Source organism: Anas acuta, chromosome 3 (assembly GCF_963932015.1).
Source record: "Anas acuta chromosome 3, bAnaAcu1.1, whole genome shotgun sequence".
Taxonomy (NCBI): domain Eukaryota; kingdom Metazoa; phylum Chordata; class Aves; order Anseriformes; family Anatidae; genus Anas; species Anas acuta.
This window is the reverse complement of record NC_088981.1, coordinates 104,184,638-104,256,726: the sequence shown is the minus strand read 5'-3', so window position 1 is coordinate 104,256,726 and position 72,089 is coordinate 104,184,638. Positions and strand designations below refer to the sequence as shown.

Below are 72,089 nucleotides of genomic sequence, written 5' to 3'. Positions count from 1 at the left end.
TTAGCTCAGCTTCTAATGCAATGCTACAAATATTTGAAGATATCTGGTGGAGAATTTAGCAGCAGTTTCACTGCAACAGTAGACATGGAATAGCAAGTGATAATTATTTTTTCTTATGAAGGCTAAGAAAAAGTTTATGTAGAAAACATTAAAATTAATCATTATGATCATATCTGACATAATGTGACTTTCAAAGCAGTGCTCAGAGGTGACATATGTGCATCTATTGCTTACTGTCTGTCTTGCATTAATTCTTACATATGAGTGTTTCATTTTTTGTAGAGAAAAGTTACAATGCAAGTCTTTTTTCTTTTTTTTTTTCTTTTTTTAATAATTCCCACAGAAATACTTCTTTAAGATGACCATTACTTTTTCATGAATAGGATTGTAAATATATAATGGAACATAAATATTTTGTATTTAGATTAATAAAAAATTTAGGTTCATAAAAGATTTATCCCCACTAAAAATAATTTGTCCTCAAACAGGAATCAGTGGCAATAACATATGGGGCAAATGTTCCTCCTGTAAGAAAATCACAGAAGCTAAGCAAATATTCCCCAACATGTTTGACAGGAATTTGCATAAATGTAAAAATGAATTAGCATTAGGCACACCTACACCTGAGACAACAGGAAAGAGTCATGAAAATAACTAATTATATTCCTAGGCTAAAGGCATCTCAACTCAGATGATCTGACAGTGTTCTACAAAAATACCATGAGGGAGAATAAGATCTACTATATAAAAACATTTTATCAAAACACCTACAGAAAACTGCATTTACACTTGCATGTAGCTAATAGATTTTGCAACAGTCTGATCCTGACCTTGTTTTACACTAGGTAAAGCCTGTATTTCCTTCAAATCAAATAGTTTTTTTAGAAAAATCTAAAATAATTCCATCTATGCAGTTCATCAGCCCATCCCAGAGAGAGTTCATCCCAAGGCAATCTTTTCCGGTTCTTGTCTGCTTTCACTGCTGTTGAACTCCTGCCATCTCATGTAAACTATATACGAGCAACCACAATTAACCAACACAGCTCAGATTTTCAGTTCAAGTACTTGAAGAAAATTCTGTGTGATACCTCCTACAGCGTAAAAATCCACTCTCAGAAGAATATCAGGCAAACCAAAGTCATAAATAAATGTTGGGAAATTATGACCAGCCTGCAGACTTTCCATGAACTGAGAGAAAGACTAGTTTTGGCAGCTCTATCTTTCATTGTGAATTATTCACTCCTCTCTTAACATTTCTACTTTAATTGTTTTTAATTTCCTTGCTGCTGGGTAGAGGTGTGAAACCACAACAGTAAAATGAAAGCAGCTTGATGAATTTCTCTATATGGGTCAAAGAAAAGGAAAATGCCTTACGGAATACTGGGCTACATGTTGTAAGTACAAAGGTATTTTACCTTTTCTAAAATAAAGCAGGGTGCTTTATCCAACCACACAGCCAGCTTGTGTGCAATGGTAACAGCTGTATGGCAGAAACTCTGGACAGGCAGGTCAGAGACTTGAAAAAGTATCAGGGCTCCCAGCCACTGCTGAAACGCAACACATTCCTGCACTTCTCAGGGCAATCTTCAGCTAAGCATTAACAGCTGATGCACATTACAGAGCTGCTTCATATCCTTATGGAGTGATGAACTCCTTGAGTTGTAGCTATAGAAGCTCACCTTTTGAAAGTAACATTTTTTTTTTTTAGCCTTGTGTTAACATCAAGACCTCTTCTGAAGACTACCTGGCAAACTTACATTTTTACATTTAAAATTTACATTGTAAATTTTACATTTACATTTTACTGCAGCCCTTGGTTGAATTGTTTGGGACAAGCTGCTCAAAAGCATGTGCATCAGAAGCTCCTGATAGGCTTCCAGTACCAGTCTGTAAAATGAGAGTAATAATCCAATTACCTACTCTTTAGGTATTCCAGCAAACCACAAGAATCGGAAACATGTTAGTCAGAACTCTGTAACACTTCTGTACCCAAGAAGCTTCATCTGGGAGGTGCTGAAGCACCCTGCTTCAGAAGCATTGAGTTGAAATGGCAAGCTCTGCTTAAAAGTGCTTCAGGTTCTGTTCGTCTATCAGTTGGAGGAAAAGACAGGTTGTTTGGTAAGAGCAAGGCATTCTCACAGCTTTAACATAACCAACAAAAAATGGGATGTTTTCCAAGCAAAACTAAAATTTGTTAAATCTTAATACGTTTCTGTGATAAATAAAAATTGATGGAACATAAGAGTGGAGCTTAAGGAAATTGTGGTAGATGTTAATCAAATCTATACATGAACTAATTCCTATACTCCCACACAGGATTTTTGTATGCTGTTCAAACTGCAACACAGTGTAACATGAGAGGTCTCTGATAAGCATACTAAGAAACTTTCCACAGGTATTTTATTTATATATTTAGAGGTGGAAATGTTATTGTCCTCTGAAAAATCATAAAAATAGATAATGTTTGTACCGCTTTAGTATCAGAGCTCATGTATCTCTGAAAGTAAAATTTTAAGTTTTCCACTGAGGACTTAATCTCTCTGCCCTGAATCCCATAAAGTACAAACTTAAATAATGGAAGAGGCTATAACACTGTAATTATTATTAATAATAATAATAATAATAATTTGAAGATGATATGGACCTTTAAAAATTAATGGCTTGATTATAAAAATGTTACTGAAAATAAGTAATATTAATGCATCTTAATGAGAGAGCTTAAGAGATATTGACAAAATATTTGTTGTGTTTTTTTTTTTTGTTTTGTTTTGTTTTTGTTTGTTTTTTTGCTCATATCCAACATTTTTGAACCCTAAAGTGGAACGTGTAATACTAACATTCTAGTCAAATAAACTACACCAGTTCTGAGTCATATTCCCTTCATATTCACAGACATTATTTGGACGTATCTACTTACATAAAACCAAGAATTTTCTGATATCTACCAATCATCAATACCATATGTAAACCTATCAGGCTTAATATAACATCTGTTTAGCATATGCTTTTTGGCCTGCAAAGAAACAAGTTGGAAATACAAGTTACAAAACTATTTTAACTGTTCTTTTCCATCCTGAGTCAATGTTGTGCCAGAAAGCTTGAGATGCTTTCTGGTTTTATTTGTTTAGTAAGTAGTTAGTGGTTCTATGTGATTGTGGGGTTCTTCTCCCTCTCAAATTGAGTTTAGAACAAATTAGGATGTCATCTAGTGAATAACTGGCCACCGGCAACTCCAGCTGATTTTAATCAGGACTTAGTACTACCAAGGCCCCAGCCACTGCTGAAAAAGGAAAGAATTCCTTCTTGATTTTGATAAAAAAAGGTGTTCTGATGGACAACTTCAAAAAATCTATGTCAAAATCAAAATGCTAGTTATTCAAGTTTCTGTCAAAAATAACATTTTATTTTAAATGAGGAGATGGATACAGGAAAGGAGTGGAAAAGGAAGCCCAAGAAACAGCCATATTAGAAATAAGTTTTTGCATTATTTTTGTTATTGTTCTTGTTTTTTTGTTTGTTTGGTTGGTTGTTTTTTGTTGTTGTTATTGTTTTTTAATAAAAAGTTTCTATGGCTGTCAGTAAGAAACAGATATTAAAAGTCATGTCAATCTTTTATAGAAAGATTGTATAGAAAGTATAGAAATACTTCAGTATTTCATGCTAAGAACTGTGAAAGTCCACATTCAGGCTTGAATCCAACCATAGTGTTTCCTTAAAGGAAAGGAGGAGGTTGTGACACAGAACCAGAAGGGGTAAAGCACACTCCAGTCTAGCATTTTCTTGGTGATAATTGGTGGAAGGCGGTTATTCCAAATGAAACAGTTATGTATCTGTCTGTGGTTTGTTAGTACACGCATTTCACTGTTGAGATGCAAAGCTTTCTAACGTCCTAGTGTGGTTCAAGGCTATACATGTATCAATTCTGAAAGTAGGTATCATGTTCTTCACACGGTTTTAGCAGTGTATTTCTGTACTCCATTACAATACCTCTTCTAACAACATTTATATGAAATTGGACTATATTGCAATGTGGACAAGTAACTACAGCTGGACTTGCTTCACTCACAAATTAATCTAGAACTGAATATATCAAGCCAGTATAAAAGATGTCTATTTTGACACCTCATTTTTTGAGTTTAACCTGTTCCACCATATATGGAAAATCCAAAGAGGGAAGCAGAACTCCTGAGAGATCATTTTTTGATATTTTCCCAGTTTTTCAACCACACACATACATAAAAAAAAAAAAAAAAGATAATTAAAATTAAAAAAAAAAATCTGCTGTCTTGGCAAAGCCAAAGTTACACCCAAAACAAATAACAAATGCCTTGAAATGCTCTGTGATTCCATGATTCCATGAAATACTCCTACATTTCAGTGAGAAGATTGGGAAAATATGGTTGTGGAAGACTTTCATATACAGAGAAAGATTCATTTCTTTGGGCCTAGCAAACATGACAGCAGTCTAAGAAGATTTTCCTAAACATTTCCACAGCAATGTCAACCAGGTCACACTGGTCACAGAGCTTCCGTTCCTCAGCAATCCTAAGCAACCCACCATCAGGCTGAAGGATGGGAAGGGTTACTCCATTGTTCCACAGGTCTTAAGGGGGGAAAAAAAGAGTTAGGACATAACTGAACTATCTTCTTGATGAAACATCAGATATGTCAAATGAGTTAATTCCCTGTGCAGATATAGGAAAATAGCCCCACCACTTGGCTCTATTTGCTGCCTTCGTCTCCAGCTCTTTTTATTGCCATTTCTATAACCAGTTTCTAACCGGAAAGGTAAGCTCAACTTGCATGGTCTCCATTTGCTGTTGACTGAGACAGCTGATAAACAAAGAAGAAAAAAGTGTGAGTCTTTCCATGTCTACTACCTTAACCACAAGTTCAAACTCTTTTCGTTAGCCCCTTTCACATCTCTGAATTAGGTCCTCTGGGTTAAAACTACCCTTAGAATAAAGCAGAGTAGATGCCAAGAAAACTGAATACATCTAGCTATGAGCATCAAATAACCTGGTCAGGTGGTATCATCTGACTGTTCCTGACCTCCCATAGAACAGGCAATTACATGTCTCTTCTGCCAACAACGGAAGTTGCAGAAAGTTACTATTTCCCCTTTGAAAAAACACTTCTAACCTTCAGTATTTCCATCACATGCTTTATTAATGTTCTAATGTAGGTTTTATTTTACTTTTGGGATTGCACCACCCAATTTCTGATTACTTTGTTTTTTTCTAACATGTTAGCTACTAAGCTATGTATTCAAGTAGTAAGGAAAATATGAGCTGTTTTTCTCTATGATAAGAAATGATAGAAAAACCCACAATAAACCACTGTCAACTCCATAATGCTGCCTAGACTTGCATCATATCACTGAAAGTTGGATATGCATTATTGGAGAGCTTTTCTCCATGTGGTCCTTGCATACACACAGCAGTAGCCTCTTAGTTTATGTAAATGAATTATAGTAGTTGCCCTTGAAAAACTTTCCAGTTGTAACTTAAATTTCTCTCAGTATCCATAATTGCCATACTTAGTGTACTGTTAAACTCAGCCAACACAGCAGACTGTTAAAGTTTAGGCTGATACTGATAAAGACATTTTACAAGGGATGTACAATTTCAGAAATGAGGAGACTTGTCTCCCAGCTGGTGACCATCTGGCGTCTGTGACTCTATTTTTGAGTATTAGTCTAAGTCATTATTGTGTCAGTCTTCCACACACACAGACCACCCATCACCTTATTGGCCCTACCACTGAATGCCATAACAGCACCTTTGTTTCTCCCTCAGGAGTGTCATTTGTGCGTTACAGACTACCTAAGGGCTGTTTCCTGCCCACGTGTTCTTTGGCCTTCTGAAAAAACATAGTCTCTCCAGGGGAAGAATGAGACTTAATATTGCCGCAACAAAACTTAAGGAAATATCTAGAGTCGTAATTAATTACAGCAATATAAATTTCCAGTCCCTTTTGGAATCTAATTACATTCTTGCCCTTGACTTTCTATAGCAGTGACTTCTACAAGCTAATTACAGGTTGTGTGAAAAAGTATTTTGTATATTTTTATCACATCCATCTCCTATGATGAGTTGTCTGTTTCCAAGTTTCTTGAGCACTGACGGTATGATTTCAATATCTCCTCAAAATTCTTTCTTCAAAAGACAGTAATCTTTACTGCATATTAATTACAGATGAGGACATTACCAATTTACAGAAGAGTATTGTAGTGATCTCCATGTGGATTCTCTAAAAAAAAAAAAAAAAAGAAAAAAAAAAAAAGCTGGCTAACTACGCTGGCTAACTATGTTTATGTTTCTGATCTTGACTTCAAATTGAGCTGAAAAGACTTGGCTGAGCTATCTGTGAAATGGCCTAGTTTATTCTCGAGTCATCTTGGTTCAGCATCACTCTGAGATGACATATTTTATGCAACAGAAACTTCATTTGTCAATAATCAGCACAAAGTCTTGAAAAAGTGTGAGAGTTCAGACATAGGCAATCCTTGATCACTGGCAGAACACTTGCTGACCTCTAAATAGGCAGGGAAATTGAACCACCATGGAGATTTAAATGCTTCCTAATTCTTGTTGCTTTCCCCTAGGTTTTGGATGAAGCTTGTTACTAAGAGGGTCTCTACTGCCTCTACTTTTTTTCTGCATGTTTGGTGCAAACTAAAGGGTCTTAATGACAAAAACAAAGACACTCCTGCAACACTTATAAATGTTCTTATCCAGAACATCAACCACAGAAAAAATCATCATGCCACCACTGACAGAATCACCGAATGGCTGAGGTTGAAGGGATCTCTTAAGATCATCTTGATCAACCCATCTGCTCAAGCAGGGACACCTAGAGCCATTAACCTCAGACCATGTCTGGTAGACTTTTGAATATCTCCAAGGAGGAGACTCCAAACCCCACTGGGCAACCTGTGCCAGTACTCACTCACCCTCACACCTACCCAGGTCCTAAGCTGGATGGAGGGAAAAAAGCCTGGTCAAATAAGGTATCTTCTCAGACAGATCCAATAGCTCTTAAAAGTCAAGACTATACTGCCTAGCCTGCTTTCTGTGCATGTATGTGGAGGTATAACACTTCAGCCATCTGTGTGTGTACTCTCTCCATGCAGGTGTAAATTCGTTTCTTAAAAAAGCTGACAGATAAAACTGCAAAAATATATTCCCATACCAGCCACTTTAGAGGAACAATTGCTCTCCATACTCAGGTTTATTCTTCCACATAGACTCATAAGGAGACTTGACAATACCTACATCTATATATGTATTTGTTATTGTTGTTTTTTATTGGTGTGTTTTTTTGTTTGTTTGTTTTAAGCACTTATTTCTCCCCAGTCCCCAGCACCAAATAACACAGGAGAGTTCAGGGCACAGAAAATAAACAAAGACTAAAAGAAAAGGGCAAGAGGTACTCAATTCTTGTCTACAAAATAAAGTAAAATGTTTCACCTAGGAGTATGAAATACATTAGCAAAATATTAGAAGAAAATATATATTAGAAGTAGGTGCACATATATACAGTTGTATAGAGCCTACATTCATCTTGTGCTTCATTTATACATTCTCATTTACCTTTGCTTGATACTAATGACATTTAAATTTCTATCATCAGTGGCTGAAACTACAGATTTCTACATCATTCTGAAGGAAACTACTTTTTACTGAGGCCTCCATCCTGCAGCAGACCTACTGGTGCTGACCAATATACTGTGAATTTCCTTTAAAAGCACACGCAAGTCAGTGAGGACTCATCAAGTTCCTTCCAGATCTAAATGCAAACTCTGGGCCTGAGTTAGCGTTAGGTTCCCATCAATCACAGACATTACTTAGCAGGTTTTGATCATTAATGCATATGCCCACTGATTATAAAAATCAGACTCTGAATCTTTTGTAAGAAAATCTTGTCTAGTCAAATAATATCATTTTCACAAAGATTTGAAAAGTAAGTCTAAAGAGCTGCAGTAGGTAAACTCTGAACTGTTTGTAGCTCTTCTAGTATTGTAATATGTATTTTGTCTTTATTAACTATTATGGGATATTATTTTGGACCATTATCAAAGATCTGTTTATATAAAAACCTGGTGAATTTGTCTATACAATAAGTAATCCAGATAACAATCAAATTGCACATTAATATTCAAAATAATGGTTCCATTATGTGGGAAGCCTTCAGAGCTGACCACTTATTCAGAGACAGCCATATTAATTAATGATTTATGACATGGCGCTTTTATGATTATCTTTTTCTAGGTTGTCCCTGTTCTGGGTGATAGGATCTGCTCTACAGAATTTGTATGTGGAACTTTTATGATCACTATCCAAATCTCAAATAGAAGGGAAACAAGCAATGACATCCGTCTCACATGAGGTATGGAAATGAGTTGTAACAAAATAAACCACTACTCAGCAGGAGGAAGAAAAAGAGGATTCAAACCTGGCCACAAAGGCCTTGGGCAAGCATTGTGCAAATAGAAAAACTTGTAAATAATAAACACATCTTTGTAGTTCTGAAGCCAGTTAGATATCTAGTGGCATGTTGGTGCCTTATTTATCCAGCAACATGTGTGGCCGTCTTCTTCCTTTCTTTGGTGAAGATCAATCAGACTCTGAAACATCCCCTTTTTCCTGGCCCAAATAAATAATCACATCGAGTTCTCCAGTTCTGAAAAACAGATTAAAGATTAAAAGATTAAAGAGCCTAAGGTCTCAGAAGTACTACCTGTTATGTGATAGAGGTGAATCACAGATGACTATCACTTTACAGGTTTTCCCTCTCCTTCATTTTCTACACACATTTTCTCTTCATTTTCTAGTCCAAAACACAACCTCTTTGCCTGTCCATTTGACCCTCTCTTCTGGCTCTTTCAAAATTCCAACAAGACTTTTTCATTTGAGAAAAATAATACCAGCTGTAGAAGCTCAAGAATTGTCTGATTCCAGAGTATCATGACTTTTCCCTCTACCACAAACTACCTGTAATCCCACCTCCCAAAAAAAGTCAACAATTAAACATACTAAAGAACACACATCTGTCTGTGAAACAGCACAGCTTGCTCTTTTAGAGATGAGAGGGCCTGGGGCCAGTCAGCTCCACACACTTATGAGGGTCAGCTGTTGTTTACTGAAAGAAGTATTAGAAAAGAGATTGCAAAAGAGAAATGGGCTCCTTCCACGGGCCCTGAAGCAGGGGGCTCTGAGGGAGGCACTCATAATAAATAGTAGTTTCATTTGAGCACTTCCCTAATTTTCATGAGTCAGAAAAATTCCCTTTGAAAGAGACGTGATAGCAAGTGCTCCCGGCACTGGATAAACAAACTGATTGCTCCAAATGTAGAAGGGACGACCTTTCATTCAGTGAAGAGCATACTGCATACTGGGTCCCAGCTGAGAGGAAAGGGCTTCAGCTGCAGCCAGACAATTTTAGCCATATCACTCTGTCCCAGACCAGTCAATATTTTACCTGCTTTGGTGCCCATTTCTCTGTACATTTGTGTTAATTTCTGCAAACTTATAGGGTGGCAGTTTTGAACCTTACTCCTCACACAATTAATTATTTTATTATTATTTTTTAATTCAGATATCCTACGTGTTTTCCATCACACTTCTACATTTCTTACTTCTCTGAAGGCTCTCCACCTTTATTAGAGTTGATAACAGGGCATTTCCAGGCATTTTCAGCTTCTCTTTGTCCCAAAATCCATTGCTATGGAAGTGTCATAGGAAAGGAGGAAAATGCTGGTGTGGCTGTCTTCAGGAAACCAAAGACGAGGGCTCCAAACTGGTCACTACCTCTTATTATACACTTCCATAATCCCCTAAAAGAGCGGAGACCTGCGTCAGCATACTGAAGTACTTCTGGCTCCTTCCTCATACTCTCTGCATTAGGTGGGGAAAGCAGGCATGACAACAGGATTTTCTCACAATTTTATAAAATCTGAGGAAGGATGCAGCCTCTTCCTGTTGGGGGAATTTCCAAGAGCAAGAGTAAAAACCACATTTCTGGTATGTATAATCTCTTGAGTCAGTAATATGTTACCCAAGCAGACAGAAAATTGGCTTTCTTTCTTTTCTGGCTGCACTTAAGCTCTCCAGTTTCCCTTTGTTAGCATATTCAGTGGGCATCTCCCACAGCTCCCAGGCATTTTAAGACAAGTTAATACACTTTGAAACTGACCTGAAAACAGGTCCAGAGTGGTCCTTTGAGTCTCTCTTAATGGACTAATTTAGCCTACAGTAGACCAAGTTACTCCGTTTGTACAAAATACTTTGGTTAGGATTGCTTATTAAGCATATCCTCTTACTTTCACCATGATGTTGCTAGAAATACATCAGATGGTGAACACTCCAAGTGTGAATTTCTGAGTAATGGTATATTGCAGAAGAAAAATGACAAGCAGTGTTCATTAAGATTACACAAAATCATACCCTCTCAACACTTCCCACCAGAAATAGGCTGTAAGCTCAACATAACAAAGAAAGGTAGTGACCTGCAGGACTCAGTAAATCAGATGAATTCAGCTCTAAATTGAAATTAATTTTAGTAGTGTAATTAAAAAAAAAAAAAAAAAAAAATTTGGGTTGGATATGTAACATAAGTAAAGTACCAGCTCTCATATTCTCAGGTGATAGAACTGCAGAGATAAGCTAATTCACAGCAGCTGAAGTCTTCTTTTCCAACCTTGTATTCCAGGGCTGAGAGGCACAACTGATTGAATATAGCTACAAATAGCTATAGGCATTGTCCTGTTTCCATGCATTTATGATTTCATCTTAAAGTCAATGTTGTTATAGCATTGTTTACTGAAGGTTTTAATTTGCTGAGCACACAGAATTCCAGCTGAAGCTCATGCGAATTGCAGGTGCTTGAACTGCTGAAAAATAAACTGCCCCTTTTGTATTTAAATATATGTTAATAGGGATCTATCAGGTTGCTGTGCTTCCATAATGATTAAAACATCAAAGAAGTCAATAAATATATTCATAAATAAATAGTAATTTGAAAAACAAACACACAAATAAACAAAAACATTAAATTATACTTTGTGTCCTTCAGCCCAGCTTTTCCCCAAGGGCTTGATCAAAACTTCCTGACGTCAGTTAAAAACCTTTCTTTTGCATTTAGCGAACTTTGAACCAGGCTCTGGATGGCTGAGAAAAGAAATGAGCCGATCTGACCTGAACAAATGCCAGCCTGGTCCCCTGCCTTCCAGTGGAGACAAAGTCAGCCCTAGAGTATGAGACGTGGGAAGTTGTGCATGGCTTTCCAAGCCTGGTGCCGGGGCAGCAAGCCCAGAGACCCCAGCATGTGGTGAAGGGTTTGGCAAAATGCAAAACAGGTCAAGGCTGCAAAAATACATTTGTAGGCAGGGGCTTTTTCATCCTGCCAGCTCTGCAAAGCACAGCTCATGGGCTATGCACTAGGCCATGTTAACAGGATGTCAGGGGAGATTATGTATCATTGCTGCCATTCATTTCCTTTCCTGGACTTCAGCCTAACTCTTCAGTTCTTTTCAGGACATTTCAGAAAGCATTACATAAAGTGAAAACCTCAGGCTTGCATCTAAACTCCAAAATTAAACTGTTATTCATATCTCCTGGTCACCTTCAGAGACAGAAAGAATGAACGATGCCACTGGCCAACTTTTGGGGGGTCATCTGGCCCTGGCTGTGTGATTGAGAAACTGCTCAGACATTAGGTTCATAAGCAGGGGAGGACAGAGATAAAATGTCCCCTAGCCATCACTGTTTAGTGTAGCAACACTACAAATTGTAAATTAGGAACTTTAATTTTATAATCTTCTCTATGCAATTTCAACCCCCTTACCTTCCTCCTCTCACTATGCTAAAAGCTAAAAGGTATGGGGGTAAGGAGGTGGTTGGCTTGGGAAGAGGGTGTTTTTTTAAAGACTTAAAGTTGGGGATTAGGATCAGCTATTGCCCTTTAACATTGTTTTAGAACCACTTATTTCTGCATTTGTGAAGGAAATATAACATTCTTGTAAATTGTGGCCTTTCTCACAGGCTTCCAACACATTAATTTCTGGGCCTTTTGTAGAATGAAAACCCAGCTGGTGTGTTGTGTACATCTAGGACCAAGTGTTCATCATGCCTCTCTCCTGATTCAAAACTGCAGACTTCTGAGAGGAAATTTATTTACTGTAGGGGCAAGAATGTATTGTGAGTCACTGTGTTTTTCTGCTGTCTGCATTACGCTGGAGTGAAATTGAAATCATACTTCAGTCCCTATTTAAATTCCTTCTCTTGGCAGGAAAAAAGAACGATTGGCCTCTGAACTCTGATTGGCAGCATGCTGCTTAGTTGGTAGCAGCCTTATTGGGTCCTCCCTGTTGTCAATAGGACAAATCTTGTCCAACAAAAGCAACATCCTGTCAGTTACTGCTTCTTCCAGGAACCTGCCTTTTCCTCCCCCACAGCTGCTCTCTTTCTTCAGGATCAGGCAAGAAAATAGTTATGCATGAAAAGGATAGAGCTACAGAAGGAATAGCCATCAGACCTTAAACACATGCTTCCTGTGGGACTTCAATATCCTTCTCCATTTCTAACGACATTAAGAGTGAACAAAATCTTGACTCTAACAACTAAGGAGAATCAGATAAAAGGGGGAAAATACTTTCATGTGAGGAAGTCATAGAGAAAGAAAGGCAGATATTTTTAGCCCTCTCTGTGTATCTCAGGAATATGAACTTGGAGTTGTGGCTACAGGAATTTCATCAAGGAAGACCAACTTATTCAGAACAGGGAGGGTGGACAGTCAGGTAATACAGAGACAATGCTTGGTGGCTTGCCAGCATCCTGCCACCAAGGCAGAAAAATCCCACACTTTAAGATGTATACGGGTATATGATAATTTATCTCCAGATGTTAGAAAACAGCTGTGTAGAAATGGAGCATGCTGGGAAGAATGAGAGAAGCAAGAGGGAGTGTGAAGGGTTGCAGAGGTTTCATTTTCACATTGCAGGCTGGGCAGGAGACATTCTTCTCTTTCATGCTCTCTTCTCTGGGAATTACTATTCCTTCTTCTTTAGCCCACAAAACTGGGAGAGAGAAGGCAAAGATACCCAATCTGTCAAAAAAGGAAGGTGAAAAAAGCCACTCACTGGGATGCAGATAACAGTGTGGTACAAAAGCCCTTCCTTTGTCCAAAATGGCAACTCAGAACCTCAAGACTGTAAGGGAGTAGGAGGAGTCCAGGATTTCCCAGCCAAGGACTGGGAGAGAAGGTACAGGAGTATCTTTCCTCAGAAAGAACATACATGGGAGAGAGATTGTTTTCACAAAGGGAAGCAAATAGGCTGAAAAGCTGACCTAGAAACAGGGTATAACACATACAATGGGGAACACGCAAGAGAACTGATGACAGCCTTAGGCATGGTTTCAATATAGCCTAATAATTTACAGGAATGGATTAGCTGAGAACATCCCATAAAAAGTCCACAGTGTTTTCAATTAATACTTAGGTATATACCATGATTATAAAATACCTTAGGGCTATCCATTTTTCAATGACATGTCTATATTAATCCTGTATTTTTTTCACTAAGTGATGGCTGCTACTGACTGTTAAGAATGTTCTGCTTCAGTAAACTTTGATTTCACTTGCAGTTGTGCATTTATTAGGCAAGATTATCATCATCCAAGTTTCCAGGGTTGGGAATTCGTTTGAAAAATATGGTCTATTTGCATTTAATTATCACATATTTACTGAGGAAAAATATAAACACGCCTGTTCTTCGGCAAGGAATGGAGCCAGTAATGTACTGCAGACTTGGGATTGTGCTTTTTAATATAATCAAACTACTGTTATAAATAATTCACAGTTTCCACTGTGGAAAAAAAAAAATGAATAAGGTTTTCCTGTTAGGTTTTTTATTTTTATTTTTTACTTAAAAAGACAGAAATTATTTACAATATACTAAAAGTACCAAGACAAATTGCTCATATCATATAAGATATAATTAAAATTCACCTTGAAAGAGGATGTAAAGGGAAAAAAAATATCTCCTGTATGAGAAGTAGCTACTAGTCGAAGCTGCTTGAAGAAGAAGAAAGAAGAAATATATTGTTTGTAAGATATCAAAACTAAACAACAAGACGAGAAGATGAGGAAATGTCAACTTGATTTTTGGGAAACAAATTATCTGTTTAAAGTTCACCTAGTTCCAGTCATCACACAGACCTCTTACAGTGTCCCCAACACAAATGACTCACAAAATGGAGATGAGGGATTTGAATTTAGATCAGAAAGGCAGAGTTATTGAATTGGTATTAGACAAGAGAAATTTAATGGCATTGCAAAATTTCTGCATGAGTGATTTTTCATCCATTTGCTATGGCAATTCTTTGTACTAATTCTGGTAGGCTGAAACAGAAAGAACAGCTTCATTTCAGCAAAGGACTTCTATCCTTTGACAGTGACCTGAAAAGACCATCCGTGACAGTCACTGAACCAACACCTTGCCAAAAACTCCCACTGCTGGTTGATGAAAAACTCAAAATGAGCCATCAATGTGATGTGTGCTTGCAGCCCAGAAAGACAACTGTATCCTGGGTTGCATCAAAAGAAGCATAGCTAGTAGGTCAAGGAGGTGAATCTCCCCATCCACTCTGCTCTCGTGAGACACTACCTGGAGTGCTGTGCTCAGGTCTGGGGCTCCCAGGCCATGGACCTGTTGTAGTAAGTCCAGAGGAAGGCCATGAGGATGATCAGAGGGCTGGAGCCCCTCCCATATGGAGACAGGCTGAAGGAGTTGGGGCTCAGCAGCGAGAAGAGAAAGTTCCAGGGAGACCTTATAGTGGCCTTCCATTACCAAAAGGAGGGCTACAGGAGATCTGGGGAGGCACTCTTTGTCAGGGAGTGTACTGATAGGACAAGGGGGAACAGCTTTAAACTGAAGGAGGGTGGATTTAGATTAGATATTAGGGAAAAGTTCTTTGCTCTGGGGGTGGTGAGGCAATGGAACAGGTTGCCTAGAGAAATTGGGGGTGACTCATTTCCTGAACGTGTTTGAGGCCAGGTTGGATAGGACTTTGAGCAACCTGGTCGAGTGGAAGGTGTCCCTGCACACGACAGAGGGCTTGGAACTAGATGATCTTTAATGTCCTCTTCAACCTAAAACATTCTGTTAAAACAAAACAAACTAATAACAGCAACAACAATAAACAACTCACTCTATAGTAGAATGTGCTGCACTCAGTTTGTGCTAGGTTACAAAAGATATACACGAAAGTGGACTGGTGGGCTAGCAGGTGACTTCTGCCTGCTGAGGTGCTGTGAGTAGCCTGGGGGCAAGTACATAGGCCTGAAGTGAGGGGATATACACCAGTGACAAGAAAAGCTGAAACTGTCAGTACAGTTTGCTATGCATTTCACGGGGCCACGTGGAGATGTCTAGAATGAGGCAAGTAGCTCAAGTCCATTAATAGAGAAGATGCCTAGCTTACATTTAAACACCTATATTGGCCAAGGCCTAAACAGGTGTCTTGCAATAACTGAGGTACACAGGATGCACTGGTGTGACAGACATGACACGGAAGACCTGCACATTTTTGACCAGCAGCTGGAGGCTAGACAGGCTAGCCCAAGGTTTCCCAAATAGTGCCAGACAGCTATATTAGGTAATAAAAACCTATCTTTTTTTTACCTCTTCTGTAGTTTGATTTTATTTTGAGACTAGAATATTTGCTTGAAAAATATTGTAAATATTTTTTTTTGCTACACTTTCTAGATGTTTTTATTGAACGAATGAATACTAATGCTTGTTCCTGTTACACAAGAAGCATAATATTTTCTTTCATTAGCTTATTATTTAATTATTATTTTTCATGTTTAGCTTCCTTCCTCATCTTTAGATGATATAAACATTGTCAATTGTCATGTCTGTCTTTCATGGTTTTGGTGTTTATTTTATCAAGTAGGATAATGATTTCCTTGCACTAGAGTGTGCTTCTAAAATCAATGCTGAGTGTGATGATAATAGTATGAGACATATCCAACTTCATATTTTTATTCAGCATTTCAAGAGCCCCTATCCGGCACTGCCCTAACCACATCATTCCTTGCTTTTGAAATTACTTGCATAGCAATTTTCTACTTCTCAATTTGATTTCTTCTATCTCCATTCTTAAAAAAAGTAAAACTGCTATATGAGGGTGTATATGTTGCCAGAAGCAACTGGATTTATACCATCAGCTAAGGATTTGTGACAACTAGAACTTCAGTCCTAGTTTTAAAAGATATTGTTGAGCAATCCTTTTTGCTTGTTTGTTTGTTTGTTTCAATTCAATTCACCACTATTATCAACAGGTGTACTTAGGTGTGTAAAATATTCATATGAATAAGCACTTTCAGTTACATCCCATGAAGAAAACAAACAAACAAAAGGCTTCAGGCCAGCTGATATTTGATGACTTGACATTTATACAACTCATTCTACCCATGAACAATAACATTTATTGTTCTGAGAGTTCAGGAACTAAGTATAACAGGAACCAGCAAAAGATGGCTAAAAGTAAAGGCAGAAAGGAAGGCCATAGTGTAGAGACATGGTTATTGTTTAATTTCCCTTCAGAAATAACAGGGAAAAGCAAGAATGTTCTTTCATCCATACTTATCCCCTAAAAAAGACACACAAAACCAACACAGATGCACACCTCAAAAACTCAAGACAAGAGATCCTGGTTTGTAGCGATTCAGCTTCTGCCAAATGGGCATAATTAAAAACTCAAACAACTGTAAATCAAAGCAAAACTTAAGCTGGATGTGAAGTATCTCATCCCAATATCTACCGGAACTAAAAAGATGTGAGGAAACACATACACACACTTGTAGGAATACATATTCAAAGGGAGTGAGGTATGACAAGGGGCGATGCCCAAAAAGTGGGTCACAGAAAGTTCCACACCAACATGCGAAAGAACTTCTTCTTTACAGGGTGACGGAGCACTGGGACAGGCTGCCCAGGGGGCTTATGGAGTCTCCTTCCCTGGAGATATTCAAGGCCCGTCTGGACACATACCTGGGCAAACTGCTCTAGGGAACCTGATTTGGCAGGGGGTATTGGACCCAATGATCTTTTGAGGTCCCTTCCAACTCCTACAATTCTGTGATTCTGTGATTGTGTGTGATTCTGTGATGCTGTGATGACAGCCACGTAGAAAGACGACAAAAAAAACGATCAGTCCTCTTGTTGTTTGATTTGTGTGTGTGTGTTTGCTTGGTTGGTTGGTTTGGTTTGGTTTGGTTTTATTTATTTATTTTCCCAGGGGCAGAGGGCAATATGTATAAAAATTTATTCCAATCACATTGCTCAATAAGGAACCAAATTCTGAGAGAACGTATGTCTATTTCTTTTGATGAACAGTATGTATTTTCAAAGTTTTTACTTTTCTTTAGACTTTCATTTAGGAATCAGGAAGAAAAATCATTCAGTAAACTTGTAGAGCACATAAAACAAAATTCTAGTCCCAAAGAAATACAAGCTTTCCACCTCAGAACTTTTCAGAAATCCATGTAGAAGATAGATGGCAGATTCAGCTTTTGTTTTTCTCAGTATTGGCCAATATTTGGTTAATTTACTCATGGTATCCAACCAAAATAGTTACAATTCTCTAAACTGATAAGATATACCTAACTGATGAGAATTAAGTAGGAGGAAGAGGAAGAACATATCCCTATTGGTTATGTTCATAAACTGATTTTTGTGTGTGCCGTAGTACATTATGTAAGACATACAAAATTGTAAGTCAAGGAGAACATTCCTAAAAATAGAGGACTGACCTTGATTTTAACCTGGAATAGCTGGGATATCCTTATCATGGTTTAGAAAGAAGTTTTGTGATGGAGGTAGCTTCTGCTTAAAAGTGTGTGTTTTCCTGTAACATCTAGTCCTGAGTATCTTGAAGAAAAACAAGACAGAAAATTTAAGGCACAAAAGGTTAATGTCAGAAAACCTATACCTCCATCTGAAAAGTATATTGGATATGTATGGCTTCATATTTAATCCCTTTTCTGATGGTGATTAGTGATTAGCAACATTCTATTTAGATGACCACATGAAGTTAGTACTTAACCAGATTTGCAATATTGGCCAGGAAAGATGAAAACAGCCTTTCTTGTGAGATTTCTGGCTCATACTCTCATAGGAAAATATCATAAGAATTCCCTTTCATATAGCATTTTCCAGTTCTGCTTTCAAACAAAAAATAAACAGCTGTGAAACAATGAGCTCCAAAAAGCAAACAAGCAAAAATTCCCTGATGTGTTTTGATCTTATTAGGTTGAAGTTGAGTAGTTTGGGTCAATTCTTCTTTTATCTGTGTAGCTGGCATGTTGCCACCATACATGCTTAAATAGATTGTATTTGCAAACTATCATTTGCTATATAGAACAGAAAAGAAAAACAAATGTGTTAGAATGACCATATTCTTACTGCATGCTCACCAGTCCTTCTTTGTTTCAGCAAAGAAAAGTATTATTGTTTGACAGATTGAAACATACTAAAGTGAAATCAAATAACTTGCTGGCTGCTAGATAAACTGTTGATTGGAACATAATTTATGCTGATTTCAGAAGGCCCAATCTTACAAAATATACATGAAATTCTGTTAGAGCGCATTCAATTTTGACCAAATGTAATAAGAGTTGGGGATACCGGTTGTGCTACAGCATAAACCCTTAACTGTCTTGACGCAAATACAACAATCTAAAATTACCCTCTGTCTTCAGTTTCTGCATGTCTCTCCTGCATGTGAGGATTAGAAAGACAAGGGATAAATTCCTTTTAGACCACAGATTTTACATGTCAGAAACAGTGCAATAGTGGCTTTTTTATAGCAATAATTTGCTACCTCAGATCACTGCACTCCTAAATTCATCACAGGAGAGGAAAGGAGATTCAAATCAGAAAGACAAAAAATGACTATGGACACTGAAGTTCTTTCTATCAGTTTGCTCCATTCCTTCTGTTCAAACTTATCTTTACTTTTGTTGTCATTGACTCCATCAGTCACCTGAGTCCTTCTACCCCAGAAGATCCCTAGTGAGAAAGAAAAATCTGTTCAATGAGTCATTTGTAACCTGTTCCTTTCTTGCTGATGACTCTGCTAGTTCTGTTTGTATAAAAAGAGCAGGCTAGTGAAATAGCCCTCTGTCATGCAGCATGAGAACAACTTGTTCCTCACCTCACTGAACAGGGCATATTACAAAATGGACTGTTTTTTTTTTCTATTAAAAATATTTATATAAATACATAAGTAATTTCAAGCTATATATATAGTGTACATTTTATATACAGTATATAACGTATTACATGCTAGAAATTACATGCAATATGTATGTAAGCTATATTTTCATAATTGCATTTTATTTATAAATATAAATAATTATGTAAAATACTATATCAAATTATTATAGTGTTATATTAAATAATTATGTGGTTAATTGTTCAGTACAGAAAAACAATAGCAAATCTCAGCATAGGGCACAGTTATTTCCAAACACAGATGTTAAGTTTGACAGACAGCTATGTTCAGCATATCGTGGACCACAAAGATGACCACAAGTGCTAGGGAGAGAAACACAATTACTCTTAGAGGATCCCAGTGTGAAATGGTCATGTGAGTGTTTTTCAAAATTGTCTTGATAAGGTGCATCATTTTTATTATCTTTGTTATTACTGAAGTTCAGGATATTTTGCAGAGGAATACTGGATTGCAAAAGTAATACTGTACGTTATTAAAACACCAAACCACAAATCTTTTAAAATCCTCTACTCTTAAAAATATGCTATTTCTTTAGTCTTTAGTTCTGCCTTTCTGTTTGTCACCTGGAGTGACCAGTAAATGTTTGCCTTGGATATAGATACAAAAAAAAAAAAAAAAAAAAAAAAAAAAAAAGTGATTGCATGGAACAAATTAACTTTTTTTTTTTTTTTTTTCCCCTGCTCAGGAAGGACCAAGCCAGGGCTGCATTCCTTGCAGTGGTCATATAAGCCCTCAGCAGCTGAATTAAATAAATTTACAACACAGTAGTTAGAAAGTTGTGCTTACAACATTTCTTGGCTTTTGCAGTTCAGTTCAGCTTCAGCACTAAAAATAACAAACAAGTCAGGCCTCCAAAACACACACAGGTTGTTTAAAAACTGTGAACATTTAAAAAATAACACATCTGAAGATACTTTATTTATTTCTGTCATTTTAGCCTTACTGTACCATCATAAGAGACATAAAATTTAAATCAGAGTTGGAAGAAAAAACCTCTAGAAGACGCAGTCTTAACAATACTAAAACTACAGGAATTTTGGTAAGGGGTGAGAGGAGACAGCACTCCAATACAAGCTGGAAAGATTTCATGCATGAACATATAAAAGTCTTGTAAGTGTTGACTACTGCCTGGGAACTGTGCATTGCTATGGAAGGTGGGAAAAGTGACACAGCAGCAACCAAAAAAGAAAAAGGGGACTGAGGAAAGTATCCAGCTGTGAGAGGAGAGGAGCAAGTACTCTGCATCAGTCTTTGTTGAAATCAGATTTTAATTTGAAATAAAAAATTCAATTCTTTTAAAAAGATAGATTAACCTTTACTTTTCCCAACTTAATTCCCAACCTCCTTCATGAGGATTGTTCATTTAGGGTAGAAGTGTGAGTGAGAGAAACCCCAGAAGGAAGGGGGGGTTAGTTATAATTAACCTACTGTAATTAATGGTTCAGTAAATGTGTACTGAATTAACCTCCAAGTGCTAAGCACAGGCAATTTGCAACCATATCCCTTCACAATACATTTAATGTTTCAAGAAACATCATATTTGTTTGTAAAGCATAGGGCCACATACATTCATTGAATTATAGAATTGTGGAATCACTTAGGTTGCAAAAGACCTTACAAATCATGAAGTCCAACCATCAACCTGACCTACCAAGTCCTGTCACTAAACCATGTCCTTTAGTGCCACATCAGCATGTCTTAAAAAAATCACCTTTTGAATTCACCTTAAGTTTGGCCTCGCTACACTTTTTTTCACATGGAACTATCTAAAGGCTGGATGAGGGAGTTTGACAAAACAGAGCCATGCCTCTCAGGATTCTCCTAAGCCCAGCACTACTGCAAACCCTAGCTTCTACCGCAGTCACAGTGCAGCTGTGGAGACTCCCTAGCAGCTCCAGCCTGATGCTCACTTGGGTCTGCCAGTGATGGTTACTGTAGAGAAGATGCTTTGAGACCACATTTGGCAGGACATCCTCAGAGAACTCTTGCTTAGAGGTATCTGAAATGGGAGTCCAAACCTCAGAGATGCATCAGTGTGAGTAGCTCGTTAGGTGAGCACAAGTACCTTGCAGTCAGGCAGTAGGGAGCTTCATGGCCATTGCTATCATGACAAAGCTTCCTAGCAGTATTTTCACTGCTAACCAGGACTGAGCAAAAAATAAATATATTAACAAAATAAACAACAGCAATAAACCCAACAGAACTCCACAAAACATCAGTGTGGGTTCAGAAGGATTCCTATTGGCACTGTCACACCTTGTTTGTTTTTATAAACAAGTAAACCATGTTTAGCAAAATGGCAACCTTAAATTTTTCAAAAATCTTATGTTATTCTTTTTTTCTCCCCCCTTATAATTCTTAAGGAGGTGATTGCTTGCTTGTGTATAGTAGTAAAATATACAATGTAATATGGTCTGGGCATAACTAAAATACTTTTGCTTTAAAAAACCTTCAGAGAACATACTGGATAATTTCTCTTGGACTGATATTGTAAGGCATACTAGGAACATCTGAAATGACAAACAATACTTCAGCTTATGAGATTTTTATGTGACCTTTTTCAGAGCAAGACCATAAAAAGAAAATTATTCCATTGTTTTCATTTACTCTTAATAGATTATCTTCTGAGTACAGTTGCTGAAGTAGATTATTATATTTTGCTTTCCTTTCAAAAGCTGGGTTAAAACCTGCTTAAGTTCTGTGAGAAATGGGTTTTATGGGTTTTGCAATATTAGGTCTGAAGCAGCTGAAGTTCATACACAAAATTTGTTCCCCTTGCACAAAAAAAAAAAAAAAAAAAAAAAAAAAAAGAAGAAAAAATTCAATTAGAACAGAGCAGATGCCTTGTCTGAAGAATAGGAGGCTGCTGATCTCATAAGATAGGACATATTGTACTTGATCCTAAAAATGAAACTGTTCAACCATTCTAAAATATTAGTTTTACTTCAGTAGTCACAAGGATCTCCAGTCCTAGAAGTAGACTTCATTATGCTGCTATTTGCAAACATACAGAAAAAAAATAAATAAATAAAATTAAAAAAAAAGTGTTCCAAAGAACTTGCACTCTAATTACAAATTTTGATATGATAAACATATGAATAGTTATACTCTGTTATTATTTATAAATGCATAAAAATACCTGTTTGTACATATAGCTTTTTATTATTGTTTTATTATTTATATATTTTTTACTATTTATTTTTTATTTCCTGTGCTGGTCCTTGGTCAAGGCCCATGTAAACCAATGTGAATGACAATTATAGCACTGATTTTCCAAGACTCTGTGGCAGACTGGAAGTGAGACAGAGCTCTTCTAATTTCTGGTGTCTACAAGGTAACTATTTTTACAGTGGAAGTTTAGGCTTCTGTTTAAAAAAATAAAATAAATAAATAAATAAAAATGGAGTTCCCGTGCAGCAGGCATAATGTGCCATTCATCTGATCAAGGATTAATGTCTACTTTAGTATGAGGTTAACCTCTCTCTAGGCTCCACAGTCTGTGCTGATTAGGTCTCCATAAACTCTATAAGATTTGAGACACCCTTCCTGCAGAAACCTGAATAAGAGGGGACTGAAACCTATCCAAGGTATTTAAGAAAGCCAGAGATCGAAGTGGAGGGTTCGCCTATTATTTTTTAAACATGCAGAAGGTAACACAGATTTTCAGTTAGAAAACTCGTATATTTGTATGGGTAAAGATTTTCTGAAAAGGTGAAGGAAAGGATCCTGCCACCTCCTATCAGCCTCCCTCCTAAACAGCAGTCACAGCAGTGTGCAAACTGCTTGTCTATACAAGTGCCAAACATCTCCGCAGCTCTTAAGGACACTTCTTGCTGAAGAAATAAGCTGTGATTCTCTGAAACAAGTGGGGAATATGTCACTCTTTCCTTTTGCAGCTTCTTATCCAGCTTAGTGCAGAGATATGTGAGAAGCAGAGCTCTACCGTCCCCACCCCCTCTCTAATTCAGGGATGTTCATTTATGCATGTGCACGTACACCCTTATGCACACATGCAAACATATAAATCCATCCATCTTCACTTTTATGTAAGATCCTGTTTGCTGAAGTAAGACAGAGAAAAGATTCAGGATACACTTTTGCAACACTTACATGTGTAATTCGTCATGGGTGATGGGGTTGCAACATTACCCATGAAGCAATTTATATACAGCAATACCGTTGGCTAAAGACAAATGGACAGCCAGGATTTTGTTGCTATTTTTGAGGGAGGGAAGAAATAATATATCATTGCTCGGACATCATATTAATATCGATGCTGAATCTCACAGATGTGATCTTTTATACTGATGACAGCTGTTAATTGTCCCAGGGTGAAACAGGGATGGGCATGCACTAAGTGCCAAGCTGGGCTGATAGTAAATAGATTTTTTTTTTAATGTCTTTTAAAATCTACCATTAATTTTTTCTTCATTGTTTATAAATGTGCTTTTCTCCAACAGCACAGAAAAAGAATACAAGACCCATGGCAAACCCCACACATGTTTGTGAATATAGGATGGCTCAAGCTGCACACCCAACTCTGATCATCAGCTGGGAGCCACACTAATCATTTGTTGTGACCACATATTTAAATCCCAGGAAGCAGACAAGATGTCAAGCTACCATCACAACACAGTTTTCATCTTTGCAGACTGCAAAATTAGTGTTAGATCTTCAGCAAAACTGTAACACCAAATAAATATTATGTAAAGGCAGTACATAAACAGGTTAGAGAAGGGCAGAATAACATCATAAAAGGAAAGTATTTGTGACTCATTTATAAGTGAGTTTTCCTAATGTGCAGTGTACAATTGAAATAAATGGAAACTTTAAGAAATATTCTACATAAGACAGAATCCAAAAATGCAGGAGGTTATGCAAGGCTAACTGTAAAAATAAGCAGATGAGTCCTCTAAAATAATATTGCAACATTTTTTGGCTTCCATTTATTGGTTGCCATAGGATTTTTACTCAGTGAGCAACTGCTAAACACAAGGCTGCTTCATACCATAGCTTGGCTTTTAAGAGAAGAAAAACATTAACATTGTTTAATGAACACACTTGTCTGGAGAAGTATTAACAAATGCTAGGAACTAATTTTCCTACTGACTGCCTAAAACCAGAGAGATTTGCAAGTGCTGTTTATGGTGCTGTGCCAGATTTGAATCTTCCTTTCTAACAACATGTAGATTTCTCCTTCAAATAAAAAGTTACTTGTTTCTGCAGAAAGCTGAGGAGGGAGAATGTCTGAGAGTAAACAGGTTAAAGTGCCATGTACACAACAGAAAGGATCACAAGGTACCTTTAACATGCTATTTGAGCTACACCAGCTGCTTCTGCATCCAAAGAGTACATCTTCTGGTGGATGCTAAAGGAATGAAATGCTTTTCTAAAACATTTAACTTAGCAGGTTTTCGATTTTGCCTTTATCAGTGTACATGCTACACTGAGGTGTAAAAAGAGGAAAATGAAATAAAGACATGCTATAAAAATAAACAAACTAATTTTGATCTTCATCTTTTATTTCATCTCCCAGTATACCTGGTTATATCAACATTCATGGTTACTATTTTTATGATGATGATATATACTATCTCTGCAATTGGGTTTATTTTTGTTTTTTTGTCCAGTGACTGCTTGATGTAAAATTCTTAAAGCAGCCAATGTGTGTCCATGGCTGAGTGCTTACTCATGTATCACATAATGGTCAGGCCTCCTTTGGCCTGAAATTCTTTTATGCCAACAATTTTTGTAATCTTGTTTTTCAGTGACCATTTCTGAAGAGGGGAAGGAGCGCATTTTCCCACATGAACTACACATGTATTTACACTTCTTAAGGTACCCAAGTTTTGACACTTAGACATATCTCAAACTAGCGAGAGAATAGTGCTTTGAGCTGTAAATTTTCAAAAGTCAAGGTCTTTTAGACCCTAAAGGAACGGCCATGTAGGTGTACCCACCTAGTGTCATCTGAGATGCCCGAGGTCACCACATAATATACCTTGCTGTCTCTTCACAAGAGGTCATTCTTCCCTAGTTCCAGTGTCACATCTGCAGGTCTTGTGAAGATGTCTTGGAAACCTGGTGTATCTCAAAAGCAGCTAGACATTTCTGTATATGCAAATAAATTGGGGCCCTAGCAAGCAGGGAGGATTAATCCCATCTAACTTTAGACATCTATGCCTGACCTAGACACACTGAACTCCTTTTATAGCCAGCAGAGAGAAATATAGTTGTCAACATTTAGCAGGATAAATCCCACCCCCAAATTCCACTTGTGTAAGCCATAACTCCCCACATGAATAGCATTATATAGTCTGAATCTTGTCCCTGTCCTCCCTGTACACGTAAAGCTGGCAGTGGGTTTTTCTGCCCCTCTGCAAGGAACTTTATTTAAGAGATGAAAGGCAGAACCAAGCATGGGCTTGTCTACATTGACTCCAGAAGTCCTGTCAGCCTCCCCTGTGCTCTGACAAAGTAACTTTTCGTTTTAAAAACAATCTTGGAACAAGATTTGAAACTGCCCTAAATATCACAGCCTTCAGTTGAGTTTTGCAGTAAAAGGATGATGATTTAACTCCAGAAAATGAAGCCTATAGTCTATCTACTAACCTTTCTAAAGAAAGTTTTTCCCGGTTGTCTAGGGATTTATCTGTTACTGATTCAGCTGACAGGATCTCAGAGTAAATTGATGGTATCAAAAAATTGCAAAGAAATATTGAAAAATGTGGTTTGGATGCTTTTTTCTACTTCTCTGAACAATTGGCATCCAACATCTGCAATGTTAGAAACATTACTTATGGATGGGAGCAGCAATATTCAGTCTTTTAATCCCACAAGCCATTAAAAAGAAGATGAGAAGCCTTTTACCCTTCAGAACAGTCTGATGGTTCTGAGATAGCTTTTGGATATAATCCATGCATTTTCCCCTTACTTTTACAATGTACTTAGCACAGTGGCCTCCAAATGCACCCAGTGACCTAGCAGCAGAAACACCAATGTAGCAAGCATCACTTACAATTATAGTTGCCTTAAACAAAAGCAAAGTGTATTAGCAGAGCAGAGAAAGTCAGAACAAAAAACTGTTTAAACACAATGACCACTGGATTTCTTTCTTTGTTCTCCAATTTAGACAGAATGTCAAAAGACTATGATTGCATAAAATATCATATATTTCCTCATATTTTTATTATATTTTTAGACAAGACTATCTGAAACCTAAAAACTTAATTTCTCTAAGTATTACAGAAAATGGCAACAATGTTGAAGAAGTACTGCAGAAAGAGCGGAACAATAAGATTGTTAAATCCTGGGGGAATTTTATCAATAGATTTCAAAGCATTTTGCAATATCATTTGAATAATTCCAGTTTACTAAATGGAAAAAATAACGCCCAGATTTCACTTTGCTCAACTAGAAAATCAGTAGAAATCCAAATACCATTTTTTTTTTCACAGGCCAGGTCAGGATGTAGAGTCATTCTGGAATGGCTAAGCAACATTGCTCTATAACAAGTGGTAAGGGGCATTACCTTCCTTGCCTTTACCTATGCAGATAGAGTACTCTGAAAGAGAAAAGGAGAGGAAAGGCACAATCACTCTGCATTTCCTGAACTTTGGGGACATAACTGCTACCTTGACCTTGTCCTGACTGCCTACACACAGCTGAATTTCTTCTGGCAAAATTTCATCCTGCAGTAAAATGTGGGTTATACTCATGGCCTGATCAATCTGTAGGAATTAAATCAGATGATTCTGACTACTCCAGTTTCATCAGCTGCAGTAAATAGCAAAATGTCAGTGGATTTCTCTGAATCATTCATTTCATGCTGCCTGGTGTTCCTTTTTTGAATTAAAGACAGAACATTGCTAACTTTCTGACAAATTTTGCTGCTGTCCTGAGGTTACATGAGATCACTGGTTATTCATGTTAGCAGCTCCTCAAACAGAGCAAAGATTCAATTGTCTATACAGTATCAAGAAAATGAATTTGTCAACATTGCTCATCACATTGAAAGGAAAAAAAATATTTCTCTGACATAAGGCCCCTGTTTCAATTGTGCTATTGCTCCTCCAAATGTGTTCCTTTGACTGAATTATAAATTTAGTAAAAAGTAATAATTTCTACAATATGCATAAACTTACTCATCTTGAGCACATTGATTTGATTGGCCTTGATTTCAGTTACCAAATAGGGTAGACGCATTATGTAATTTTTGAAGTATGCTAATAAAAAGTTTGCATGCAGTAAAATCTTTTTACCCTAATGCAGCCAGAGACCTGTCAGAAGCTTGGTACCAAGAAAGGCTCCAATTTTTACCCACTGATACACTCCATCCTACTGCTGCTCTGAAGGCTCTTTGCATAGCTTAGGCACATTTCTTGCCAATGTGAACACAAATTAGTAATTACGAACCCTTAGAAATTACAAATATTCTGCGGTTATGGTGATTACACATAGGAGGGAGTAGAATACTATAAAATATGAAGTAATGAAATGCCCACTGGTATCCAGAAAGCATGAACTCCCCTTTTCTAACAGTCTGATACTGAACTTTCAAAATTAAACTGAAACTGTGTGAAATGGAGTCACAGAATTATAGAATATCCTGAACTGGAAGGGACCCACAAAGATCATCGAATCCAGCTCCTGGCTCCACACAGGACCACCCAAAACCAGGCCCTACGTCTGAGAGCATTATTCAAACGTTTCTGGAACTCCGTAAGGCTGGGTGCTGTGACTACTGCCCTGGGGAGCCTGTCCCAGTGCCCAAACACCCTCTGAGTGCAGAACCTTTCCCTAACCCCCAGCCTGACCCTCCCCTGTCCCAGCTCCATGCCATTCCCTCAGGTCCTGTCGCTGTCCCCAGAGAGCAGAGCTCAGCGCCTGCCCCTCCGCTCCCCTCATGAGAGAGCTGCAGGCCACCATGAGGCCTCCCCCCAGCCTGCCCTGCTCTGGGCTGAACAAACCCAGAAACCTCAGCTGCTCCTCATACGTCTTGCCCTCCAGACCCCCTTTTCATCTTTATAGCCCTTCTTTGTATGCTCTCTAATAGTTTTATCTGCCTTTAATGTTGTGATGCCCAAAACTTCAGGCAGTACTCAAGGTAAGGCTGTATCAGTGCAGAGTAGAATGGGAACTTTGCTTCGACCCATATTATAATTCTGACTGAAATAAATGTTTAAATTTTATCTTTATATCAACTGATTGAATTAGATCATATTTTAACTATAAACTAATATGAGAGAAATAACAAGCATAATGAACTTGTAAAACAAAAACAAAAGACTGAAATGAAGCCTGGATTGCATCAGACAAGTGGTCATGAGCTGGAACTAGAAGTCCATGTGGAGCAATGAGACTCCTCTAGTGGAAGCAGACACGCACATATCCAAGCCAGGTACTCATAGGAAACACCGAAATTGTCCTTTTGAGGATAAGCATAGAACATAAACTACTTAATGCCATCTTCATACAGCACAAGTGTAAGTGTCTGAGGTCATGTCAGATCTCTGAGTCAATATGAACAGAAGTCAGATGTTTGTCCACCTCTACCTCATACTTTGAAGAACTTGGTTTGACACACGAGGAATACTATTCCTAGGTGTTGTCATTTTGCAGCTACTAACTTTTACGGGTGAAAATGCCTTTTTTAAGCACACATTCTGAAAGGAGGAAGACATCTGTATTCCACTTCTATCCTCTACATCTCAAGCATGTGTCTAAAGACAGCTGACTACAGCTCTTCTGCCCTCTTTGCTGACTTCTAATGCACACTTAGTCAAGCATGCAGAAGAACAACATTGGCATTACTGTGTCACAACGCGCCTTTTCCCTGTCATATTGGTTCACTTTGGAAGTCTAGTGGGAGGTGTACCTCCCCATGGCAAGGCAGTTGGAACTAGATGATCTTAAAGGTCCCTTCCAACGCAAACCATTCTATGACTGCATGATTTGTGGAGGCCAAAAGTTCAGATCTGGACTTCCCTGCAAGGAAGGACTGCCAACGCCCAAGTCAAACAAAACCTATGTTTTAACACTGATATTTGGAGATTAAAATTGGAAAAAATCAAGCCTAGTAGTAGCTCCATAGAGTTTAACAGGAGCCTTATCAAGCACTACGTATTTCAGTCTTTCCAAGACCTACTACGGTGTGAGAGGGCTAGTAGGAAGCAGAGACAAACACACCATTTCCTCCTGTGTACGCTGGCTTTGCATTTTGCTAACCTAATCAGATGAAGATAAACACCTTGCAACACAGTGTATAACTGACGTCAGCTTTATTTGTGTGCTTGGGATGATGTCAGCACCAGCTCTGCAACTACACTTTAATCTCTAGAGCAGAAATAAATGCAGCAGCTAACCTATTACTTTCCACAAGCTGCTGCACCAAGATTATTTTAAGTTTCCCCTGCAGGCTACAGACATTGTGCAAAGGTTGCAGGAGATCCAGAACAATGGGATCTGCTCCTGTACTAAGGCTGTGCTGAACCATGTTTTTTTTTTGTGTGTGTGAGGAGTCTAAATGAATTTTAATTGAATAATAACTAGAATAAGTGACACCTCACAGCACACAAGTCAGGCTCATTCAGACCCTTAAGAAATGAATTCCAGGCTCATTTACATCAGTGCAAACAATATGAAATTATTTTCTAAGGATTTACACTGCTATCACTGAAAATACGTTTTTACTCCCATTTAAATACACTCACCAATATACTTAAAACTTTCCAAGCCAAATATGGCTGAGAGTTTCAAACTTGCGTAAGGCTTCTGGGGGGGGGGGGGGGGGGGGGAAGGGGGAGAATCAAAATTTCAAGCAGATAGGCGCTAAATAAGCTTAATTCAGAAGACAAAAGCCAGAAATGGGGGCATGGGGACGATACCAAGAATGTAACAAGAACATGGGAAAAGCAAAAGTCAATGCCAGAACTGGTCTAGTTTAATTTTTATTTTATTTTTTCTAAAGCAATTCTCCTCAGTTGCGTTTCATGTTCCAGTGGAATTACACCATACTACAGGTCATTTATACCCTGCTTTCCTTACGCTTTGATTTCAATTTGTCTCATTGTGTTACCAATTTTCAACATTTGCTTCTACTGAAAGAATAGGAAAGTTACAAGTTAGTTAAGTTGTTAGCTATACCCTCTGTTATTAAATTAGCAAGTTTTTCATAGAAACCTTAGACAAAACTTTAAGCATAAAGAACTGATCATTACTAATTCTTTTGGTATTCATTATGTTATTAGTCACAGGGCTCACTCATACATTTCCAAATTTTAACATAATCATTTCAGGATGAGTAGTATTATTTCCCCCCACCCCCCCCTTCCCAATAATTTTTCCTTGGCATCACATTTCATACCCTTCATCTCTGCCAGGAAAGTGTGGTTTGGTGTATTAGGGGCTTTTTTTTTTTAAAAAAAAAAAAAAATAGGTTTTCCAAGGTTGATTCATCTCAAAGAATGAAGTTTTAAGGGGTTTATTTATTCCCCTAAAAAGATGCACATCTCAGTAACGCAAAGGGCGCAAAGGGATCAGGTTATATGACATCATGGTGCCAAAGAATTATTTGTCATTTGTTCATGCAGTCCTGAAGAGGAGGTTGTAGCCTGAAAACACTAGTATTAGTACTAACAAACTAAAGAAGTCAGGGTAAATTTAAAAAAAAAAAAGAAAAAAAAGTTTGTTTTGCCATCTGTTTTATTTTGATTGGGTTAGAGGAGGGGTCATAATTTGCAAAATGGCATAGTTCTTGTAATCTCCTTTCTACCCTGCAAAATCAGCCCTTTCCCCTGGGCTGTGGGGTAGCTGAGCCTGGCCCACGGCCCCTGCTCAGTGAAACTCTGCACCTGAGTGCAGTCACTACCCAAGGGTCAAACAGCACTGGGAAAGCTACTAAGACATTTCTTCAGCATGCAAGTCCTGTATCCGTGTTCCATGAACAGCAACCATGCAGCAATAAATAAATAGAGAGAAAGAAATCAGCTGTTTGAATCACAGATCCCCCTCTCGGGTTTCACTCTGGGGATGAGGAAGCTCAGGAAACAGGGCACCCCTTCAGCATTTCACAAAGCTGATTGCAGCTGCCAGAGGATTCCTCTGCTCCAGCACCAAGAAAGCTTTTCCCTCCAACATAAAAAGCACTGCAAACGAGCAATCATTAGTCAGCCACATTTTTTCATATAATTACTGGCAGTGAAAAAGCAAGCATGCAGGTTGCTGTAAAATAAGGTCTAGCTACTTCCACCCAAACAGAACAGAAGCCGCTCACATAAGTTTTAGTGGGGGAGATGGAAACCCTCAGCGTCCTCCCCCCTTCCCTTCCCTCTATGACTGATTACAATCTGCTTTTTTTCCCATAAACCACATTTATTGTGGGAGTTTGATTTGAAAGAGTTTCAAGTAATTTAAACTTTGGCTACAGGCATGCAGATCATTTAAAAACTGATCTTCAAGTGTTTCTACATGTTAATAACATTTCTGCTTGGTGCTATAATCAACAGTTTTAATTCTCAACCTATCAACCAAAATACTCAGTATGTGCCAGGAATTACCTGGACTAAAATCATGTAGCACAATGCTAGACAGCCTGATGGTAATCCCTGTACTGGCAGTTTGGGTGCAATATTCTGCTATTTTGGAGTGGAACAGGTTTTTTGTTTGTTTTTTCTTTTGGCGGTGGACATCTGCTACCTATAGCTTTTCTTTTTTTCTTTCAAATTATACAAAAGCCAAAACCAGATAGCATCCTGGTTGAAATCACAGCGACGTTCAACTGGTCTTTCCTTAATGGGCCAAGACTCATCTGTTTTGTCTAACATTGACAAAACACTGTTATTCCACATGCACTTCTACATAATCTCACTACATACATCTATAAATTATTAATCAAAAAAATGAAAATAGTAGAATCTGGCCTTGAGTAGGAGACAGTAAATTAGGAGGTGTTATTTCAGATCCATCCTTTCTGGAACTGAAAGGTAAATGCGAGATACACATTTTTCTAGATCTTTGGAAAGTGGAAGTGCTAGCTTGCTCCATTTCGGCATGTCTCTATCAGTGGAAGAGCCTCACATTAACAAAAAGACATAGCTCTCACTGCATTTCAATGCCCTCCTAGAAAAAAAAAAAAAAAAAAAAAGTATATGGACTTGATAAATGGCAGGGACACGCCAAAAGAAAATAAACAAAATAAAAGCCAGTTTCATTTATAGCAGACTGTAAAATTTTTGATGAAAAGGCTTACAGTGTTACCTTGTAAATAGAAGTGCTAAGCTTTCTCAGCTCACAGGTCTGGCAAGAGCTTATTAGCAACACAAAATATAGCAGCTAAGCGATCCTAATAGAGAAAACTCCTGCACCACCTCAGACCTAAAGTAAGAATATCTTTCACAACTGAAATTTAGTTAAATATGCACAATTTTATTTATTGAAGAGATTAGGACAAAAACATTAAACCAAATACATGACAAAGCACCAGAGGCAGTAAAACCCCACCATGCACATCACCAATCTTTCCTCCTATAAGGTACTTATAAAATAAAAAAAAAAAAGTCCTTCTTGACACAGCACCATCTTCAGAGTGTAAAAACATTACTCCTTTATATTCTTAGTTACCAAAATAGAACCAAGGCAGGTCAGCTGCAGCTAGCTTTGTCTCTTGATAAAGAACTGTGAAACATCCTCTTGAGAGTGGGACCATAACTTTCCTGCAAGGCAGGCAAATAGCATCCATACGTCAAATGCCAAGTAGCTGTACGCACATGCCACATACTATAATTAAGCACAAATTCAAGTAACATTTACATACTACAGAGTCCACATGTACCTACCCAAAAAACATGACCACTTCACAAAACGTATACAGGCAGTAATATCAGAACAACTGAGGTACTGGAAACACAAATATTTATGCCAAGAGATTTCAATATCATACAGCAATATAAAAGCAGTAATAAAAACATTTGCCAGTCTAAATCAAATAAAGCTATCTAGAAAAAAAAAAAAAAAGCTAAATAAAAAGTTATTTAGGGACAGAAATACCTGAACAGAAAAGAAGTGTGTTAACTACAGCATGTAACATGTCATCCCAAGTCAACCCGTAATTGAAGTACTGGCTTAATACATCACTACTGTGACATTTTCTTCAATAAATAGAATAAGTCTTGACAATACAAAAGGTGCATATTACTGTGTATGTTTCAAGAGGAATATCTGTAATATAAATGTTCAGCTTATTAATACCCTCTTATTTTTTATTCTGGACATAAACAAAAATCAAACCCAAACAATTCTTTTCCCAAGTTGAGAGGAATTCAAAGAAAAAAAAACAACTCACAATACTCTTCTTCAATAATAAAGAGCCCTCTATTTACATGTGGGCCAGTCAGGTAAAGAAGAGATCGGTTCTCAGATAAAGACATGATTAAGGGCCTTCTGCCCTCTCTAGTCATATACGTGCAGCATGGCAGATATGGAAGCCAGTATCTCATATCTTTAAAAAAAAAAAAAAAAAAAAAAAAAGAAAGTCACATAGTTTTCCTTTTTTTTTTTTTTCTCTCCTATTATAGCAGTAATGCATCTGGAAGTTCGAGTTATAATAGCTTCCTGCAACAAACCATTTGACACAAAACAGAACAGCTTGTTAAATGACAGTTACTTCCCCTTAAGGGAACAAAGCATTAAAATGTCATTTCCTGACAAGAATATTAAGTAGTTTATTTAGAAGAAATGAGTTGAAAATAGCTATCAAGAGACATGAACTGAAATTTTGTTTGTTTTTAGCACCCACTTTTCATGTCCGTCTTTGTGCACCTAATTTTTTTCTTAAATTAATCCCATTAATTATTAGACATCCGATTAAAAAAAAGTTAGCCAATTGTACTTTCCCTGAATAATGGCTGAAGTTAAATATCTAACAGTGCGATGCCAAGATGTGAGCTGAGGCAAAAAGTTTCTATTTGTTGTGAATTACCACTATTTTTTAATGGAACAGAAACAGGAGTGATACAGCTGCACCAGAATTGGCATGTGCAGTCTCCTTGGCTCCAAAAAGGTGAGAAGCTACAATTGCTCCATGCTGCCTTTTCTCCTCCAAATCAATCTAACCTGATAGCAAGCTTCCCCCCACCCCCCCAATCTGTCCCCATGCTACATTTGTTATATTAGCTCCTTGTGGAGGTTCCTTCTCAATCCGAGGACCTCCGAGTGTCTTTTGCTACCAAGCTAGGCTGATGCAGGATGTGATTTAACACCGTCAGGAAGGGCTCCTTCATGTGTCCATCTCCAGGTTGTGTACCTTCTGAACACCAGTCTTTGTGCTCAATTAAAGAATGGGTCCAAATCTTCTTCCATGTTGACATCAGGCACCAGCTGATCTGATACTTCCTTAGCACCATATCCTGAATTCGATACATTAAAATCTGTAGAAAACCATGGATGGTCCAGAATTTCCTGTGAAGTCAGCCTTTCTGATGGCTCCCGACGCAGTATGCTACGTATGAGGCATTTTGCCTTGGGGGATAGAGTTTCTGGAATGTTAAATTGCCCACGCCGGATCTTGCTGAAGAGGGAACTAGGCTCAATGTCATGGAAAGGATAGCGTCCAACTAGCATGGTGTAAAGCATGACACCTAGACTCCACACGTCCGCTGCTTTGCCAGAGTAGCTGCCATTTGTGTTCAAGATCTCTGGACTCACATAGGCTGGGCATCCATGCTTATCAGAAAGAGAGTCATCATTTCCTCTTAAAATATAAGCATCTTCTAGGCTTTCCAATTTCACTCTAGTCCTGCAGGCAAAAAAAAAAAAAAAAAAAAAAAAGAAAAAAAACACACAAGGTAAGTAAACATCAGAACACACATATTCCAGGCTGTTACAGTTACACAATTGCAATTGTAATAAAAGTACTCTACAAAATTCAACAACTGCAGAACTGCAACAGTTTAGATTCCCACTCACAGTGCTTATTATTACAGGTAATTGATATTGTCTCTTCTATACCAGTTAAAAAGACACATAGGGAATATTGCCATACACACAGCTACAAGATTTCAATTACACCTGTCCAGTAAATAAGCTGGTAAGGTCTTATAAAAAGAAGTTAACTGCTACATTCATATCTTTAGTAATGTTTCTGTAAACATGATTTCCAAGAGGAGACGCAAGCCTCAAGGTTATTTGTTTTCTGCACTCCAATCGTATGTAGGACTCATGACTAGCCCTAACTAGACAAGGTTGTTTTGACACTTTCACACTGGTGAACAGTTACTCGCACCTGTATTTCAAAGTTTGACGTGAATAAAAACTGTCACTCCAACCCTAAATAATTCTCTGACCAACCAACATTTTTCTTTATTCCACTATTCAAGAGCAAGTTTGACAGATTTCGGTCTTCCTAAAGAGATCTTTGGGTAAGGGAGATCAGGTGAGCTGAATACAGAGATGAGCTTATCTACCCAGCCAAACCAGAAGAGCTTCTCACATTGAAATGAATGGAGAGAATAGCAAAGGGCTTGCAGAGGGATGACAGGGATGCTTTATCTAGATTGCACACTCCTTTTGCCTGCAAAGTGTTGTGAACTTGTCATTGTGCTGAAGTAATTATCTCTGCAAAAGGATTTTCTTCCATTATAGATATCACACAGAAGCAGAAAAAAAAACAACACCAAAGCTGCTTGTCATAGCATGAGTTTTACATAACCTTTCTTTCCTCTTAATTTGGACTGCAAGCGTCTGTAGCTATATTTAAAAATCTGTCCCTTTTAAAGGCATCCAAAAGGATTACCAATTATCCTTTAGACAATATGCCAGCAATAGTTGGCTCTAAGAGCAGAATGGGTACAACGCAATAGGATTTATCCAGTGCATCTGGATAGAAGAGTAACCTAGCAGCAGTGTAGTCTTCCAACAACTTGGGGATCAAAGCTCAACTGAGGGCATTTCAGTCCTCTTTCCTCAACCTCATGGGTCTGTATGATCACTCCTAGCCCTGTGTCGTGGCCATACTCCCATACCACAGACATTCACAGGCAATGCCTGAACTTCATCCCAGAAAACAGGACTCACATCTCTTGACTAAAGCACATCGTTTAATAGGCATTAGAACAGACAAGGAGAGCCCTGTTTCTTAAATGTTTATTGAAGACAACATTGCTCAGGCTTGAGTTGCAAAAGACAGCTGGGCCAGCTTTGGCTGAGACTTGGTTCCAGGGCAGCTCAGTGCTATCTTCTTTGAACCAACAGAAGAGCATTTTACTCCGTGGAGTACTCCAGTGGCAACTGTGCCATAAACTCTCATAATGACACTTGGACCTTTTCAACAGCTAGAGACGTTTACTAGCAGAGGTGAAAGCCCCTTTGGCAACATGCCTTGAATCAGGAAGTCATAAATACAGAATGCAGGATACCTGGCTCCCAAGCACAGTGTGTCCAGGCAGCTCCTTCTCACATTAAACAGGCCAGTGTTTTCTCCTCCAGTGCGGATGCTGATGGGGTTTGCGCAACACACCTGCTTCACGATTAATTACCCATTGCCAGCCTAACAGCAATTCTGGGGATGGACAACTGCTCATTAGCACTCAGACAATACCCTATAGCAGCAATACCTCACACAGGAAGCTGGCTGTAAGAAGAAACTAACTGCAATTATCAAGACCACAGCAATTTCCCTCTGTACACAGCTCAGAGGCTCCAAAATGGGAGAGTGCCGAGGAGAAGGGTTTTTCCATCATGCTCAGCCCTGTCACGTTCCCACACCTGTCCAGCATCGGAAGCACAGCGAGGAGAAATGTAGAGTGAAAAAATCACATCTAGGAGGACAGGGAACAGAGAGGAGGAAATGGAAGTCAGAGGCATGACTTGTGGTTCATTTGCACTGCCCACCTCAGTTTTTCCATAGAAAAGCATGTGTGGCAATAAAGCAGGGAGGCCAACTACTCAAACGTGCATTAAGTCACTGAACTGCCAGCCAGGAAAGCATCAACTCACTCCTGCTACCAGCAGCAGGCAAGGAACGGGGCAGGGTATGCTATTTATAAATAACTTGCAGGATGGAATTCACCCCCACACACACAGTCTTGCCATCCAAGTGTCAACAGTGCAGGGAAATGCTGCTTACTCTCCTATCTTGTTTTACGTTTCTGAACATTGCCAAAAAAAAATAAAATTAAAGAAACAGTTCATTCAGCAGCTTGTGTATTAAAAGAAAATTATTTTATTTTCCAAATCTTACATTTTCTGTAATGGATGCGACACAGAAGTGGAAAGAGTGGATTGCAATGTGCGTTTAAAAAAAATGCTCAGAACTCATTTTCTCCAAGAGGAGAAATCATTTCTTGCTAGTAAACCAGACGCAGAACACAAAGGCCATATCCCTGCCTTGATTTTCATGCAAGGTGCTGCATTCTGCAGCCGGCAGCCCTCCGCGCATGCCACGTCGGGTTTTGTTTAAGCAAGCAAATGGAACAACAGCTGGCCCTTATCTGCCTGCTCCTCCGTAATCTGCAGCCAAATGAAGCAAACACTCAACCAGGTTTTTCATCCTGCTGAGTTGACAGGCTTTGAGGAAACAAAAGGTCCCAAATCAAACAAAAACACAACCTTCAGCTCTCCTCATCCCTTCTTGCCAGCGCCCAAGACCTCAACCAGTAACACCCTTGTGTTTGAGGTAAAAAGCTGCAAACCAGCTCCTTCTCCAGGCCACACTCCAGCAGGGGTACAAGCACTGGAGACCCACCCAGTGCCCATACCCTTCCTCACAAACCACAGTCCTGTATCTGCTGAGCTCGTACCTGCCACATAACACAGCCCCAGCAGGACACTTCACACCATCCCCCTTCCCAATTACCACCAAAAGCAACTGGGATGCTCTCATTTTGTTGGAGGGTTGGGTTGCTCCACAGAAGGTGACACAGAAGGCACTTGCAGGCCTTCTGTGAGCAGAGCAAAGACACCAGAGGAGCACATCACAGTCCTGTGCACAGCGCTCATCAGCTTTTGCTGCTGAAGGCCCTGGCTGAGCTCTCCTGGACTCTTTACGGTGTCCCAGAGCCAGGGGAGACCCAACCCAGCCTCTCTTCCTAACAGACAGGTGACTGCACACATCTTGACCTTGCATACAGCACACAGGCTGCAATCACAGACCAGCTGAGTAGCATGCCATTGTGAACTCTAAGTCACTCCCCTTTTTTACAGTCATTTCACGGTTTTTTAGGCAATTGAGAAGGAAGGAGCAGCCTGGCTGAGGAGTTGCTATTTCCCAGTGCACAGCACCTCTGCAAGACAGAGGTATTCCTGGATTCCAGTTCTGGTTGGCCTCCCATTTCTCCATATTTCAAGCACTGCCTAAGAGAGCTAGGTTTTCTGCAAGTCTGAGACCTTTCTTTTCAGCGTGATGGGATGGGGGGACAACAGGAAAGAGACGATCTAAATACAGAGAAATGCACAGACGCCCTGGATGAGAAGCAGTCTTCCTTTCTACCTCCTCTCTCAGAGGAAGCACTGAAATAAAATACCAGGAAAAAGAATAAAAGCCAACAACAACAAACAGACCCTTAAAACTGCAAGTAGCTTATGAGAACACAGAACCTCTGCAGCAGAGGCTCGGAAGTGTATCCAACTGCAGCGCAGACAACCCTGAATTCGGCACTTGGCAGGCAGGGGACAGACTCAAAACCAAATGCTGAAATGTGAAATCAGTCAGCTTTGAAGCACTTCTCATCACAGAGCAGAGAAAGCACAAACAAAAATCATTCTTCTTATTAAGAGTCGCATTTCTAAAAAAACACCTCTCATTCTCTACATAATTAACTCGCATCAGCCAGCTGAAGGACCCCCACAAGAGAAAAGTTTTCCAAAAGCATCAGCATTTGAGGTCGACCATTCAAATGGTTGCAACAAAATTAATCCCTGAAGTTGAAATGTAAGCTACTGCCAAAGCCGGATGAGAATCACTTTGTACACATACTGTAGGACAACAAAGACTTTTGTCAAGGCTTACGTAATTACAGTACATAATTTCAAGTTTTAATGCAGACCCTGAATAAGCACTTGGAAAAAGAGCATTATGCATCTATCAGATCATTGATAAAACACTGCATTAGTCTAATGCATTAAAAAAAAAAAAATACAACCCTGAATCATGGCTATTTAAAAAGGGGAAGCTATTCTGCCTATGAATGCTTTCCCATTACTGGTGAATGAAACCACAGAAGTGCAATCAGAGGGCAGCAGCAGCACTCAGACGGGAAATGCGTCTTTGTCCCCATAGAAACCGTCAGGGAAACCCATGAAAAACAATACCACTCTGAATTTCTTATCAATATGCCATTCATTACTTGACTACATTCAGACTTTGCTCTTCAGTAATGTAACAAAACCTAATCAATTAAACGTCTTCCAGAAGATTCTTCAACGCAGCCTCCTCAGTTAGCACCCGTTTCTGGCAGACGGCTTTGTTGCACGTACTACACTTTTTTTTTTTCCAGGGTGATTCACATTATTCCTCCCTGCAGAGCTCAGGGGTTACTGGCAAATTACTCCCCTGCCTTTTGACACTGAAGCCAGGACTGTAAGAACCCGGCATTCACGCTTGCTCCGCTCTTATTCTCCAAAAGCAAACACAATTTCCATACCAGAATCAGTGGAATTATTCAGAAGCCTCTAAGCTCATGAGGCACGGGGGGAAATATATATAAAAAGATGGAACATTTAAAGCAGAAATGCTGACTGAAAGTCTGAGTGTTTCAGAGGAAAATATCTCCACTGCACTGAATAAACAGTAGTAAAGGAGCCCATGCCTGAATCAACGAAAGCAGTTGCTTCTAGTTTGTCCTCAAAGCCATTTGATAGGAAATAGCACCTGAACCACAGCTGAGCCACCGTTACCATTTTGGGAACAAAAACTGCAGACCGAACCCATAGTTTCAGTCCAGCAGCATCCTTGAGACATCGACCAGATCAGCTGCTTTTGGAAGGAGGCATCCTGCTTCAGAGCCTCCAGGCACGCCACCCACTTGCTATTCAAGTTGGGTCAAAATGAGATGATCCAGATTTACAGATTCTATACAGCAGCCGCGTGCCTCCAGAGATCAGAAAACAACTGTCATCTGAATTGGAATTGCCATCCAAATTGCCATTTTACTGATATGGCTGCAGGCAAATATATAATGGCAACTTCTGAACAGGAGAGGTGCCTCACAGCATTCCCCCCTAAATTAGCCTGCCCATAAAAAACAAAGGCACCCATGCCATGCTCTCTCATATTTCAATGTTGCCCTGACTGAGGCCAGAAAAGCCTTTCCCTGGGTGGAAGCACTCAAGCCATCAGCAGGAACCTGTTACTGCCCAAGAGATCACGGATTGCTCCTGTGTGGCCAATAATTTACAGGTCATTTAATCAAGGTCAGTTGCTAGCACCCCATCACAAAGACAAGATGAGCATGAATGCAATTATGCCATCAGGCAGGAGAAAAAAAAAAAAAGGGGAAGCTCGACACTGGAAACAATTCTCTTTTGCTAATTGATTATTTTAACTAAGGGAATCTCTCCTAAATAATGCAGAAGCATGCTGCCTTCGTGCAGCCGGTGAGATGGGGAAGGCGGCTAATGAAATCCCATGCGGATGATTTGTAGCTTGGTAGAAAGACTTGTCCTGAACTCAGAACTACCCGATCTTCTCCCGGGGCAGTGAGGCATGCAGGATCAGAGGGGAAATGTTATGCCATCAATTCAAATCCTGCTCCTTTCACTGTTAAGATCCCTTCCAGCAGGTAACGGCACGCAGCCTGGGAGTTCACCACACGGCATCCTACGCAGCTCCAGTGAAAAAACCTGTACGGAGGCTGTCAGACAAACTGTCTCTTGCATAATGAAACAGGCTCAAGGATACGTTTCAAAAGGCAACTGGGACTTGCAGGCAGTCAAGGTTTTACAGGATGAACCTTGTTCCTAAGGGAAGATTCCCTCACTGGTACTTCCGCAAAATGAGGAAGCCTCTAAAAATTACATATCCCCACCCACCCTTCCTCCGACGAGATCCTATCCTGCCCCATATCCCCTCGCTGACATGCAGGATCCAGCAACTTAGGACTTTTAACTCATTTTTGGCTGGTTAACACTTAAAAGAAAAAAAAAAAAGCAGACCACCCCCCCGCACCCCTCCAGGTAGGGCTGGGGCCCCCCAAGACCTCTGCCCTACAGCACTCAACCAGGATTGCTGGGAACAGCCTGTCCTGCATGACGTGCACTTAGCTCCTTCCACACCCTTATTGCCTAGGGTGACAACACACTCCCAAAAAAGCAGGCAAGAAGGGAGCAGTGTGTGTGTGCCTACGCTGCGGTGAGGGGCCTGAAGTCCACTGCAGACCCTTTCATAGAAGGGCTCAGTTACAACCCTTCAAGGAGGCCATTATATGATAAGCATCTGGCTCATGGCAGCTACTTCACCTCTCTTATCTTTTTCGATCACATGAAAGGTCAGTTTTAAAAGGCTCTGCTGTCAGCTCTATGCCACGTTCACCATCTTTTTTAGGTCTGTTCACATGATAAAGCTCCACGGGGAAAGGAGACAAAAAAATATATTTTGTGAATGGAACTGCATGTTGCCAGAAAAGCCCTAGACTTTCTCAGTCCACAGTGGGTGCCCAGCACCTCTGTGACAAAGCAGATCCATTATTTTATAAGCTGACTTGCAAACCTTTGCTGAGATGTCTGTAGTCCATCTCCAAGCCATATACATTACTAAAAAGCAGGTACTTAAGACTAAATATGCCCCAAGTTGGCTCCTGTTTATTGTCTCCTCCTTTCCTCTGTCTCCCTAGCCTGAAGTAATTTCATGGTGTGATAATAAGGACAATTAAAAAGAAAATACAGGATAATTTCACCATGGCAGTCCATGGCAGCTGCCCCTAGCCAGCTCACCGCCAGCTCAGATGCCTGCAAACTTCCTCAGCCTCAGCTCAAAAATGAACACCGAGTATCTTGCACCAAGTCTCTGGATGGAGGTTTTTAAGTCTTCAAAACAGCAAGCTGGTGAACTCTCTGTGCAAGTTGTCTCAAGAGTCATCTGTTTCCAAGGACTGCAGAGTGCCTGCCCTCAGAGAGAGCAATCCTGTGACAGGCATTTCATGATGGGCACCCAACCATGCCAACCACATCTGGCGACACAGCCAATGTGTAATGTGCAGAATTCATCCAGAGGTGCCTTTCGGAAAGTCACACAGGAGTCCAGAAAGCCAGTGTGCAGTCCAGTGATGGGGAGAAATGTGACAGTTCCTGCAAAGAGCCTGCCAGAAAGCTGGTGACCAGAATGAAACGGGTCCAACTCAAAAAAAAAAAAGCTGAACTGTCATAAGAAGTGATTCGGGAGCTTGCCAACACAAACCAGCTAAGGATACAGCAACGAAAACTAGTCAGTGATTGTGGCAGGAGAGGCTGAGCAGCACATGAAGGCAACCTGCAGCCCAGAGTAAAGGCAGGACCCTAAGTAGGGCTTCTCTCCAACTCCTTGTCCACTGCACGACTGCATCCCCACACCACCCTTCACAGAAGGAAGTAAAAAAGTTAGGTATTCAGCTACAATTAGTACAATAGCGCTACACCACTCATGGTCATGCCAAAGGACCTCAAAGAGACTTGGTTCCAAGATTCACTTGCAGCTCAGTCCTCACCCCAGAACCAGCCAGCAGCCAACTCTTCCCTGGCTTTCGTTTCATTTATGACCTTGTGCACAGCACTTAACCTCTATGACTATGCATGCCCTCAGGAGGAGATTTACACACTTCAGCGGGCTGGTGTGATGATCAACATCTACAGACGGCCTCCTGCACCCCACTAGGAAGGGGGACACAAATGCAACAGAACTCAGTGTGCTGATCCCCAGAATGCCAGAAATCAGATTTGCAAGCAAACCCCTTGAAAGCAACAAAGAGCACAAACCTTTCTGTAGGGGACAATTGTCTAACTGCTCCATCCTCTATCTGAAGTCTGATAGCAGACATTTGCTGCCTGTAATGGAATTTGCCTTCCTTACCATATTCTAGTGAAAAGCAAAATAATAATCATTTTTAGTCTGAAATTTGACCTATAATTTCACACTATTGAAGAAATGATGCTTATTTGGACCTGTGGCACCTTTCCTCTCCTTTCAGGGTAAGGTAAAGTACTTAAATAACAAAACAGATGAAGACTGCCATTATTTGTAATTCTTTTGGTATTCAAACACCAGGACCAGGACATTAATTTACCTGTTCTCTATTGAATTTTAAGTAAAACAGCAAGTTCCAACACCAGGGGAAAAAATGAGCTGACTGCATTACAATTTGACAACCGAAGGGGAAGAAACTTACTGCTAACTCTAAGATGAAATGCCTACTTGGACAAAGGTGAGTACACGTATTCTGTGTTTCTTTGTGGGATCAGGTTTGTATCACAAGGATTGCAAACAACATAACTAGGTCACCTTAAAGCACCATCCAAAGCTGAGAAGTTCTAGAGGGAAAAAAATGATAAAACAATTCTAAGAGCATCAAATAAATGTTATGCTAACACAGGCTTTCTAGGTTGGTGGATTGCACTGGCTGCATTCCCCTGGTGCACAGCAAAAGGTGTCAAATGATATTTACTTTTATTGAATCCCACCTGCCTACCATTTCTCATATTTACTCAAGGAATACAGGGAAATGATGATATCTAAATACCAAAATTATTTTAATTTTCCCCTCAACAACTATGATGAATGTACAAGGTCTTTAAGCTTCAAATATTATGACAGCTAATATTTTAATATAATTAAAGGCTTAAAAACACACTACAGAAATTAATAATTCCCTGACAGCAGGAATGTTCATGTATTAAGAAAGCCATTGGAACAACCACCACAGAAATGCTTGATTTAATTCTGAGATCTTTGAGGTGGCTCTCTCTCAAAGCATCTGCTATATATCACACTGATGAATTGCTTTATTAGCTATGCTGTGGCTAGTGCTATTTTTAGCACAACCAAAAAAGCCCTGCCCATTCTGCGACATCATTATGGGACACCAGGAGAAGGGCAGAGTTGCTCTGCCCAAAGGCCTACTATGAAGGCAGACTGTAAAAAAAAATAATAAAATAAAATTTAAAAAAAGCTTAACAGGAACAGAACAAAAATAATTAAAAACAAGAGTCCCACAAAGATCAGTAGCAATGCTGACCTTAATATCTAGGATGAGAAATCATGCATGGAAGTAGAAAACATACAAAAGCATGTCTTAGGTCATTTCCAGTATCTTGGATTCAAATTTTAGTTAGAAGTTTTTAAATAGTTCAATTTTTAAATAGTCAAGAATCCTGTAAGTACTTTAAAAAGTCTGGTGAGATTCAGCATGGCAAATAAGTGTTTTCCATGTGTTCAGTAATCTGAAAGTCACTGCCCTCATTTAATGGATGTGCTGCTGCTTGCTAACCCAGTCTTATGAAACATTTCCAGCCATGCGGTAATGTCTTAGAAGTTCTGCTTCATCAAGATCAGTTGCAGGTTTAAGAAGCTTAACTCTGAAATTTCAATACTCTGCCTATTTCACATATAGTTTACAAACAAAAAACAAACAAACAAACAAACAAAAAAAACACACAAAAACAATCCCTCTTCTTCCACCCCCCTAAAACAAGACCCCCCAATCTTTCTTTATATGAAGCAAACAAAAACAAAACATAAAAGACCTAAGGTGCTTGCCAACAGCACACATCATTTTCATGGAATGCAATCTTAAAAATTTCTACAGTTCAGAACTAAAGGAATCTATAAAACAAAGTACCCTGAAACACAGATTAATTGTTTTGTTTCCACACTATGGAATTCTGTATTTCATTTTAAGTGCTGATGTATTTACATACATGCAATAGCAAGATGTAACACACCATCACAGTCTAGCTTTGATTTAGCACATCAAGAAAACACTGCTAGTAAGATTGGGACCCCTACAAAATGCTCAGCACCAGCAGCCTCCAGCATTTTTTTTTCCCTATCTCCTTGCTTCCTGGTTCATTACCGGTATCGCAAGAGCACTGCGATTTGCAACATCCAAATAACATGCATTCTTCGCAGTGACATCAGCGGGAGCAAAGAGCACTCCTGACACTAGATCAAGATCTTGAATCTTTGCAAATTCCATCTGTAGTTTAGATAACCAGAACGAGGTGGGAAGAGTTCCCATGCCATATAGTACCTGTCTGCAGAACTCCATGAGTTCTGACTTCATATTCAACTACCAGGGTAGCATTAGGATCAATGGAAGGAATATGTGCTAAGAAATGCTTCAATTGATTTTCTTTTTTAGACAAATGGAACTGCCTCCATGTATCCTTCATATTCTCTCTGACTCTTGCAGTCAGTCTGGCAGCCCATAGCTAAGAGCAGACAAATCTTACTTAAAAAAAAAAAAGTTTCCATTCATATGTTGCCTGCATGCTGGATTTCCCATCTTTTTTTTTTTCCTAAAATAAAGTGGTGAGTGTTTAATAAGAGAAAGTTTCAAATCAGTAAGTACTAAAGGCTTGAAGAAATAGGAAAAGAACTACTGAAAACGACCTCCACTGAGGAACAGGTGTGGAGTTCACAGACATATCTTAAAACATCATTTTCACCTTTTTTTCTTCCTCCCTGGATCACTGCAGGTACCAAGGATCATTGGATTTTGCAGCACCCTTACCACAGGCACTCCCACAGGCAGCAGTTTCTGAATGCAAGGCTGCTCAGCATGCGGGCATTGCCGGCAGGCTCACCGAAACACCAGTTCAGATGGGTGTGAGCAAAGCACAAAAACCTCCATGAACCCGGAAGGACCAGGAAGATTTTTCAGCCTAAATATAGCAGCAGACAGAAAGTGATGACTGATTACAGTCTGATGATCAGAGCATGTGAAAAAGCCAGTCGCTGTTTGGTTCTATTTCCATCTCCCGCTATTTAATCTCACTGCATCTCCGTTTATTTAATGGAGAAAGGATTACAATACCTCTATACTTACAAGTCAACAACACATCCAGAAGAAAACCACATTACTGTTATCTTAAAAATAACCAGCAAGTCGTATTTGATCTTTTAAATTAATTAGTGGATAATTAGAAGAGACTGTTCAAATGTGAGTAACTGTGTGATTTTGCAGACGAGTTATGTTAAAAACATTCATGAACGCAAACACTACTATTATAGTACACACCACTCTTCTTGGGTGGCTTCAGGATTTGGCCTCATGCCGTGTGTTGCATTTAGTTCCTAGTAAGCAGCAGGGTAGGAGTTCAAAAGTATTCAGCACGGCCTGCGTCTGCTCCCACTACATTGCTCTGAGCTCATTCTGCTCAGAGTGGAAAGGTAGTTCCAGCCCTGCCCTTTATACAAAAAGGCAAGTTTATGCAAAAATATATAATACAAGTTTATGCAAAAGGCCAAGAAAAATTCACTTTAATGTTAGGACATAATCAGCTATAACAGAAAACAACCCCACCTACTTGACACAGGTTCCCTCGTTATCTACATCAAAGATGTCATAACAATGTTTAATTATTAAACTCAGGGTAAAAGTTGTGAATGTTTAGTTTACATGTATCTGCTTTGAATTTCTCTCTTAACGGACATTAAATTTGTTTCATTTTAGACTTTCTTATTAGAAGAGGAGGAAACAGTAATCATTTCTATTGGGGCTACAGTAGGAAAACAGGGAATAGCTGTGAATTGCCCGAACTGAATTGAGAAGTGAAGAGATTCCTTTTACTTTACTGCTTATAAAAAGATTAAAAGAAGTTCATTTTGGAAAAAATGGCTTTTATTAGGTTAAGTAAAGAATATTTAAATAGGATAGATGTTGCCGTTTTTATTTTAAGGTTCAGAACCTCTCTTTAATGACTTAAGTGACAGAAAACTAATAGACATTCTCAGATCACAGTCTTACTGAGCCTACAGAAAACCTGTTTGCCTCTGTTTTTGCTTATAACCCTGCAAACAGCCCTAAATGGAATTGATAAGCATTGGTTATTTTTAATGAAGATTTCCAGAACACTTCACTCTGCAACAGTTTGAGAAAGCTTTCAAACACTTCATAGGATGGAACCAGAAAGGAAAAAACACCTCCCCATCCTCTACCAAGACACGAAGAAGCATAAAGGGAGGCTCTGTCCTCATTTAATTTTGTCTTCCGACAGTCATCTCCCAATTTAAATTCCTCTGTGAAAGCCTGACATTACTCTGGCAGCATTCATTTCTCTGGTGGTTTATGTGGAAGTTGCAAGCAAATACATGATGTAACATAATTAATGAAAACTGGTAACCACAAGGAAAGAGACGTGAAGCTTCCACAGGTTCAACACTATAGCTATGGTTCAGCATCCAAAATAGCACTTCAACAGCGTATACCTAGAGTGTATACCACACTACTTCATTCCCTGTCTTCCACCTCCTTCCCCAAATCATTTACCAGCCAATTACTGAGCAGGGAGAGCATGCAAGGAGGAGATACAAATAAAACCACCACCAAAAAAAAAGGGTAGTTTCCCAAGTACCACAACAGTTGATACTAAAAGCAGGTACACACACACAACAACAAGGCTGTTTTAGTCTTAGTATGACTCCTGACCACATAATACCCTTAGAAGCAGCCTCCAGACTCTTCCAGCACTGGAAGCAAAAAGCTGTCCTCAAAGTGGTCCTTCAAAGCACTGGTGGCCCTTGTCTCCAACCTACATCAGCATTAACCACTTCGCTGTTCTTCCTCTTCATGTCTCCTCATTGGTATGAGCCATTTCAGTCCCCAGCCCTCTTTAATATATCAGTTCTTTTACTCCTTGCCTCTTTAAACACCAGCTGTATTTATGCTAGCAGAGCTCCTACACCAGACATCTACGCAGAGCCTTCCCACAGGAGACATCCCCTCCTTTGGAATGAGGATGCTCCTCTGGGTGGAGATGCAAAGACAAGACACAGATACAAACAACTCTCTATACTTACTTTACTCCTAAGCCAGAAGGTAAAATGGCACATCCATCCCATGATCAGGTTGCAGAGGTAAGTAAAGAAAGTGAAACACCTTGTGTACCACAAACGAACAGTATGGTGACCACAAAGAACACAGCATCCTGTGAGTCTGAAACTGACCTCAGGCTCCCCCCACCTGTAACGTCACAGAGGCTCTTACCTTTCTTCATCCTTGAAAATAAACTTTCGCAGCTTGAGATCTCGCAGTACCAGTCCACCATCATGGCAGTGTGCAACAGCGGAAGCTATTTGATAGAAGAGTTTGGCTGCCTCTTCTTCTTTAAGCTTCTTGCAGGTACGAACAAACGAATGCATGTCCCCATAGCTCCTTTCAAAGAACACATATGCTTTTGTCTCCCCAAGAATTATTTCAGTAATTTGGTTGATATTTTTATGTGCAGGCAGACAAAAACATGGTGCTAATAACTCCTGGTAGCAGCCAATATCAAACACCTGCAGGAACAAGGACAGTAAAGCCAGGGTTAGCACTATGAAGGACAGTGAAGTTAGGGCATATCTAATTCTGCTAACAGCACCACCTCTGAGTACAGTTTATGCTGCTGCTGAAGCTGTACCGATGTAAACAGGATGTCACAGGCTCACGGCACAGAGGACGAGACAAAACAGACTGTACAACCCCATACAACAGATACATGTAGCCTTGACAGAAAAGGCTAGTGTTCAAAACTTGTAGCAAGAACAGTTTCATTAGCAAATAGCTGATCAAATTTAGAATGTAATCTGAATTAAGCTGTAAAGACCAATGACATGCAGAGGCGGTTCTTGGAAGGAAGCTTGTTTATCTTCTATTTTGCATCCAAATAAACTCATAGAGAACATGACCGGTAGCTTTGTGTTGAGAGAAGCTGTCAAATTAAATCCACCCTGATCCACACGCCTCTCTCTTGATTTTATTAACCCATTAAAGCTTTCAGGATTTTCTGGTTTAAAATATCATCTGTCACTATTCACGTTTACTTCCTGCATTTCTTTCATCTCCCATGAACAGCAAAGTCACTTTCACTTTCAAAGTCTCAGTTTTACAATGGCTGTTTATAAGATCAGAAGGACAACAGGGGAAATAGCCCTGCCTGTTGGAGCACAGACAAACACCCTTCAAAAGGCAAAGACAAAAACCACCCCAAAGTCTCTGCCTTTCAGTCAAGTGCTCCATTAAAAGCAAAGTGTCCCTTTAATAGTAAGTATGTTATCACTGATCTTATGAATGAGCTGTAGGAATTAAAAAGGCTGCTGGGAAACCCAAATATAAAAAGTTACTATAATCTAGTGATGACGAATGAATCAGTATTTGAGTCAATTGAGAAATGCCCATACTACACAAAGAAGAAAGACTTCATTAACAAGAACAGAAGCCAGTGTGCTGAAAGAGAGTATAAGCCAAGTATTGATGGGAGTGATTGTTATTTTCAGTTATACCTGCTCCAGATGTAACACAAAGCAAGGGATTAGCATTTCCACTAGCATAAAAATTCTATCAATATATAACTCACTCTCTGGTGTTTTGTTACTTTGGTAAAAAGAATTTAAGGTGGTCATGTCTCATTCTAATTGAACAAAAAAAATGAAGAACCAGTGAAGGTATCAAACCTACCAGTTTAAAATGCAATTGTTTTCCTTCTTTTTGTATCCCTGTAGTGGGTATTTGTGTCCTCTCCAAGAAGCAAACTTCCTTGCTTTCTTTGAAGCTTTATAAAGCATTGAGAACCGAGCATCAGAGATGCAGTTCAATACAAATTTACCTGAGGCTTCAAAACCTAAGCCTTTTAACACTTCAGAGTGCAATCATTAACTCCTTCCCCTGCAAAGGACCCCAAAACTGGGACACCCCCTCCTCACCCAGCTCCTTCCCACCACCCCATACCTGTGCTGCTGTACACCAGCACAGGCAAAAACAACCTTAAAGGCAGGCTGCCAAACAGATCCAACACATTTTACAGGGGGGGGTAGATTAACACTGAGCCATTCTGGTGACATGGTGAGCCAGGGAAGCAGAACTGGGGTGGGGAGGGGGTGTTGCTAAAATCCTTGGTGTGTAAATCAGTCCAGAGGAGAATTCATTGACATTTGGGTCTCAAAACTAATACATTGTAAGTGAATGGCTCTACTACAATGCAGCTGCTATAAAATAAAATTTAAGCAGGAACATTCATGTAGCTCAAACCCTCAAGTGAAAAAAAAAAGCCTTTCCAGAATTCTCTTCTAACCAGGTTATCCTGATATAAATTAGTTATATTTTGTGGTTCTCGGGTAAGGTAAGTAGGTCTGGATATGTATCAGCACTATATTTGCAAGTGAGGAGATGGGAAGTGCTATCACGCTGCTACAGCCTAGAATACCTTTTATAAAGGGCTTCTTTGTATCCCAGCATGTAAGATCCCTGGCCTCAATTCAGAGAATGTCCAATAAGCTGCAGTTTGATTTAGTTCTTGCTGGAAATTGGAAGTGAGAAGTTACCATTGTCTGGATGCCACAGAGCCTCGAAGCAAGTAACGGCATCTGTACAGGCAGTGGGTGCAGCCAAATGAATCTTGAGAATCATCAGTATGTGTCTGCTATCCAAACCAATGTTTGTGCAAGCAATCTCTAAAAGCATCTTCAATAAGATACCAGATAGCAGGTCTATTAGCCGGAAGGCTACTTGACAAATACTAGTCATGATACTGCAGGCATTTTAAAGAATGCATTAAATTGAGTTCAGGGCTGACAACTGCGTATTCACAAGCTGGCAATTCAAGCTAAGATCATATTTTGGAGCCCAGCTAGAAGTAGTGCCTTGCACATACGGAAAAACTGACACTATTCAAATGTCAGGATCGGTTTAAAAACATACAGCTTGAAGGGAGGAGAAAAAAAAATCAAGTCCACCCTTTGTGAGCTGCAGTCATGCTGCTCATACTGTTATCAAAACACTACCTTAATCCTGCAAAGCAAACAGGAAACAAAGACGAGCAGAGCCCCCACTTTACTCCTTGCTATGCAAGTTCACCTATAATTTCACGCAGAGCAGCAGCTTTGTGGGATCTGTTTATTTCATGAAAAGATGCCAATGTCCTAGAGTGCAGCACTGTACTGCTGCACCAAGCAGGGCTTTCATTCTAGAAATTCTCATGTTCTGTTTCAGTTTAGTAACAAAGCATTCACTTCAGCATGCAATATTAGTCCTTTGCAAAGTCACGGGCCCTTTTTTTCCCCTGAATAATCACACAAAGTCCTAGGTTGCCTTAACATCAGGTTTTATAACTCAATCAATGAGCACATTTAAATTGCCCTCTGAACTCCAGTCTTCACAAATAGCAAACAGGAGCAATTATTTTCACTTCCTTGCTACAAGCTAGTCCATAACTTCTTATGAATCGAGTACAGAAGTATGCAACCATCAGCAATACTACCATTAATCCCTGGAATGTGAAAAGTAGATGTATTGTACCTTTTTTCAATTTTGCAGTTAGTTCGACACGAGACGCTTGCTCAAGATAGCTACATGGCACAATTCCATATTTCAGGAACAATGCAAACACTGCAGCGGGTGTTGCAAGGTTGCAATGTGCTACGTAGTTATAAGAACTACTACTGGGTACTGCCTCGGTTTGCCTGGCATAAGTCTGGCTTGCTACAGACAATGAGAATCGCAATTTAGGAACAAAGGAAAATATTCCCTCAGCCCGAAAGGAGAACATCCCTCGACAGGCGTGCACGCATGGGGTTTTCTTTCTCCCACTGCTCACCTTTGAATAGTAGGAGCAAACTGGGAGGAGGCTCAGCAAAGCAGACAGGCTACAAAGAGTGGGATAGCTATTTTGTCTGCTCTTCTGAAAACCGTAGGTGTGCAGGTTTTGTTCTTGCTGAGTTGTGCAATGGGGGAGGATGCTGTTTGCAAACAACCTCCACGGTGAGGGAGCTCAGGCTGCTTAATTCGATGTGGATTTTTTAAATCACTTTTAAGACAAAGCTGATTGCAACCACCACCACCCCCCTCCACAACCTCCCCCATACCCCAACTCACAGAACACGGGAGAGGGGCAAAAAAAATCGAGGAAGCCGGCAGGTCCCAACACCTTAAAATTAGCTGGGGATTCCCTACTCCATTTTGAAAAGTGAGAGTGGGGAAGATGAGGTTTTCTCCTGCCCTGAAACTCCCTTTAAGACCTACTTAAAGGACGGCTCTTTCCAGAACAATATCCCCGGGGTAAGCGGCAGAACTGGCTCCCGGCCACCGCTATAACGTGGCCATTGTCTGGAGAGAGGGAAAAGTTACAGGATGCGCCTTTAATCCTGCCTCTCCTCCGCCTTTTCTTTTTTAAAGCTGGTCAATAACCGAACCCCCCGACCTCCTTTAAAGCCCCAGGAAACGAACCCGCGGCAGCAGGCTAAGCCCGGCAGAGGAGGAGGAGAGGGATTACCTTGCAAACCAGCTCCTCGCCGCTGTGCAGATGGACGGCTCGGAAAACGTGGTCTCCCTCGAGAGGCTCCAACAATAAGTATTTCCCGATGCAAGAAACGCAATGCGACAAGTTCGGGGTCTCCGGCGGGCTCGGCGAGCCTAGATTCGGGCTAAAACTCTGGCTTGGCTCGATGGACCGTATGGACGAGAGCTCCTCAAAATCCTGGGTTTTATTCCGCGGTCTCCCATATCGTGCTATCGTGATAGGGGTTGACCTTTGTATGTTCATGAGTATGGAGAAAACCAGCCGAGACGCTGCACCGGAGCCCTGGCGTGGAGCGCGGTCCCTCGCCCGTCCAGCTGCGGCTGCCTTTGTGTGCCGGGGAGGGGGGCGGGAGCGGCGGCGGGCGCCCAGCCTCAGCGCCGCGTCCTGGGCACAGGGAGAGAGCGCTCAGCCCGCGGCCCTTTGTTCCCCGCCGGCGGCCGGGCGCGGAGCGGTGCGGAGCTGGGCTTGGGGCTGGGGGGCGGCCGCCTTTCGGCCGCCTCTCCCGCTTAGGAGTGGGGATAAAGGGTTAGGTAAAAGCGCTGCGCGCAAGTGAGGGGGGGGGGGAGGCTTTTTTTTTTTTCCCTTCTTTTTTTTTTTTTTTTTCTCTCTTTTTTCCTACTGCGAGGCTGAGCAGCGCTGCCGCCGCCGGGCTGTAGATGGCGTGGGAACGCCGCCGCTGGGAAAATGCCCCGCGAAAATAGCGAGGGAGCGAGCGCTGAACTTGGAGCGGGCCGGCCGACAAAAGAGCGCACGGAGCGGAGGGAGGCTCCGCGGGGCCGCCCCCCTGCCGGCCGAGCCGCGCAAGATGCGCGGGTGCTGCTGCGCGCCCGGCGGCCAAAGGGATCCAGCTGCTGTCGGCGGCGCGGCTGCTCCGGGAAAAGGGGAAAAAGTGCGACCCCGGGAGAGGGGAGGCGAATCCCAAGCGCACGGAGGGATTTGGGGCTGGGGTCTGAATGGAGAACAGAAACAACAAAGAAAAGAAAAAAAAAATAAATAAAGCAGCGCTGCGAGAACGGGGCCGGCTTCTCACCGCGGGGAACGGAGGAGCACTAAAGGACGCTTAAAAAAATAATTTAAAAAAAAAATCAGCAGATTGTATTTATTTATTTATTTTTTTCTCCCAAGGGGGAGAGGGGAAGGGATGGCCGCGTCGCTCCCCTTTCAGCAGGGCATCGTCTCCCCCCCCGCTTCCATCTCCCAGCGTATTAATAGCTACTTACGTGGCGGGGACGCTGGCTGCCTCCGTGCCTCGCTGCCGGCCGCCGCCGCACGCCCGCACGGTGCCCAGCGCGCAGGCTGACTGTACTGCCCCGGCACCGCCGCCCGCCCCGGCCCGGCACGGCCCGGCCCGGCCCCGCCGCCCACCGCGCTCCGCTCCGCCCCGGCCCGCCCCGGCCCGCCCCGCCCCGGCCGCCTGCCGCTCTCAGGGTAAACAAGGTGAGACGTCCTTCCGCGGCACGGCTGTGCTGAGCCGAGCCGTGCCGAGCTGTGCCGGGGGGGCTGCTCGCACCAGTATGCACCAGTACGGCACCAGCGCGGAGCTGGGAGCCGCTCCCCGCTTTTGTCAGGGATGCAGCCGGTCTTCCTTCTCCCGGGGTTGCCCTTGCGGTTGAGGGGGGAGATATTAGCTAATTAATTTTAATTCATAATAATTTCCCCCAAATAATTAAATACACCTTAAGGAGGAGTCCGGCCCCGCCACCCGGGCATTGCATGTGCCGGCGCCGGAGCCCCAGGCGGGCGTGGGTTTTGTTTCCCTTTCTTTTCTCTCTCTCTCTCTCTCTCTTTTTTTTTTTTTTTTTTTTTTTTTTTTTTTTTTTTTTTTTGTCAATGAAGAAATCGCTTTTATTTTTTTCCGGGCAACGTGGGTCTCCGCGTACTTACGGGAGCCACAGCAGCCGCTTCCCGGTGCAGTCTGCTGGGAGATCTCCCGACCCCGGGTTTGCCTTAATCCATCCCAAAATTAAAACGGTGCCGAGAGGGGGGCAGAGGGAAAAGGTAAACCCTTTCACCCTGCCATGAAGAAAGCCATGAATGAGAACTCTCTGTCCCCGCCCAGCACCACTGCGGTCTGCTTTTTTTTTTTTTTTTTTTTAATACAAACATCCCTCCCTCCCCCATTTTATTGTTTCTGCTATGGGAGTTTGGATATATATGAAAGTTTGATGAGCAGCTCCCTGAATTCCCAACAAGCCTGGCACTTACTTCGTTGAGTTTGCCCCCTTTTGCCCCCTCGTCAGCACAGGAGAGAGCCAGAAATGGGAGAAGAGTTATTTTGGTGTGAGGACCTCTGGATTTGGATGATGCCTTGTGAATCAAAGGAGTCTGCTAATAATGAGAGGAGCCTAACAGAGGAGGCTGTCCCAGAGATAAGCACTTTGGGGCTGAAAGAAAATGCCTCTGAACAGGGCTCCAGGGAGGCTGTAGGGATTCCTCTATAGGGGGCTCATCTTGGCAGGGGAGGTGTCAGAAATGGCAGGGGTGAGGGGTAGTTCTTCCCAAAGAGTGTTATACCCACTTCATCACTCTTCCCCCAGGCGAGGGTCTTTACATGGCCTGATACACAGTTATAAGAGGAATACCTCTTAGAAAGGATTGTCTTGATGTTAAGCTTGGCACGAGACAAATGAGCCTCTGGCAACATGCCGGGATTTGGTCCTGGTGAACGTCCCTTAAGCAGTAGGGAAGGACACAGAACCAGTGATCTGCAACAACCTCTAGGATGACCTGCAAACCCAGTCTTTGCTGTCTGCCTTAAAATGCAAAGGTGTTTCCCCCCATTCCTCAGTCATTCCCATCACCTCTGAATACCCTGTAACTCTTAATACCATTTTTAGAAATGGGATGAGCAGTGCCGGATACTGAATCACTGCGAATAAGGACAAGCCATAAAGTTATGCAATACGTTCTCCAGTCTCACATCCTGTGATCCAAATCAAACATTCTTTTCTTAGTAGATGGCTTTTTACACAATTTCTCCCTTCCTCTCCCCCCTCATACTCCTTATAACTATGACAAAACATGAGACCTAGGCTCTTGCACCAACCTCTGTTCTCCTGACCAGCGTTTTCTGTTTAATTTGCTCAGTAACCCAGCATCAGGCAGAGCCACAGTCCCTGGCAACTCTGGAGAGGCTCTCCAGAGCCTCCAAGCCCAGCTGGAGAAAGGAATGAAAGGAGGCAGGGGTAAAAAAAAAAAAAAAACAAAACAAAACAACCTAATTCACTCTAAGCCTCCAGTTGGAAATTCCCGAATTTTAATGGGATCTGAAGAAGTGATTCATGATAGAATGGGATACGCTTGCCATAAATATAACCATTCAGTTTTGGAAGGAAGAAGATATAAATTTCAGTTTTTGGATTTAATCCTACCCTAAGAGACGTGGAGGGGACTGGGAGTGACATGTGTCTATCCAAGGGGTGAATTTGGCTCTTTCAGTATAATTTAATAATTGTACCTTTGTTTCTACAGCATCTTTCCCCAAAACTAACATAAACATTGCTTCTACTCTCAGATATGTCGATGAAAATATTACCAATTCGGTCTGATGTTAAAGAAACAAGCTCTGAATGAACAAATCTTCACATGCCTCATTGAGACATCAGGTGTACATAGTCGTGTGTCTGTTTTTGTTGATGTAAGTCTATGTCAGCTAAAATTTTAGAGCAAGGTCAGGATATAACACAGAAGATGTGAAAAGGAATCAAGTCTTAAAAGTCAGATCAAAGTCTGCAGACCAACTCAGCACTAAAGTTTTGTCTGCTTGCCTTGCATAGCTGTAGTGCTTACGTAGTAGGCATTAACCAAATGAGAGGAGATGTTTAACTTGAAAACACATTGGCCAGAATGCTGAAGGGGTGCCATGGGCTGGTCCATACCTAAATGTCATTCCCAGCTCAGGGAGACTCTTTGGAATAAACTGTGACGCTAGTGACAAGTATTGTTTCATTATATTTTCTCATTCAATTAAAAGAGGGATTTTTTTTCTGAATATGAATCTAAAACAGTTTCTGAAACAAAGGTACCAAAGAACTAAACAGTTGAATGTTGCATGGCAAAACTATCACATTCTTTCTGAAGATACTAATGCATGCCAGACTACAGGTTACCTTCTTTCCATCAGAAGAGCTGGGGAAGATTCCTTTTAGGACTGTTTACTGAATGACTTTTCATCTCTGGACTTCATTGTGCTTATCTACCTTGTCTGGAAGCTGTCACCTAGAGAGAGAATCCCATTAGGAGTTTCTATTTATTTATTTATTTTTTTACACGCACTCTGCAATTACCTATTTCTTTGATGACCATGTCCATTACTGAAGTGCTGAGTTCATTCTCTGGAATGGCTGTTCTGGGGGAAGTGCAGCTGAGGGTAGGGGTGCAGAGCCCTATTTTCTCTTGTCCTATTCTTTGGAGTCCCAGGGGTATGTATGAAGGAGGCCTTCCATTTTTAAGTTATAGAAAATATTCACCAAGGTCTCCTCTTCTCTGTATCCGAGGCTTATCTTTATCTCAACAGCAACAGTAGATGTAGAAATTCAGTTTACTGTGTCAGGGACTAAGAAAAAATATTAAGTGAAAAGACAAAAAGTCATCTGATTGTGTTATAAACCTAGCCTTGTGGAAACGAAAGAGAAGTATCTTTTCCTTAACTCCATCTTTCAATATATTTTCTCTTTTAGCATCTGCTTTTGTGTATACGGACTCTGTGTGGACAGGAGCCAGCCCCCCCCAAAGCTGATAGCAGTCTTTCTTCCATTGATGTCAATGAGCTTAGATCAGAGCACAAGTCCTGTGAGTGATCAAAGACAGTTCTACATAAAAAAGACTTCCTTTTCCAGGTCAGTCTGTTCCTTGTCCCTTTACAGAAAATATATTATCAGCATACAAACACAAGCCAGAACAAAAAGGATAATAATTTTTGAAGTGGTAGAATAAAGACCTTCATTTTATTTTTTGCTGATTTACAAAGTGCAGGGCTGAGCCTATTGGGAACATTAAACAACTATTAAGTGTTGAGAACTGTCATATTGAGAAGACAGTCTCATTCCAGCAAAATTAATCAAAATAGCTAGCTCAAACTATGCTTGCAAGTACCTCCCCACCAGTTGTCACGGCTGGATCTCCTTGCCAACTTGGATATGCTTTTCTATTTTTCTAATATTTTTTTTTAAATAATTTACGCTGGAACGCTAGTGTGCTAGGAAGGAAGGTTAAACAAAATGATAAATTGTGGGACAGTAAAGGAACAAGGCTTTCCTCCATACATCAAAAAGGATAATTCAGAGACATAGAAACAAGCATCTGTTCTTTAAAAGAGGTGTGATTTTTACTTGTGGTATGCGCGTCCATTTTTGACTAAATGAGCTACTGTCAAGAGGTAACGTGACAAGAAATGTACCCATTTGCATGAACTGCACGTGTGATAATTACATGCATGTTCAATAAGGATACAACAAAATATGTAGGGATAAATACCTGTGTGTGTTATCTGTAGTCAAAATCAAGCCTTAGGCTCCACTCTTCACTCAAACAATTAAAAAAAAAAAAAAGAAGTGTTATTGAATAACTCAGTGCAAGATTTACAACTGACTACAGTGCAATAAAAAAAAAAAATCCACAAAGTAATTTATGTACTGAAGCCTGTTAAATGAGGTAAAGAGAAGCAGGTCCAACATTTCTGCAAGCTGCCTCCTTGTTATGTTGTACAGAAATTGTAAAGAAAAAAAGCTGTTAGCTGAAGTGTGAAGTTTATCTTCATGTGCTTATTCATCTGGGATCTAAGAAGTGTCTTAGTTGTTTGCAGGACAAATCTCTGTGTATAGGAGTGTTCTGCATAAGAGGCAAACCCATCTTTGGCTCAAGAATCAGCAGTCTTTGTCTTTGGTTCTGGATCCAGTACATATTAGATTTTTCATAGTGATACTATCGCATAGCCAGGTTTTAGCTGTGGCTATGACCACAGTACATTCCCAGCCTAGCCAATCCTGGTGGTTTGGAAAGCTCCATCTGCATGTCAGAAGCATTGCCAATGGTCTCAGATAGAATGAGGAAAAGCAAGTCAACCATAGAAATCACAGCACAGCCCTCCAAATCAGACTGTCAAGACTGTGGGCTATTAGCTACCCCAGTCAGACCTTCCATCTCTCTGTTACCAGTAGATCTGATTATTCACAGATGGCGCCATTCCCAGAAGCTAAAAAGTGTTTGTGTTATGTATATCCATATTAATGTTATCCTGCACTAATTGAAATCAATCTCTTGTGGTGGAATTCTCTTCTGAACAGCTTCTGGTTTTCACAGGTCTTCCAACTCCCTTTTTTTAGTTGTGTGAAAGCACCTGTATTAAAAGCACAGCTTCACCAGTCACATGTGAGAGAAATAAAAGGATGGGTTTACTTCTTTTGTAATGGGCCAAGTGAGCAGAGCACACATGAGGGTTTAAGATCAGTAAGAGAAATGCTATGTTTGCATGCTCTGGGGAAACCCTTATATGCAAGAGAAGCTATGAAATATTAGCACTAGTTGTTCCTGACCTTTTGGGATTGAACAGACTAAAGAGGACTGCCAGTTGCCCTTAAGGTCTGTCTTCATTTAGGGAGGTCCATTTGTCACTTTAGGAATAAGTTGCCTTGAGAAGTTATTTTCCAGATGAGTATTCAACCTGAACCAGGTTTCTTTTAGGCTGGGCTTTGCTACCTCAGTTGCACTCATCAGCATGAAGCTGGTGGAGGCGAATGTGAGAAGAAAGCCTGACAACTGGATGTGATTCTAGGAGATGTTCTCCAAAACCTCATTGCAATCTTGCATTGCCAGCTTTTGGGGCAGCACTGAAAAATGAGCAAGTTTACAAAACAGAGCTAGAATAAAACACTGCTCCTGTCATTCACAAAGTACCTTGATGCACACAAGAAATTCCCATTAGCTAAATTTGGATCCCATTCTTCACTCAGAAACATCTTTTAATTTTTTATTTGAAAATATATGGTGATATATTTTGCACAGTTGTATTCACAGATGTGAAGGCTGTAAGCCATCTTATGATCATTTCTGACTCTTCAACATGGGTCATGAGCTTACCTGGAATTGATTCTTGTTTGAACAAGAGAAAGGCTTGAGAAGACATTTAATTCTATCTACTGCAGTGCATCGTAAATGGTTGCAGTTGTTACCTATCCTTAGTGCAATTGAAATTATGTACCTTCAGCTTTCTACAGTATTTCCCTGTATATTTTTCTACCAAAGTGAAAAGTCCCCTATTAGTGTCTGTTCCACATGAAAGCACTTACAAACCATAATCAAATTATTCCTTAGCTTTTACTGGGATACACAGTCTAAATAGACTTCCCCTGTGGAGTTGCTCCATTTTATAGTCCTGTTTTTTTATCATTCATATCCTTGTGGTTCTTCTCTGAACTACCTCCAGATTGCCAACATCTTCCCTGAGCTGCTAACATCAGCAACTGACAGTATTCCAATAGCTTTTACCAATGCCAAACACCAAAGTAATACACCCTCTTGATCTCCACTTTGATACTATCCTCTGCACACTAAAAAAGATTGCATTGGCCTTTTTTGGCAGCACAGTTTCAGAGGGTGCTTGGGCCCAGCTGGCTGTCTGCCGGGACCCCCAGTCCATTTTTCAGTCTCAGCTTCCCAAAGGAAAGCCCATCCTGTGTAGGTAGGGCCTGAGATTTTTGTTCCCAAGTGGACACTATACGTTGGGTTACATGTGAGACACCTGCTACTTCTTTTGCATCTGCTCTTCAAGCAATGCCTAAAAGGTCTTTATCAAGAAATGCCCACTTCCAGATTTTGGTTCATTGAAAAATACTATTTGCAATGTCATTGCTTTCACCTGCATTGCCAATAGCATTATTAATTAGCACAACACTGATAAGCAGTCTCTGCAGGACCCAGTGTGAATCCCCATGTTAGCCTGATAAATTTAGTGTTAGCCAGCTTGAAAACAATTTGGTTTGCCATGTGTGTTCATCACATTAGTTCTGATTTCTGCCAGTCTCTTGTGATAATGTATGGCAAATGCACCCCAAGTCAAAGTATACAATATTACCACAACTGCTTTTATCCACCAAATTTGTAGTCTCATAAAAATAGCACATTAATTTGATAAGATCTTTCTTCTATTAATCTGTGTTGATTGCCATTAATTAAATTGCACTGTTTTAATACTTTATTAATTGACTTTCCTATCAGCAACTCCATCACTCTGCCTGGAATAGACGTCAAACTGACAGGCCTATAATTACCTGGTTGTCCTATTTTGTCTGTAGAAATATTGGCAAAATATTAACTTTCTTCCCATCCTCCCTCAGTAAGATGTTTTTAGCCAGAGTGGGCTTATTTCTTAATTGTGGATTTCTGGAGATCTAGTGAAATTTTTCCAAGTAGCTTTAAAATATTATTCACATTTTTGTTGGTTTAAATTCTCTTCTCCAGACTGGCTCATACATCCCTTAATTGTTTTCAGTTTTGTGGAAATGATTCTGTTAAGACAAAAGTATAAATTTTGCTGGTTAGGGCTTTACCCTGCTTATGTGTAAAACATGTAAAATGCATTAAAAAAGCACATAAAACTAAGTCATTACCACTTCCACCTAAGCAAACTTTAAATTCTGTGATTAATATTTCCCTGTCAGGATGAGGTCTAATGTAGAAGTTTCCCATGCCAGATACAGCTCTTTTTGAGTCAGGAAGTTGTTTTGTGTATTTTTTCTTGAAACTCCAAGAATGTTTTAGTACTTGCATCATGAGACATCCTTTTGCTCTCCCTTCAGATTTATCTTGCCAAGACTGAAAGTGCCATATATAGTGAAAGGCTTTTAAAAGGTTAATCTGGAAGGTCACCCTACACCCAGAGGTAGAGCTGGTTAGATGAACCAGTTCTGGGTCATTTGGAGCAAAACCTTTCTCCATGCTACGTGATCAGTGTGGCACTGAAGAGTGAAGTCTATGAGAGCATTAAAACCAGAATTTTCCTTGAGTGCTGGCCTGAGTTTCGTCAGAATGTATTAACAAGGGAGAGTTACTGTCCATCATGCTTTTGGCTCAATGCTATGCTGCTACTGCCCAGGTGTGCCCTAGCTTTCAAAAGATAAGCATCAGATCTGCCATAATCTGGGAAAAAAAAAAAAAAAAAAAAGGAATGAGATCATTTCATTGTCCGCCTGCATCCGTGCTCTGGCTGCAGGTAGCAGAGGTCTCTTTCAGGTCCTGTGGAGCATGAAGAGTAGTAGCTCTGCAGGCACCAGCCTGTGCCTCTTTGTTTGCAAAGTGCTTCCTGTTTGGATTTCCATGAGCATTTTTTTCCCCTCCACTTGCTTAAATGATGATTCAACCAAACAAAAAGGTATAGGATCTTACTCAGAATGGTCTTTTGTCATCTTCACGGAGTGGAGGTATGTAAGCATGTTAAAAACGTAAGAATGACTGTACAAAGTCAGACCAATGGTCCATCTACACCAGTGTCTTCTCAGTGACACAGGGCAACAGCAAATGTCCATGCGGGAAGATAAGAACAGTGCAAGAGTATAATGATACTCCCTCAAAGCAGTCTCTCAGGCCCCTCTCCCAGTGATTTGCAGCCCATTTGCTCAATGAACCAGCAGCAATGCCCTTCTGTTTGATATCCATCAGCGCATTTTTCTCCAGCAGATTCTTCTGATTTGCTTTTGAGCCTTCATACACTCTTAGCAACCACAGCATCCTGTGGCCAGGCATTCCATAACTTAATTGTATATATGAAAAAGTAACTCTTTGTTTGAACTTCTGTCATTCAAGCCTCCTAATTTCATTTGATACCCCCTTGTTACTGCGTTAGAGGAGACAGCAAACAGTAATTCTGTATGTACTTTCTCCCTGCCGTTCATGATATTATAGACCCTATATTATATCCCATCTCTGTTCCCAGCTGAAGAATCTCAGTCTTTTTAGTAATTCCTGTTATGAAAGATCCAATTTCACTGTTCCTTTTTTACTTCTGTTATATCCTTTGGGATGGGAAACCAGAATCCCACACAATATTCAGGATGCAACAGCAGCATGGATTTATAGTGACACTCTGCTGGCTTCTAGATTGTTCTGTATTTCTTTCTATTTCTAAGTTGCTGTTGATTTGTTTTTCTGAGCACTATTAATTATTCTGCTGAATGTGACAGTCTGTGGCTATAGCTGTGTCATGACTCCAAGATCTCTGTGTTCCCTCTGTGATTAAGACCAGATCAGAGCCCGTTGCTGGGTCATGCAGTTAGGGTTATTTTTTCCCATATGTGAACTGCTTTGCATTTATCAACATTGGTTTGCCTCTGCCATTTTATTACCCAGTCCTTCCGTAGCATAAGGCCTTTCTGCAGCTCCTCAGTCAGTTTTCAATTTTATTACCCCACACGAGCAAACATTGCAGGCACATTATTTGCTCTCATTTCCTGATTGTTTTGGAAATAGCCTACAGGATGATGTTAGGTGTTCGGTACTGGGAGCAGCTGGCACCATAGGGTAACACCAGAGCCAACCTCAAAGTCAAAGTTAACATATGGGTGCAGTATCTCAAAAAGGGGAAGGGGGACAGACTCCTTTATTTTTATTATTTTTTATTATTATTTTATTTTATTATTATTTTATTTTATTTTATTTTATTTTATTTTATTTTATTTTATTTTATTTTATTTTATTTTATTTTATTTTATTTTATTTTATTTTATTTTATTTTAATTTTTTCTCCTGAAGATGATTGAAGTATGTCTCTGAGGTACCTAAGCTGAAATCAGAATCACTTTGGGCTCCATCAGTAGCCATCAATGGTCTTCCTTAAGGATAAGGCAAATCCCAGGTGATATAAAATTAAGTTTTCTGTCTCTTCACCAACCGTGGGAGAAAATTCTCCATTCTTAAGCATGCAGTTGGGCAATCTACAAGGTGGGATAAATCCAGACTTCAGTGTGTAGGGTTTTTTTTTTTTTTTTGGTGAATTGTAGACTGCAATTTTACAAGCACAGGGAAAGCAGAGTTATATGGTATCACCTAGGCTGGAACACTGACTATTTGAAGCATGTTATAGCTGATCTATAATTCACATGCTTATTTTGACAGGCTGGCTCTTGTTAGTTTTCAATGGGTGTGGGAGGAAATAGCAGTGCATAAAACTTGCACATTACTAATACCATTGCCATATAAAACAAATATTTGAATAGGAAGTTTCAGAAATGATTCAGTGCTCTAGCTGCAGAATATCCTACAGGAATTTTTTATAGTAACAGAATTAATGAAAAGCAAATCCTATTTCTCTACCATGAGCATAGGGTGGTCCCAGTGCAGCAGAGCCAATGTGATACTGTGTTTCAGGGATAGAAAAAGCAGCCTCTACAGATTGCTGGTCCCCTGGGTGAGTGAAGCTTACTTTGAAAGGACTCCTTGAGCTGAGAGGTTGCTATATGCTTTTTAAGTGACTGTACCAGATCGTGTGTGGGTGCAGCAGACAGGGGCTAAAAGCCCTGAGCTGCAATACAGAAGCAATTGAAAAGCCACTCTGTTGTTGCTGCTCCACCGACTGCAAAGGAAAACTCTCTTACCAACCCTACAGACTATTCTAACCACATCCTTTGAAGGTACTGAAGTTATTTCACTGTCTTAGCCCACAGTTTTCTCAACATTAAGTCATAACTTGATAGCTATAGGGTGAGGAGATAATTGTTACGTCAGTAACAACATTTCATTCAGACGCTGTCATAAGTGGAGGATTTCTAGGTGCTGAAAATGTGATATGACCACCAAACAAAGAAGTCAACATAACTGCCTTCACAAATTGGATTTTTAGTTCACTGGGAAGAATTTTCAGGAAGTTTGGTCTCAGATCTCCTAATCTGAAATATGGCTCTTCCACTGCACAATGCTCTGGGGTTGTGCTTAGGATCAGCCTGCAAACAGTTTGAAGCAGAAATTGTGTCTCTTTCTTGTGCCTTGTGTATTCTTTATCACAAAATCTCTTTGAAATTTCTCAGTTTGTGGTGTCAGATCCCTACTGAAAAACAACAGAAAAGCACTTCATTAACTCCTGGAGAACTGGGATTGTTTCTGATGCTGCAGTAAAAGGGGACATGCATCTGTGAGGCTGAGACACGTGTGACTCATCCCTAGCAGCACTTTGACAACCTCTGCTATGTGCAGTGACACAACATTGTGATCTTCAACAATATGGCCAAAGAAAAAAATCGTTTTCTTTTCCTTTTTTTTTTTTTTCTTTTCAATTTTCAGTAACTTTCATAATGTCAATGAATGTATAACAGGTTTTGAATCTGGAAAATCCACCTCAGACTGGAGAATCTCTTTTATCTTTCTGAAATACGGAAAACCCCATGTCTCTTATCTGTGCTTTGTTCCTAGAATCATTTTTAGATTGAAACATAGTATACTACTATTTTTTACTTGCATCTATTTTAATGATCACATATATATGATACTGCAACAGGTGGGGTTATTTATACACAGGGAAAAAGATGTTAGATCTGTAAGTTGTTCAAGATCTTAAAATAACTTGTGTACTACAGGAATCCTTTCTGTTAACCTTAGAAAAGGGTGGAGGTGTGGGGAGGAAATGAACATAAAGTCGTTTTATTTCTGTCTCGCAAGACATGAATGAATCACCGTTGTCATCTAATCTTTCGATGCTGATCCCCCGTCTGCAACTTTCGAGCATTTCACATTACTTGCTTCCCTAGCCTTCTCAGCTAAGATGGGTAAATGAATATTAAGCAGAGAAATTATGCCATTTTATGCTTTCAAAGTGCAATGAACTTGAATTTTTTTTTCTTAGTTCTTTGATATGTGAAAATTAAAGGAAATAATCCTAAAATGAAAGCAAAAAGCTGTCCCTTAAACTCAAGAGCTTGCAACATCCTGCAGTGGTGATGCAACAGCCAGTAAGACTGACTGAATAGCCAAGTGTAATTCTGATCCCTGCACTTTGCCAGGCTGTGACACTGGCAAGTTTCCAGAATAAGCCAATTTCAGAACTGTGGAGCCTCCAAATATGATCTTCTGTCAGTCACAGAGATTTCAGCTCCAGGAAAGGAAAGATTGATCTAGCAGATTATAATCACCACTGTACGAGACAGTGAAAGAAGTGATCTTCCCTGTAGCAGGATGCCAGCTATTCTGGGACTAGTCATCACCTTGAACTGTGCTGGGAAGCAGCGGTGACTTAGCTCAACTATCACTATGTTTCATCCTGCTCTTGTGATGCAAACCACTCTTTTTTTTTTTTTTCTTTTTTTTTAATAGGTGCTACAGTGGCAACTCCCAACCTATGCTGAAACAACCAAATGCTTCAGAGTTTCCAGAGTCATTCCCATCCTGGCCTTTCAGTTCCCTAAAAAAAAGAGAAATAAGCAGTGAAACTGAGGCTCACACTTTCTCTCCAGGCACACCTGAGTTTAGGACTCTTGCTGCAGGACAGAGCAGCCATCCCTCAACCAGCTCCTGGGGAATGCTCTGCTCTCCCCATGCCATCAGGGAGGTAACAGCTACGCACCTCCAGGCTCAGCCCGCACATACGTTGCAGTAATTGTGGCTTCAGTTTGCAAAGCTGTGGTCAGGGGGAAAGCTTATAAGTGAAAGGTGCAGAGGTACCTCACTGCTCCCTTGTGGTTTCCCTTTTGTGTAGGACACAGCACAGTGCCAGTGTGCAAAGAGAGAGGAGTTTGGACAGAAGCTAGTTGTAGGTTACCAAAGCAAGTTCCTCAACACAAAGTATGGGCCCAACACTAGGATGGCTGCCAGAAATTAAATAGCCCTGATAGACCAGCTGTAATGAACAAATTGACCTGAGTGTATTTTCTCTAAAGCAACAAGAAGACTATTATTTAGATAAGATGGTCTTCATAACCTTTTTCTCATCCGACTAATCAACGCCCCAAATTCTCTTTCCTTGCTGATCCTAGAAACTCAGAGGAAGGAAAATATTGTTATCTGTGACAGACCTGTATCTCTACAGTGGGGCTGATAACAGGATACTTATTTCAGCACTAGGTTTAGTTTTGGTGACTTGTATGGCTCCCACCAACATCTCAGGAAGGGCACAAAACATTAAGGGAAAACTAAAAAGACACCAAGTTGTTTCAAGACAATAAAGCTGATTCTGTGGCCAGCTGCAATGAGCTCCATCAGCATTTAGATATTAAACTGGAAAAACTGCAAAGGCCTAGTAATCAAAACTCTGTGTCATTTGAAATCCCCCCCCCCTTTTTTTTTTCCATCAAAATAAAATGAGAAGGATTTTAAAAAGTAAAACTCTATATATGTTTGCTTGTGAGTAGGAACAAACAACTATTCCTCCACCTACTGCTCAGCTGCTGCTTTATATAATGAATGACTACTCATTTTTAACATTTTTGGTGTTTTAACAAATTGAAAAAAAAAATAATGAAAGGACAACATTAATTCAGAAAAACAGCTGCCAATCTTGATACCTGTAATTATGTATTATAACCTAATATTATGGGCAAGACTGCAATGCTCTGGCATTCAGTAGTTCCTTATTACAATTATGAGCAAAGCTAGTTCACTGTCTGTTGTTAAGGTTGACTAACTGGGTTAGTCAAGAGGAACATTGTTTTTAGTTGTTTATAACCTTATCAAACTCCAACCAACTGAATTGAAAATATCCCTGCCAGACATCTGTCTCAACCTCTTTTTATGTGTTTCCTTTTGGAAAAATTCAACTAAAATGGTGTTTTAGAAAAACAAACAAACAAAACCAAAGGAGACTATGCTTGGTCTTGTCTGTCACTGATAAACTGTTACAGCCTTGTGCTTAAAAGCAAAAGCTAGAAGAAAAGTCAGGTTTTTCTCTTTGTTTGTTTGTTTTGTCCTATCACCAGAGAAGTGGTCCATCAAATGGCTTTGGCCAAATTGTTAGCCTCTGTAGCATATGCTTATTAGAGATGCAACCTGAGTTCAATGAAGAGGCCTCTGTAATGATCGTGTTCTGCCAAGAGCTACCAAGGCTAAGCAGGATTGTCTGAGCATTACAGTGGACGTTCCAGTAATGCCAGACAGGAGCCAGCCCAGGTCATTTTCCCTTCTTGACTGTCCAGTCTACATCATATGATGGATATGAAAACACAGAATAGGTACATAATTTTCTTGTTTTAAAGAAGAGCTCCAGCTACAGAACTGTGGGTCTTCCTCTGCATCTTTCTCATTGTCTTTTAAATTTGGGTTCTTCCAGTGTCCTGGTTTCAAGAGAAGCTGTAGGATGAGCCTGTGCTGTGCATGGCCTAAGAAAGGCACTGTCCTTCACTGTGGACACTTTGGGTCTGCAGATTCCCCCCTTCCCAAGCACACATTCAGACCAGTAGATTGCTGTGGAAATGACAAAACCCAGCTCCTTTCATATTGCCATGTCCTTGTCTGAAGTAACACCTGAAAGAAGGCTTGGTGAGTTAGCAGATGTGCCTGAGGTACCTCAAGCTCCAGCACAAAGGTTGAGGTTGGGTGAGAAATTCAGTTGGCTTGCTCTGGGCAGCCTCCTTCCTCATGTGGAGATCTGTGGCTCAGCTTTAGGAAATGCGAAACTCTTCCTATTGCCCCTGTTTACATGAATCGCTTTGCTGGAGCCTTTAAAGGACTGCATTTATGTGTCTCTGCATCAGTTTCCAGGTGATAGGAATAATTGTTTCACAGAAGACAAGTTCTGTAATGATTATCTGTAAAGAGAGAATCACAAAGAGGTCAAAATGAGATTAGTGTGTGTTTTATATAAAGTAGTATTTTAGGGTGATTTGTTAATAAAACTGGAGTCCTTATTTGGAGTGAAAGGGCTAAATAATCTGTGTAGCTAGCACTCAGTGTACAAAATGGAACTGAGGAGAGAGAAAAAAAGCTAAAAACTGTATTAGGATAAATAATAAATTTTTTATACATATTTATTATAGAACCCATTACTCTTTAAAAATAGGTTTATCTTTTGTGAGTGTTATTGAGTAGCAGAGTTGCTACTTGGGGTGAGTAGTCTGTCTCACTGTGAGTAATGTTCAACTTCTTGCTCTTAAAGAAGAGGTCACTGTTTCAGTAACAGGAAAAAAGAAGCCATAGCATGTAATAAATGTTCAAAGTATCGATTGTATTTGCCAGCAGGTAGGAGGAAAATAGTATATGTAGCTGTTAGATCCAAAGCAGCCCCTTCAAATTATAATTACCTCTCTCTCTTAAATTAAAGGGTCAGACACCAGAATACACGCTGGGAAAAGTTTGGGTAAAGGATCAAATCTAAGGCAGATTAATCAACAGTAGCAAGGAACTTGCAGTGAAAATTGCAGTGCTTTAGCAGCTCTGAGGGTACTTGGGGCAACAAGGTAAATATTCTGAGAGGGTATTTTTTTAGAAGGGAATAGAAGAGATTTCGAAAGTTAAATCTCTCAGCTTTCTTATTACATCGTGTTTACATAATCATATCCAGATGCTTTAGGCAATAGTCGCTTCCTGTGCTTACAGTTTGCTGTTGTCTCATCATTCCTTTATTAATCTTTGTGAGGATTAGCAAAACAAACAAGATAACTGCGAAGCTGAAAATGATTTCATGCTACTTCCTATGAAAAATTGTTTTCCAAGGAGCAGTGTTTTTTTGTGTGTGTGTGTGTGTTTTTTTTTTTTCTTTCCATATCTTGGATTTCCTTACAAAATGCATTGGGAATTTTGTTGCTATGTTTTCAATGTTAGAGATAGTAAGGCACTGCACTCCTCTCTCCTCAGTGTCATGTATACGTAGGGTTCTATATGCCCGAAACTGCAGTCACGAGCAAGGTACTGGATTTGCAAGCCCTCAAGTCTGTCACACAGCCTTTGTATGTGAGATCATGCACATCTACAGTGGCCTGTAGACAACATCCCTTTCACCTAATTGCCCAGCTAAAAATACACTATGAACTTACTATAACGTGGCATTTACTATGCAGATATTTCCTCCACATATCAATGGAATAAAAAATATATAAATAAAATGTCCTATACGCTGGAAATAGCATGCTAGAATCATCACAGTACACAGTAGGGAGTTATTGTGCAATGACAGCACACCTTGTTGAGTGATAGTGCGGGGCTGTTGCCCTTTGCTTAGCAACATACCAAAGCATGGGATCAGAGTCTACACCCTGTCTTATTGCTCAATTAGGATCTGGCAAACGTCCTTAGATGTTACCCTGGCCCACATCCACATATTTTACTTGCATATGTAACTTCACATTGATGTTGTGAAGGGTAGACCTGGTTAAGCATCTGCAGGATGTGGGGCCACACGTATCTTGGTTCTCTTGCAGAAATCAGATCCATCAAAGAAAAGAAGCTTTCCTGGCTAACGTGGCATGGGTAGTGTTTAATAGAACGTCATGGTCCTTTAATTCTTAATGGCTGGAGGAAACAAACACCTTGAGCTGAATATTGAGCAAAGAAGTTAAAATAACACCTGAAAACTCCCTGTCAAAATATTCCACATATTGTATAAATAAAATTATACATAAAATGGAAAATATATATTCACAAGCATAATTATTAAATCTTTATAAAATCATCTTTATTTTAGTATTTTAGGTGGTTTTTAGGTGTATGGAAATTAAAAGTAGTTGTTTTAAAGCATTGTCATCCCAAGACTTATCATTCAAGACTGGGATGGTCACTCAGAGTCCAGGGGAGAAGGGATTGCCACCTTTTGTTTTGTCTTTGGAGCCACCATTTAATAAAATTGTTTAACTTTTTTAAGTAGGAAGAGCCACCACCTTGAAATCAATTTCTGTGTTAGATACACTTCTAGGAACTTCCTCTGCTAAAAGAGCAGTTTAACTGGAAAGTGTGGCTCATTTTTATGAAATAGTAGTTACACGGATTGAGAAATGGTGAAATATCTAAAAGCAATATGAGGCCTAAGAATAAGTTTCTACTTTTTCTAACTGTGTCCTTAATTTTCAGTTTTGTATTTCTAGTATTAGCTTGAAATAACTTTAATAGTATCCTGGTAAAATTTGACCAGTAATTAAAGTGAAACATCCTTCATCTGAAAAGTCAAAAGTACTGTATAGCCACACGTTCAAGGTATTGAAGTGAATTGGATAAGATCTAGAAAACCATGACTGTCATCTGTTCCCCACTTTCCTCCAAACTGAAATGTTATTTTTCCTGATCACAGCAGAAGCCCAACATCATGACATCATGAAAATTTCTCCATAAATATTCTCTTGGATTTTAGAAGACTTATTTGGGGAAGACTGACATGTCTCTTTTAAGTTCCTGTTTTATATTTTCCACAGAAGTATTTTATAAGCCGTGGAAATCAAAGAAACAATAAACTGAGGTCTCAGTTCAGACTTAATTATCCCCTGGATGGAGCTTAAATCTGGAGTGGTGCCTACCTGACTACCAATTTTATTTTTTTATTGTTAGTACCCAGAATTGTAAGAGGGACCCAAATCTGTGGAGCAGTAAGGTCCATCACAGTCACAGGAGAAAAATGCATAATAAATGAATTTGTAGACTATAACATTGGACCTACAGTTAAAATTTTAGAAATGTATGAAATAATTTATGACAATAAACAGTAAGCTGAAATAAGATTTTTGAGTTTAACTAAAATTACAGCACAAGTTCAGCCCTTACTACAACTCAGTGAAACTGAGAAGACAATATTGAAGACAATAACTGAGAAATAGATCACCCAATATCAGCTAAGGTACAAGTGCACATTGAAATTTATTTAATGGTTGGCACACTTTGCTTTGTGGATGTTGTGATATATAATCAGGAGTGAGCTCATGTTGCACTCTTACTTCCAGTGAGCACAGCTAATATATTTCTGACCAAGTTGATTCCATATTTTCAAAACACCTTTAGCAATATGATAACTTTGAAATTTCTATTTCTCTGAAATTGTCCAAGAAGTTCCAAATTGTGAAGCCAGACAGATAGAACAGCAGCAAGATTGATGGACAGGTAAATATATCATGATCAAGTTGTCATCTCTTCCTTAGAAAATTAGATATAAAATAGAAAACTTATGAAATGATTAATAATAAATATTTTTCAGCAGTTTTATAGCTTTAATGAAGTACAGTGTTATTCCCATTTTTGAAAATGTTTCACATAGTGATGCCTTATTTTTTTTTTCTAAAAGAAACCTAAGGTTTTTAAAAACTAAGGTTTTTAAAAAATGGATAAAAATGCTGTTTAAGAGCTTGTTGCTACAATAAACAAGCCATGCTCACACCAGTACAGTCATTACCCCTTATATATGTGGATGAAGGTTTTTCTGGCAAACAAGCACCTGGTGTT

General features: G+C 39.9%; 1 protein-coding gene across 1 annotated transcript; it reads right to left on the bottom strand.

Annotated features, from left to right (window-relative positions):
* Positions 1–33,810: 33,810 nt before the first annotated feature.
* On the bottom strand, positions 33,811–54,138 carry TRIB2 (tribbles pseudokinase 2). Its single transcript, XM_068678618.1, has 4 exons — positions 53,981–54,138; positions 52,734–53,144; positions 48,473–48,765; positions 33,811–35,097 (listed from the first exon to the last, which is right to left on the bottom strand). Exons 2-4 carry the CDS (start codon positions 53,001–53,003, stop codon positions 34,629–34,631), a joined length of 1,032 nt encoding a protein of 343 aa, XP_068534719.1. The 5' UTR covers positions 53,004–53,144; positions 53,981–54,138; the 3' UTR covers positions 33,811–34,628.
* Between the last annotated feature and the right edge of the window lie 17,951 nt (positions 54,139–72,089).

Coding starts and splice junctions, on each gene's coding strand:
- TRIB2 (XM_068678618.1), bottom strand. CDS start 53,003: ATGAACATACAAAGGTCAACCCCTATCACGATAGCACGATATGGGAGA. Junction 48,766..52,733: donor GCGAGGAGCTGGTTTGCAAG/GTAATCCCTCTC, acceptor TTGTTCCTGCAG/GTGTTTGATATTGGCTGCTA. Junction 35,098..48,472: donor ATTTTCAAGGATGAAGAAAG/GTAAGAGCCTCT, acceptor TTTTGCCTGCAG/GACTAGAGTGAAATTGGAAA.